Source organism: Megalops cyprinoides, chromosome 3, assembly GCF_013368585.1.
Source record: "Megalops cyprinoides isolate fMegCyp1 chromosome 3, fMegCyp1.pri, whole genome shotgun sequence".
NCBI lineage: Eukaryota > Metazoa > Chordata > Actinopteri > Elopiformes > Megalopidae > Megalops > Megalops cyprinoides.
This window is the reverse complement of record NC_050585.1, coordinates 43661687-43731338: the sequence shown is the minus strand read 5'-3', so window position 1 is coordinate 43731338 and position 69652 is coordinate 43661687. Positions and strand designations below refer to the sequence as shown.

General features: G+C 42.5%; 6 protein-coding genes across 11 annotated transcripts in view; 4 read left to right on the top strand and 2 right to left on the bottom strand.

Moving 5' to 3' along the window:
* The window catches only part of aff4 (AF4/FMR2 family, member 4), a 30751-nt gene extending 11285 nt beyond the window's left edge, over window positions 1–19466 (bottom strand). Inside the window, exons 1-4 of one of the 5 annotated variants that reach the window (XM_036524087.1) lie at window positions 19186–19466; window positions 10555–10756; window positions 4253–4379; window positions 1–289 (exon numbers count right to left, since the gene is read on the bottom strand). The exon at window positions 1–289 is cut by the window's left edge and continues 488 nt beyond it. In XM_036524087.1, coding sequence (XP_036379980.1) covers window positions 1–289; window positions 4253–4375 — 412 coding nt within the window. In that variant the 5' untranslated portion in view covers window positions 4376–4379; window positions 10555–10756; window positions 19186–19466. Of the gene's footprint in view, window positions 290–4252; window positions 4380–9776; window positions 9952–10554; window positions 10757–19185 lie in introns of those variants that run through there. The other 4 variants (XM_036524086.1, XM_036524085.1, XM_036524088.1 and 1 more) reach the window with 4 other exon arrangements.
* Window positions 19467–22284: 2818 nt separating this feature from the next.
* On the bottom strand, window positions 22285–26885 carry zcchc10 (zinc finger, CCHC domain containing 10). Its single transcript, XM_036525561.1, has 4 exons — window positions 26765–26885; window positions 26176–26337; window positions 23772–23816; window positions 22285–23674 (listed from the first exon to the last, which is right to left on the bottom strand). Exons 1-4 carry the CDS (start codon window positions 26803–26805, stop codon window positions 23416–23418), a joined length of 507 nt encoding a protein of 168 aa, XP_036381454.1. The 5' UTR covers window positions 26806–26885; the 3' UTR covers window positions 22285–23415.
* A 2212-nt stretch (window positions 26886–29097) lies between these two features.
* Window positions 29098–41775, top strand: hspa4a (heat shock protein 4a). The gene is made up of 19 exons (XM_036524238.1): window positions 29098–29475; window positions 31519–31576; window positions 32128–32268; window positions 32981–33103; window positions 33831–33930; window positions 34026–34159; window positions 34356–34600; window positions 34774–34850; window positions 35026–35177; window positions 35593–35699; window positions 35825–35958; window positions 36749–36930; window positions 37300–37392; window positions 37622–37777; window positions 38392–38517; window positions 39342–39449; window positions 39539–39658; window positions 39781–39942; window positions 41485–41775. The coding sequence occupies exons 1-19, from the start codon at window positions 29369–29371 to the stop codon at window positions 41692–41694; spliced, it is 2535 nt and encodes an 844-aa protein (XP_036380131.1). The 5' UTR covers window positions 29098–29368; the 3' UTR covers window positions 41695–41775.
* Window positions 41776–43886: 2111 nt separating this feature from the next.
* Window positions 43887–52328, top strand: rnf14 (ring finger protein 14). 2 transcript variants are annotated; one of them, XR_005004834.1, is made up of 9 exons: window positions 43887–43954; window positions 44819–44981; window positions 45107–45237; window positions 46675–47178; window positions 47673–47901; window positions 49039–49211; window positions 49864–49994; window positions 50875–51032; window positions 52254–52328. XR_005004834.1 is itself a non-coding variant. In XM_036524572.1 (8 exons), exons 2-8 carry the CDS (start codon window positions 44831–44833, stop codon window positions 50939–50941), a joined length of 1386 nt encoding a protein of 461 aa, XP_036380465.1. In that variant the 5' UTR covers window positions 43887–43954; window positions 44819–44830; the 3' UTR covers window positions 50942–51840. The 2 variants fall into 2 exon arrangements, 1 of the variants encoding a protein (XP_036380465.1); XM_036524572.1 differs by lacking the exon at window positions 52254–52328 and having other exon boundaries at window positions 50875–51840.
* Window positions 52329–56121: 3793 nt separating this feature from the next.
* Window positions 56122–59326, top strand: endou2 (endonuclease, polyU-specific 2). Its single transcript, XM_036525768.1, has 6 exons — window positions 56122–56223; window positions 56722–56827; window positions 57145–57266; window positions 57456–57568; window positions 58273–58426; window positions 59051–59326. The coding sequence occupies exons 1-6, from the start codon at window positions 56122–56124 to the stop codon at window positions 59300–59302; spliced, it is 849 nt and encodes a 282-aa protein (XP_036381661.1). The 3' UTR covers window positions 59303–59326.
* A 492-nt stretch (window positions 59327–59818) lies between these two features.
* On the top strand, window positions 59819–69407 carry LOC118775099 (NEDD4 family-interacting protein 1-like). The gene is made up of 8 exons (XM_036524817.1): window positions 59819–60041; window positions 63541–63628; window positions 63909–64039; window positions 64967–65054; window positions 66174–66298; window positions 66658–66724; window positions 67386–67491; window positions 69104–69407. The coding sequence occupies exons 1-7, from the start codon at window positions 60009–60011 to the stop codon at window positions 67487–67489; spliced, it is 636 nt and encodes a 211-aa protein (XP_036380710.1). The 5' UTR covers window positions 59819–60008; the 3' UTR covers window positions 67490–67491; window positions 69104–69407.
* The last annotated feature ends 245 nt before the right edge of the window (window positions 69408–69652 follow it).

The following is a 69652-nucleotide window of genomic DNA, read 5'->3' as shown; positions in this document are numbered from 1 at the left end:
CGGGCCTCTGGCTCCCGCCGTGGCCGCCCGGCAGGCCCGACCGCTTCTGCGACTGGGACGAGGCGCCGGCGGCCGGCCCGACCGGAGTCCATTTGCTGCTCTGGCCGCCGCCGCCGCGCTGCTGGTCCCCAAAGAGGGACTGCGAGGACTTCTCCTCCGAGGAAGAGGAGCCTGGGGGCTTGGGCATGAGCTTCGGGAGCGTCGTCTCTCCCATCAGCTCCTTGTCCATCTCGTCGTAGTTTCCCAGCATGCTCTGAATGCGGCTGGACAGTTTGTCTTCCTTACTGGACTGAGGGACAGCGAGAAAGAGACACGGAGTTTCACTGGCAGGGCATAGGACAGTCGGAGGGTAAAGAAAGCAACAGCTGTGAGACAGCACAACCTGGAGCACAGCGCAGGTGAGCCTGCCGGATTGTTTTTCGCTGTGTTTAATCAACAGCTCTATTAAACCAAAAATTACATCATAATGGCTTCATCCAGCAGTCCCATGCCAGACAACAGCTACGTCAGAAAAAGCACCAAAGAGCCGCCTGTGTACACAGGTGGTCTCCCAGGCAACAGCTGGTCTGAGTAATAGAATCCAATTAGTTCAGTGGATGCGTGGATGACAGAAGAACAGGCCATTTCTCTGGGGTCTTAAACGACGGCTTTACAGTACTGCAGTCAAAGCCTGCCACCTTGTACTTCTACTTCAAAACGTACAATACAAAATGTTTAAATCATTCCCACTACTAACAAACATGTTTAAAGTTACAATAAAGTAGAGCTGTTATTCTAATGATAAAGCAATCGTATCAATTACACTATACTATTATTTTTAATTTACGTCTTTAAAAGAAGCTGTTACCACTCCAAGTCTCAAAATGGAAAAGAGCCAGAAGAGGGCAATTACAAAACACTTAATACAGCCAATATTTTTTTTTTAATGTTTTACATCATTTTTTGGGTTCAAAATGGCTGTGGAAATGACGGAAGTGTGTGAAGAGTGAGATCCAAAGGATGGTTTCCACATGTGATTAAGACAATCATTCTGTGTAAAATGTTGACTCAGGGATGCTCCCTAAACACAAACATGAAAATCTTACCTAACGGGATTAACCCAACAGTGACCTCACACAAACTGAGGAGACGGCCATGTCAAGCACACTGTCTCTTACAAAGCCGACTTGGAGGGTTGTAGAGAATCAGAAATACAGGAAATTAATTGCTGTAGAAATGTAGCACATTCACTATAGCTTTAATTGTGAAATTGGGTAATCTGCATTAAATACAGGAAGAGCACCTTTGCCCATAATTGAGGTCAGACTTGGACATTTCTCAAATGCGCATGAGTTCAACACAAAAACATCCCAGATTCATGAGATAAAATACCTTGAGACACGTTCTGAAGAGCCTTACGGATGAAAACACAAGGGATGCGTTTGCCTGGCTGTACCCTTTTAGAAAATGCCTGCTTAAACTGTTCACCTTAAATTTACAGAGCTGTTGACTTGAAAGACTGCAGCGAACTAACTCAATCATGCGGGGACATGCCACTCTAATCAGAAACAGCATCTGAAAGGCCAAAGAGGAAATGAGAGGTCACCCTCATGTTGCAGGACCATTTGTTATCCTTCCGTCCAGTTTCACTGGGGCTATGATGAACACCTAGCCTCAAACCAAATGTCAAAATAAATAAAAGTTTTTCACTCAGCCAAAAAGAAGCCGTTTCTTATTTTCTCGGGTTTAAATTTGCTGCGGTATTCACAGTGAATTCACGCTTTGGCAAGCTTGCCAGAGTGTGGTCGGCCGAAGTGCTTCTCTGTGACAGCAGGGTGAACAGTGGGAGAAGCGGACAAGCAAGCCTGTTAAAATAATGAAAAGGTGCTTTTCTGAGAAAAAAAGCTTTTCTGCTGATTTTATATCTGGGATAGGTGCAGGTCTTTTTAATCCTTTCCTGCGAACACATTGCCCTATCATTTTGTCCCTGTTCTTCCATTATGTGCTTTTTTTATTGCTTAAACACAGCGCAATGAATCTACAAAAAAATGACTCACGGGTTTTGCTGATGAGGTTTCCTCACCAGCCCACTGGTGTGCTCTGAACAAATTTCAACAGACCTCTAACACTTGGGAAGTAGCCATTGTACTACATCTATAACAGCTCTTCAGGGTAGGACAGTATACAAAGTAAGGGGAAGAGAAATTGAGCTCACATGTTGTTGATTTCAACCAAATCTGCAGCATGTAGACAGCTACAGTACACATGCTATAATTCTACACATCCAATATACCCCTCTTCCACTGCTAGAATGGTTCTAAGCCAATCCATGCTGTAACCTCGCTGGGCTGGGCTGACAAGCTTGGCTAGGCCTCCACTGTGGAACCAGGGCAGGAATGGCATATACAAATTTGAACAGAAGGAGTAATGTGATCTGGGATATTCCTGTAAGCAGGAGAAGGGGGAAAAAAAGCTTATGGAGTTCTCCAGTTTTCTCTCTGCTAACGGACATAAGAAGCTACAGCTGGATATACACTGTATTAACCCTCATTACATGAGGTTTGTGTTTACGTAAGATGTTTATGTTCAGTTATAAATGTATAAGTATTTGACTACTTGTACCTCCTATGATAAAGGCTAAGTTAAGGCTGCTGTCAACAGCAACAGAAGTCACACACCAAGGTAGAAGGAGTAAGCAGAAACGTTTTAAGAAAGCAGGATATATTTCAGGCCTACGTCAAAACAGTATTTACGTAATCTCTTGTAACATTTCCTCCTTCCTAACTGCTGTGCAGCTGATGGGTGCAACACTGCTGCAAGGTTGGCTAAAACCCCGCCCTTGGCCTGCTTGTAACAAGGCATTTTCCACATTAGCAGCAGAGCGAAGCTGGCATGATCAGGTCTCATTTGGTTACCGTGCAGTGTTTCTCAATCCTCCTCCTGGAGCCCCCCTGTCCTGAATATCTTCTATCTATCCTTGCTCCAAACATGCTCTTGATTAAATCAGGTGTGCTCAGCTAATCAGAAGTGCCACAGATGAGTTCAGTCAGGTAGGTAGAGCAGGGAAAGATGGAAAACGTGCAGAGCAGGGGGGCCCCAGGAGCAGGATTGAGAATCAGTGGGTTACAGGAAAAAAAAAAGGTAATGGAGAACCCACCCAGAACCTTGAACTTGATAGCCTGCAGTGGAAAAGGGGTAATATTGTGCACAAGGGCTCTGAAGGTGAACTACACGACCATGTGTCACAGAGGAAGAGACAATGGGGCTGGGAGGCGAGACTCACCTTTGAACTCTCGCCAGTCCCCTACCTGTCAAGACTCATTCCGACAGCATTCTCTGACGAATCCTCTACCACTGACTACAACCACTTACCTCCACTCAAGGTCAGCTAGCAGCAAAGATTACACTGAGATTTGACAGGTGTGGAGGGTTACTGAGACTGAAATCCTCTTTACAATTACATGCACTGTGAAAACGGTTCAGTCACCTGGCCCTGCCCCCCCCCCATCTGAACCAATGTGTGTCGCATTTTGACTCTGCACAGACCAGGTCCTTAATAAGGACAGGTCATGCTACGACTAAGCAGGTGGCTGTTGACGAAACAGAACACCTAGAGTGGTGGGCTGTATAGACCACTTCTCACAACGGATAAGATGCTGAGGGGGACTGTGGGTAGATTTCCCCACTGCGTCGCTGCGGTGGACTTAACCACCAGCAACAACTGAGTATCATTTAGGAGGCAGGGAAATCTGAGTGGACACAGGGCCTGGGGGCTGGATACTTACCTCACGCTGACAGAGAGGGCATGACTAGACCGCAAGCTAAATAGGGAAGGGGGGTTAAACCTGCGGGGAAGGCATGTCCACTGGGGCTCAGATTCATACTGTCCCACGTAGGCCTCGTCGATATAAGTGGAAGGCTGGCGACAGCCCTGAACTCATACACGGTGCGTTCCTGACTGACTGCTGACAAAGTCCCAGCTGTTGCCACATTTTAACCTCCCCACACCCCCCCACCCCCAGGGTGCACTTACCTCAGCTCCCCCGGCACTGTCAAACATACACGCACACAATGACACAAGCAGTTATTCGGTGCAGCGTTTTTGGGCTTTTTTTTCCCCCCTCCAAGGTTAATCTGACATGTAAACATATCACAAGGTGGAGGGGGGGGGGGGGGAACAAAAAAAAAAAGCGGGGGAAACAGAGACTGAAACCCAAAAAGAGAACCAAGTAAGAGCAGAAATCAAAAAATGAAAAAACAAAAATAAACTTACAACTTTATAAGGCTCGGGAAAGAGAGGGGAGTTAGCTGGGAAGGCCACTCCTCCCTGCTGGATTTCTTGATTTCGCCTTTCTTTTTCTTTCAAACGTAGCACATTCCGGTCTTCACGGTTCATGTTGCTAGCAACAGAGACACAGTCACTAAGCGTGGAGGGAAACAGAAACTAGCAGTTCTCAAAGCTTTTCTCTAGATGAAAACTTATGGTGACACCGTAATATTTTGCTGTTGTTTTTCTTTCCTTAACACAAATACATTAATCACAGAGAGGGCATATTTATCTTTAATGGTCCAAAAAAGTCTGAAAGCACTGAGGAACACATCACACCTGGTCTAAAATGTGGGCTGCCATGTGAATGATGTGGCTACTACTGCATTGGAGGCCTACTACATAACTAATGCTACTGTTATTATTAATATTGCTATTGTTATTATAACTGCTGTAGTGCAACTGTACAGAAACAGCCCTTACAAAAAAACTGATGATATGTTTAATTCAAACCCACCCTTGCAACTTCACCTCATATCTACAGACTAGAGCTTTTTCAGTAATGGAGGTGACACTGCATTTAAACATGAGCTGAAACACACAGTTTCTGAAAATGGACTCAAAATGTCTATTTCCTGTGGAGGGCCTGACAGATCTTATGCAGTTATCATAAATCAAGTGATAAAGAGGTCAAAGGAGGAGAGAAAGTTTTGCTAACCATGGCTGAAGTGTAGAGCGAGTTCTGAGCAACAAGCATGTAGTACCCAACCTAGAAGTACAACTATTACACAAACATTATCTTTGGAGCTCAAATCTAACCTTAAAAGTCACCCAGAGCTTTTATAAAGAAACACGGCATCCTCAAAAACCCGGTCTTTGCTGGCTAAAAAGACGGAAATGACTTTGAGAAGTTTTCAGAATACTTCTCTGAATAAGGAAAACCTGTATATCTGGGTGAAGAATATAAAATAGAACACAAGTGGTCATTTCAACACATTTAACTGATTTTTCCACAATTTGGCCTAATCACAAATATCCAAAGTGATTTCTTGACTGAAAGAATTTCCGCTACATACTGTCAAAGAGTGTGTCCGACACGTTTGCTGAAATCTGCATGTCAAAGATCATCTTAATTGGTCAAATCAATCACTCTACATAATGCCAAAGCCCTTCTTATCTGTTCAGAGCAAAACAAACAGCAAGGGAGAAGTTTTGTTTCTGAGCGTGAAACTCTGAGGCGAATCACTGACAGGACAATAAAACAAGAGTAATGCTGATTTCACCACAGCACATAAACTCAGCTGCAATGTGATCTATGCAGCAAATTTCCCAGGTCACTCTCTCCATGATAAACGTGGGGAAAAGTGTACCGTTTCAAGAAAAATAATGTTTTATCTTTCATTACCCCTGCACCAGGGGAGTACCAAAGAGCAGCCAAGCACCACAATGGCCAATAAATATAACATACAGATTTTCAAAATAAACAGAGCAGGAAAAAAAACACATTTTTCTTTACACCACTCATGCCTGACCCAACTAGGGTGTTTCTGAATAGAGCTGGGACCGATCCGATCCAATATCGGTATTGGGTGCCGATACTAACTTAATTCACTCATCTGACTGATGTTACCGATCCACGTACCCATCCAAATTCCATACTCTGATGTTTTTATGAACTATAAATATGTAATATGCAATTTTACACCCATAGCCAAAACACTGTAGCACACATTAATTAATGAAATAGTAATTAAACTGTTCTACAAAGATATTCAGTAACCCGCACATTTTTTTGTCTCCCAGAATTCTATGAGTTAGACGTACAGGCAGAGCGCTGGACCATTAGTCTGCAACTGAGTGATCTAGTAACGTTAACAGTTGGCTATCAACTCAACATGTCCTTATTTGGAGATATTTTGGTCTCGAAACACACAATAGCAAGACAGCAACTTGTAATGTGTGTCAAGCCAACATTCCGAGAGGTGGAAGTTGTGCTGCAAATTACCAATTTAATGAAGCATCTGCAAAAGTATCATGTGAAAGAATACCGGGAGTTCATGCTAGCCAACAACCAAAAAGACAACTCCAGGCAACATACACTCACTGAGTCATTCCAGAGGCACGGTAAACTTCCAGCAGACAACGCAAAGGCTAAAGGGATTACAGAGAAGCTGCTCAGTTTCATCATACTCGATGATCAACCACTATCTGTCGCAGAAAATGTCGGATTTCGCAGCCTGTTGGAACACTTAGAGGCAGGAAATATATATCAGAGACTGCTGTACCCGAACTATACAACTGAGTGTCATCACAGTTAAAAGATGTTAATTCTGTGAGCTTTACAACTGATATTTGGGATCACTTTTCGTGGTAATTAGGTTAATCCAGGTCCCTTTTCACCACATTCTCTGGGATTTCAATGATGCTGTTGTTTCTTTACAGTTGTTGCTGCTGCATTACCATATAAGCCCTACTTGATTTGTCCTGTTCAGATTTAAGAAGCAGCCACGCACATTGTTGTTTTTAACTTATTTGATAGGGTTTTTTGATAGGGTAGATATTTCTTTCTCTACACAGTTCTTGCACTTTTATTTCAGATATTCACTTTGAAAACCTTATGAAGGAGCTGTCGATTTTCCATCGCACACTTTGAAATCCTCTTATTCCTTTTGAACTCATGTATATAATTCTACTTACTAGTAGCTGAAGTGCACTGCTGTGCACTTGATTTGTTCAAGTTTTTCAAAACATTAAAGGAGTTGCCATAGCAATTTGCACTCCTACACCCGTTTGTATGTGAAGCCTACTTAAACTACAGTTCAAATAAATTGCTTGTGTGGTTTACTACAGCCTCATGTAACCTTACACATAATACCAACAACAACAATAATAATAATGATAATAATAATATTCAAGAAAAAAGAGCTCCGGTATTGGTATCGGCAGATATCCAAATTCAGGCATCGGAATCGGATCGGAACTGAAAAAAAGTGCATCTCCATTTCTGAAGAAACTGATAATGGTTTCCTACACAAGTCCCTACCCAAAAAGACAAACTCAATCCAACATGAAGAGAGAATGAACAGTAAAATCACTTTAAATTAACACAGTAATGTTTAGTATTAGCCATTAATACTAGCACTCTATCCGACACTGAACAGGATCATAACCATGCTAAGGAAAATTCCCCGACTACTACAATAACAAGTTCAAAAGACAATGTCGCAGTGTGGCATCAAACTCTATTTATGCTGTTTATACTACTCCTAATTAAAGTTTGATCTTTACAATAACCCAAACACCAATCTTACAACGGCCTAAATTACAGTGTTCAACACTTCTAAAAAAAATACATGGGAGAAGAAATATTTTACTGAACGTACTGGAATGCGACTTGGAAAAATCCAAAGGTGTAAAAGTATCCTGTAAATTAACTAATTGTGCCAATCATGGCTCAATTAACATTAATGAGATGGCTGCTGCTCAAGGAACTAATTTAATCAATGAGAGACAATAAGTTCACTGGGAAAGCAGCAGGAGTGGACAACATGACTAGCAAAAAAAAAAAAAAAAAAAAAAAAAAGACTATCAAACCGAGATAACTGGTATAAATAGCGTAGATTGGGCTAAAGTATACTATACCGCAGAGTACCTGCAATTTCATCCATAGCCTTACATCCATGTGTCTGGTTAAGTAAACCATGGCTTTCAATGAAATGAAAAGCAAACACGTGCAGTACACAAATAATCTCCACAACAGTGTCATATAGATGATTTTTATCATTATCTGATGTTATTAGTACTTCAAGTATTACGTCTTAATTTGTGGAATAATACAGAAAAAAACTTGCCCATACTGATATGGGTATGACAAGTAGAGTAACCTGTGTTTCAGAGGACTAACAAACACTCCTTTTGCCACACTTTGGGTTCACAGTGTTAAGATAAATGAGTATACAAGCATACTGGTGGGACATAACTAAACTGCAATGCCGAATCCCAGCTCCATTCAGATGGTAAGAGCGCTGGGCCGAAGGTGCGAATGGGTGAAGCTTCACACAGACCAATGGTCTTAAGCTAAATGCGGCGTTTCTCTGAGGTCATCAGGCCCTAGTGTCATGCAATTAATCACATCATTTGCAGAGCACTGTGACGGCCTGTAGCAGCCCGTGACAGGCTCGAGTCGCTGATCAATCGTTGCTCAACCGTGCTCATAAATGCTGCGACTCCCTGTAAGTCTCAGCAGCACCATATTCTCAGCAGCACCTGCCAATGCAAACTCATCACTTCATTAAGGACCTGCAAGGCGAGGCCTCTGGCCAACGCGCAAACGGCCAAGTGGCTGCACTTGGGTCGGAATGTTTAAACGGGAAAAGAACAAGACCGTGTTTGTGCACTGAAAGCAATAAAGGTCCACAAATGAACCCGGGTGGTCCAACATGAAGCCAACCAAAAAATTTTGGTCCAATTTCTGCCCTAGCCAAACAAAAAAAAAACACTATAAGCTTGAACGCACCACATACGTAGTGGCATCTTAATGGTTCCTAATGCCTAGTGAATACAAAGCTATAAATCAACTGCAGAGCCATGATATGTTAGATTTACAGGCTGGACAGGGTATGGGTATCCATTGACAAACTGAATAATTAGACATGTTTACATTAAATAAAGTCTACTTTACATACAGCAATTTAGATGTAGCAACTGTAGATGTAGAAAATAGTAAAAGGAAACTTTTCTCTTTGGTTGGTGAACTCCCATACGTTTACCACCAAACCGCAGAGACTCGCTGCTTTGATGCAAGTTTCAGAGAAGGCCCGAAACTGAAAATAGTAACGTTCCTTTTGTCAGGAAGGACTCTTGGTTCAGAGCATAATATATTAGGCATGTATATTAGACATAATGACAGCAGGGAATCACGTGATTTCTGAAATTAATCTTACTGTTTAATGGTTCACTCCATTAAGGATATCGTATTAAGAAATCAATAAATGGAAACGATTAAATAATCGGTGCTTTAACGAATACGTTCAAAGGAAAAATAACGCCCCTGTAGCAATAACCAAACATTGTGTAAATTTTCAGGAACTTGCAGAGATCAATGTCTGCTTAAACCCCACACTTTGCCCCATAAACACTGCTTTGTAAAAACCAAGTACCCAAAATGCAGGGATACGCATTTTACTGCTGAAGCAAGCATTACCAGGAGTATGCTCTATATCACGAGTAGTCTATATAAAAAGAAGTTTCGATTTTTTGGAAAGACAGTGCCATTTCATTTCGATCAAGATCACAAGTCTACGTGACAAATGCAACCCTGGAAGTAAGAAAAAAATCCTCTTATCAATCGCAAAAGAGTTCCGGGCCGCAGTCTCTCTGAATCTGCGCTACGAAAGTTTTTACACAGCTCTTTACGGTTTAAAATAAAGCTGATGGATCTATGACTCGGGAAAGCTATCCGAACCTTGGAAATACACAGGAAATGTTTCTGTAACAATGTGGAACAAAACTTGCGTTTTGCGTTGCTTACCCTGTCTGAGAGGCCATGGCTGAGACCAGTGAAACATTGGAGAGATTCAGTTTAACTCCAAGGCATTCAGAGATCGTAGTTTCATGTTCTCTCGTCGCCGCTGCGGTTTTTCTTTAGCGGCAACTGTCTTTTCCAAATGGTTTTTTTAATCGACAGTCTTACTCAAGAATCTACATTATTTTCTTTGCGTAAGGCTAACTCTGACTCGGGGAGGGGTGGGTACTGCACGTTCACGGGAAAGACCACTTTGGCAAACGCCAGGGGGAGTGGAGGGGGGGGGGGGGGTGTTTTGACGAGGGACAATAGCCAGGCGAAGAGTTCGGCACTTGGGTAGGGGGAAGGGATTCTCAGTTTGACTGTCCAGTCAGTTCAAATTGCTACAGTATTTAAAGCTCATTATGAAGGAAATGAACGTGTCCATGCAATTTCGACCGGCGCTAATACAAGTTATTTTCTGGAGAAATGCAGAAAGCAGTCACAAAGGAAGGATTCGGGGTGAGAACAGCCACACTGAAGCCGGACAGTAGTTAATAACTAACTCAGCATCGAGTCTATCCAGTAAACACGCCCAGGCCAACTCGAAGAAAACAATAAAAAAAAAATACAAATTAACAAACAAATAAGGAACAGCATTTGAAAAGCAGGGCTTCACATTGCTGTTTCAACAGCAATTGACCGTCACTCAGTCTATACGAGAAGGGGAAGAAATTTTTGTACATTCAGCAGCGGAACTGCACTTCCAAAGAAGTTGGTAATTCTTCAGAATACAACTCCTCACCTCTCTCCTAAAATGGAACAGGCCAGCTTGCTCCATATAAGGAGATGTTATTTTATCCCAGTGATGCCTCTCCTCCGTGTGACGTCACAGCTTTGAAGATACCTAACCAATGAGAACGTCCTTCACTGGCAACCATCTCCCTCCCCCACCACTGCCTGGAGGTTTCTGTACACCACAAGAAACTTCTTTAAAGGAACAGCACCTGTTTTTAAATAGAGCAGAACGTTCTGTTAAATGCATTAGGTATATAGGCATTCAAATTTGTTGAAACGATTTAAAAGAAGCTTGTCAAATATTTTTAAAAAATCAGCGTGCTTTAACATCATGACAATGGTTCTTCATAGTAATAATAAAATACCACTACCACTACTACCATAAATAATGATAATACTGTTTAATTTATAAAGTGCGTTCCATAAATGCACGTCTTTTACACTGGGGACTATGGCAATCCACAACATTAATGTTATGCCTTCTTTTGGTACTGGTCCTTTCGTCATTATTCAAAACCTTATCACGTTGTTTGGACAGAGCTATGGAATTTCAGACACCCAGGCATGCATATCCTATCTCCATTTTAGGAGGCAGTAATACGTTAGAAATGGATATTCATTCAAATAACTTATTACAAGACATTTGTGCATGTAAATGGAATGCGTTATCTTTCATATTCAGAGGAGTAATTTTTGCTGTGGTGTAATGGCAAACCATCTTATCCATTCAGCGCTCAGTGTAATGTTGAAGAGTAATACCAGTAAACAATACAATAACTGACATACTGTGATTACACATGGCAGTTATGGTGGGATTTACTTTTAAAATGTGCATTAATGCAGCTTCACTCAGATGATTTACATAAAGATGACTGGAGGCTTGCCGTGTCCTGGCATATGAAAATGAACTTGCACAGTCCAACGCAGTTCTTCCATTGTACAATTATGAGATCAGATGGAGGAAAACAGAAAACAACCAAACAACACCAGGAGGCACTTCAGTTAATCCTAAAGCTACTCTATGCTGAAAACTCCTGGGGTGGGCAAAGATAGGAAAAAAATCTTGAAAAGGCTTACACCAACAACTCCTTTTTAACCAGGGCAGAATCAAACTGAACCAGCCTATTTTAAACTAGGCTTGAGATGCCAATAGGATGCCATACAAAGCTAGCAATATCGCCCTGCTTTCATGAAGGCTCTTACCTTAAGTAAGTATCAAACAGACAGGATTATAAAGGAGCTGCCATGACAGGTGAGCCACTGTCTCTGTCATTCACTCAAAACTACAGTGTAGATGGTATAGTCAGTGTTTCTCAATCCTACTCCTGGAGCCCCCTTGTCCTGCATATCTTCCATCTATCTTTGCTCCAAACACACCTGATTGAAATGACTAACATGCTCTTGATTAAATTAGGTGTGCTCAGCTAATCAAAAGTGCCACTGATGAGTTCAGTCAGGTAGGTGGAGCAGGGAAAGATGGAAAACGTGCAGAGCAGGGGGGCCCCAGGACCAGGATTGAGAATCAGTGGTCTAGATGACACCCTGGACATCTCTGCTCTAAGAGGAACAACATACGCAAAGTTTTTTAGGCCTGTAACGTAATAATGAAAATAAATAAATAAAAACAGAAGTGCATGTTGGATGACTGATACAGAGCTGCCTTTTCTCGTGCTGTCCTGAGGGGATGGGAACCTTGCAAGCATAGAGAGCAGATAACACCAGTCCTCTCATTTGCATTTTAGTGCTTCTAGTACGAGTAAAATGAAACAGTGGGGAGAGACGAGCGTCTCAATGGTTAATTGCTCGCAGTCACAGTATATGTACTCATAGAGTAAGCACACACTGCAATATAACTGGAGAAGTGACACATAAGGTAGCTAACAAGAAATGCACAAACAGCCTTATGTTTTATGGATGTGATGCAGAATAGCGGTGAATGGTGCTGTTGTTTAAACACAATAATACACCGGCGCATACAGCAACACACTATAAATGACTCAATCCAGCTTTTCAAAAAGCTTTTCAATGCTATCTCACTGTTGTGTTTGCTACACTACCAGCACAGTCTTACAAAGCATAACTATAAAGAGCTAAGCTGGCAATAAAATAATTCGTGCTGCTCACTGAAAGTTGGCAGCATGGTAATTTCCAAACTGAGCATACACTTGTACAGATGATATGCCTACAAATGTTTCCGACTCTAGCAGCTATCTCAAAGCATCTATTTTCTTCAAAGGTTGCTCATGCCCAAAAGATCAGGCCTATGTCGAGCCTTTTTCTTTCACACATACCAAGCCTTTATATGACACCAAAACATGCAACAACATTTGAAGAAAAAAATCCTATTCAATCATTCTGAATCTGGTTTAAAATGGTTTTGCTTCTAAGTGAACACAACATGCCTTAAAATTCCTTCGCGCGCCACACACTTCTAACACTGTCATCTGATGAGACTACATCAGCGGCACAGCACGTCACACAAAACTCATGATGCCTGCGCCCATGTCGTCTCCTCCAAGCTGCGGGTTACCAGATGGGACGCCAACCACAAACTTATGACAAGCTATAAAGCATTACGCAACATCTGCTGCTGTTGTGAAGAATACACACCAAGCCTGAGCTTAACCCCATAGGTAATGCCCTGTTTGGTTGGTTGGTTTGCCGTTTTTGTTCCACCTGCATTACGGCCAAACGACTGACCGAACAGTTGGGAAGGTTATTTTTGGAAACACTCGTATGTGCGTTAGACTCCAACTACAAATAGAAACAAACCTAACAAACTGCCACTGCAGCCATGACCACCCCTTCCAAAACACACGCTCAGACCGCAGTCTATTCATAAATCACATACAGAAGGAATCCCTACCCTATTTCCGTAATTAACAAGGTTTTCCCATCAACAATACCTGATGAGTGAGCCTGTCAGCATTGTAAGTAACAAAAAAAAAAAAAAAAAAACACACTGGTATCCAAAAAGCAAATACCTTTTATGATATCAACAAGAGGAAAACGCCTTCGAGCCACAATATCAACAACATGGCAAGTTTACTCACTTAAATCATATCAGCAATATTCTAAAGACTACGCACCTACAACCCAACACTGCTCTGTTCCCACCTGCAGTATGGCAAAAATACTTTTCTAGGAAACTGTTTTCGTCACACCCCTTTTGAAACAGGCTCAACAATGAGGGAGCCAGGTCTAGCCATGAAAACAAGGTGCCCTGGAATGTCCATTTAAAATGGCTTCTTGGCACAGTTTGGGAAGGACTGCTACTTTATCAAATGTGGGGAATTTGCCCAAAATCATGTATTTTTTAATTAGCCTACTATGACCACGCTGTATTCAGTAAACTGAGTAGTCTCGTATTAATGGACAGAGATTGCATTAAGCAAGCTATAATAGTATAAGCAACTAGCTAACCAGCTATTATCACATCGATCCTGCAGAAATGTTCAGAAGAATTTCTTGTAGCATGCCCCTACTGATATTTTCAAGATGGGTAAGGCCACCAAATGTTCGTGAGACAAAGTTGCCAAGTTACATACTGTTGACTCAGGGAAGTGTTGGCATCTTAAATAAATTACACTGCAGCCTATTACGATGAGTGACATTAATACGAAAGAAAGTTCCAGAGAAACGTGAAACCAGTGGCCACAATTATCAGACTTCTTAAGATAGTCTGTGTTCTTAAGTCTAAGTAGTCATTAAGGTTAAAGAATTTAGTTTTATATAATGCATGTCAATTTAAAAACAGACAAAACGAATTTGAAATTGGGGTTAGAGCAGTCACACCGTGCAGATGCCTAGAAAGAGCTGCAATTCTATCCTTGTCTATGATTAATATGCAGGATGGCATATATTTGACACATAGGCCGTGACAGGATGCTAAGTGTGATAGCCCCAGACTTAACGTCTGGTATGAATATGAACCATATTCTTCTGAAGAGGGGGGGAAAAAATCCCGATGACTAACCTGACATTTAAGCAGAGATGACACTTTACCTTTCACATAACAAGGAAAGCATGAAATTCAGCTCCCACCAAAAGCAATGTTCTCCGGCCAACTGGGTACAGATTATCTGTAATCTAAGCCTGGTAGGTCGTTCAGGGAACAATTGGAAAACACCAAGCACGTGGGACGACACTAGACGGGCGATGTATTATGCTCCTTCACAGTTCGAAGAGCACCGTGCCGTGGAGCGAATCGACACCAAATACACATGCCTCTGTGATGTGTAGAGAATGACAAAAATGTTGTGACACTCACTGGTACTCACAGGCTTTATATGAGGCTTGAGCCCAAGCATAGAGGACTGACAGCAAAAACAGACAAAGCAACTGAAAGATAATATAACATCTGAGATCCCAGAAAGTTGAAAAAGTCCATAACTGACCAGGGCAAGAATATTGGAAGTTGTTGATTTGTGAACATGTAATGAACATTTGCTCGTGACAGGTGCCATTGTAAGCCTGTAAGCCTGGCCGAAAATGAGGATGTAAAAGTTTTTGTTTCAAATTACTGAAAAAGGGTTCAAGTGTTTATAGCATGTTGTGAAATGGCCTAACCTAACAGGACTCCACAGTTTGTGTTCTTGGAGCTCAAGAAAATCTCTGATGAAAGTATGCCCATGGCTGACTTTCATTATCACTGAAAACTACACATTCATACCAAGTAAAATGGGGAGATATGAAATAAGCAGAGATACACAGAAACAAGATTCCATAATACAGATAGGGCGGGCCATATAGCCGTCGCGATATCGAATAGCTATTTTTAGTGCGATCATAGCTATCCCTGGCATGTGGCATTAGGTTTCTTCCTGTATTGTTTTCCCTTCAGTCATACCTGATGCGGGAGCACACCCCCAGTTTTCCGAGGCCATGTGAAACGCTTCCGGGGGAAAAAACGTCACTCGTATCTATTCAATGTTGATATCGCAGCAACAGCACTATGCTACTTCTATGTGGTAGACAGAAACACATGGCTAAAAAGATAAAGAGGGAAACATATGCTATGTGTTTTTCAAAGCTAACAGGTAAGTTAACCAACACATAGGGACAAGTGATACTCTTCTGCCCCTGGAAGCATTTCACTGAACTTTGGAGGTGTGCTCCCACATCAGGTATGACTAAAGGGAAAAAACATGGGAAGAAACCAAACCCAACATACCAGGGATAGCTGTTATTGCGCTAAAAATAGCTATTCGATATATCGCGACGGCTATATCGCCAAGCCCTATAAAAAGACATGCCACCAGCTCATGAGAACAACACAATATTTATGATTCTTTATTGTTCAGAAATGCAAGTTTCAAATTTACTACCCAGATATTTGAAACTGCTGCTGTCTGTAAAGCCATTAAGGAATCCAACATGGCGGAAAGACCATGGGGCTTATAAGCACAACCTTAATTCTGCAGCTTGGAAATGACTGACACTCTGGATCTGTGGCCTGTTCCCACAGCCCCCAACAACTCGGCACTTCCAGATCCGTCTAGGCACTGGGGAAGCGATCAAACGGGAATAAGCAGCAGGAAAATAACAATAACAAAAACAAGAGGGTGTGCCTCCCTCAACAGACATTCTTTTACAAACATCAGGGGTAAAAAAAAAAATGTTACAGTGTGTAGGTGCATGACCTTGTTAACGTATTTTCTTTATTTTACATGCAGATCATGTTTTTACATTTAAGTAACTGGCCTTAACTGACCTACTTAATTGAACCAATACGATATGGAAAATTGTTTACTCTATGGGGTGTTTCCAAAGTAAATATCTGTTGGGTGGGTTTTTTTTTCCTGCAAGGGGATTCACTCAGCAAGAAATCAGAGCGTAACTGAGCTTGATAACTTATCTGCCTGGCAGACACTATAAGCACAGATCCCTTTAGCTTGCGCGTTACGTGGTCCTTTGCTTTTTTGTTATGTCCAATTACTTCTGTGTCCCAAATACTGCAAAATTAGGCCAACATCTTCCATAAGTTACAGTAGCCTGTTCCATGTACACCATTTTGCTCACAACCCTTAACAGTTAACTTCAGTGTTCTATTCAGAAACTTTGCATTGCAAAGTTCACATTATGCAACAATACTGGTCCTGAGGTGCTTGCATGTATTTGCAGTCTCAGCCACCAGAAACCTTCATCATTCAGTAACGCATCATTCAGTGGACTTTCCCCTTTCATAATGTTCACAACACTAGGGACCCCCAGAATTAGGCCAGACGCAGAGTTTATTTTAATTGTGATGAGCTAGCTTACTTGGTCAACCGGTCGTCTCAAAAACCAGCAAACCAGAAAGGCACACTTTGTTGCGAGTGCTCACTTGGTGGAGCAGATTAAGCTGAATTGCTTATCTTGTCCTATCTTATCTTGTGTTCCCAAGTTTTACTGAAAGTCTCAATATCATGACAGTACATATTGTGCCAGGGTTATTTTTGGATTTTCTGATCCATGCCGTTACTTGCATATCATTGTGTCAGGTTGAACTGCTTGATTTCACATTAATCAACTACGAGTTGCATTTTGTCTCAGCATTCTACCTTGCACTTGTTTCATTATACTAAGTGTAAAATGTTTAAGTAACAAAAGAAGGCTGAGTAATCTGATGTTAGTCTGGTTTAAATATACCTGTGGTGGGGTTTTTTTCCCCTGCTATGATGGTAACTTCTTTATAGCGGGCACATTAGAACACCAAAGTCATTTAATGGTGCTTCGGTGGTGTGTGCACTCTGTTACAGCAGAGCCGGTTAAATTAGGCCATTACAGAACCCCAAACAGGAAGGAAGCAAGACTTGGCACTGTCTAAGTCAAACATGAGCCAGGTACCTCTGAACCTCCAACTTTTTTTTTCTTTTTTCACAAGACAGAACACTAAATTGTTATCTGCTCAATGGAAATTCTAGCACTTCCGTATTGGCTTTCACAGGCTCCATTTCCAAGGAACTGCTCCTCATCTCACCGGCAGAATTCCCGCACATGATGACGTTTTCAGAATGTTGTACTTTCACAGCCTACGGTTTACAAGTAGCAGGGTTAAAACTTGAGCCTAATGCTCCTACAGTAGGAATATCTGCCATGAAAGCTGGCCAAGCATCATGAAGTTTAATAATTATGCAGTGAGACTAATTCTCCCTTCCCCCCACGATCACACTTAAAATGACCTCCTTGTACCACAAACCAGTTACTGCTATCTCCACCCCTCCGACACTATTTACAGGATATCTGACTCGTTTCCAAGAAGGCGTTTATCCATAATGGCATCCGTTATGTCCGGCACTGGTACATCTGAACAATCCGTCCTCTTCGAAGAAAGAACATTCCCGCTGGGCGATTAAGACTAACATTTCTTATAAGGCGAAATAAGCGAGAACAGGCATCGCAGCACGAACTAGCTGCTAGCTGACACCAAAGGTCAAATCACTTGTCTAACCAGATATATCAAGGTCCAGCCGAAGTACAAAAAGATCAAGAACACACTGGCAACCAAAACAACCAGTTCGTTTTCAGTGGTATTCTCAGGCAAATGCCGCCTGCTGTGGTGAGCGAGCTAATTAGGTTATATTAAAAACGCGTTCACTTAAAGGCCTCCACAAATAGGAAACCTCTACATGGTAACTACAACACTTATTTGCAGGTTAGATTGGAGCTCCAAAGATTTTTATTTAGGTTTGGGCGTAATGGTGTTATATGATGACCACATTCTTACATTTCATCCAGATAAATATTATTCGGTAATTTAATAACGGACGCTTTAGACTAGCACGCTGTTTACCGAGATAGCAGTGACGGGAACAAAAGCATTGACGTCACGATTGAAATCAGCACAAAATTATGGTCGTCTCGGGCATATCGATACAATGTTAGCTAGGTAGCCAATAATGTTTCCTCGCATAGACAATGACAATCTTCAACTATAACATCAATTTCAAACTGCTAGCATTATTTAGGCGAACAGATCTCATATAGCTAGTTAACCAGCTACGACACACAAGCAAGGTAGCTTGCCATACTGTGTCTGTCTTTAGTTAACATTACCTTAAGACAGTTAGCTAGTCTAGCTAATTGTTGACAAATATGAGTTATTCGCTCTCTGTTTCTTACTTTTTGCTTATAAACTTACAGTGCATTTGGGGATTTATTTAAACCCCAAAACAATTACCGTGATAAAACTACAAACGTGTTCCCACCTAACGTTAGCTATGCGGTAGCAAGGATATCCTAGCTAGCTAGCCAATCAGCTTCTTAGACAACATGTAAGCTAGTTACGTTAGCTGGCTAGCGAACTGAAACGCTACCATTGCACAATTGCTACATCAGGTAGCTACACGTTTGCATTAGCATGTTGTCAGATAACTACACGTCTACATCTTGCAAGGTAGTTAGCTGGCTAGACAAGTAGTCAGCTATCTCGTTAGTTGCGTGTGTTTACATTAGGCTAGCTCTAAGATAGCGAACTAACATTGTATGGTGTATTCTTATCATGGGCTGCTAGCAGGCTAGCTAGCAAAGTGGCTAGCTGTAGTTAATGAGCTAGGCAGACTTGTTCCTTTGTTTTTCTTTATTATTACGTCGACTTCAATCCAGTACTCACATAAAGCACAATTCTAGGCATTTCATTAAAAGTTAATCCGCTTACCTCTTCTGTCTTCTTTTAGGCCCAAACCATCTCTAATGGAAAGCCTTTCTCTTTGTCTTTTTCACTTTCCAGTTTACACAAAATGCGGCAGAATATATAAACTGTGAGCTAAATTTTTTAAAAATAATACGTGACCTCTCTGCTCATCGGTCTCGTCAACGCTACCGGCGAAAAGCGACCCGCTTTCATTTTTAACTCAGTCCATTTTTTTTACAATAAAATGTGCAGACCAATGTCTATAATGAGACACTCGAAAACAGGGTGCAGGCAGCCAGACCGACTTCGGCTTCTAAACTACGTCACGTGACCCGGACGCTGGGCTGAAGATCTCCAGGCTCTCAGGGTCATGTGATGGTAGTACACATAACGTTGAGAAGTAATTGAGCTGTGACATTATGAGGATAATTTTGCAGATCCAGTGGTGAATTATCGCCAGTTTAACGAGATTCTTGTGTATATAATGTATTTCCCTCGTACACAGTGCCTTTACCTTGAAGGCGTGCAACTTTCCCATGTAAAGTGTTTTACCTGGCGAGCTAGCAAGCAAGTGGTTTTGGGTTTATTACAGTAAATAACAACGATATAGACTCTAAGAAGAGTGTCTTGGCAATGGCCAGTGGCCTAAATTGCTAAATTCTTTTAGGGTTTCTTGTTTTTTCAAAACTGCTACCTATTACAAAAAAGTATCTTCAAATTGAAAATTTAAATTTTAGTTTATAAAATGTTTTGTGAAAACATGAACGATGGCAAGCTAAATCTGTCATAATATCTTTTGTAGAGTAAGATGTCCCTTATCTCTACTGAATAAGGAGTATATACGGTTTGATTAACGAAAAAAAGAGAAACTACAGTGAAAATGATAAAATGGTTATGCCGATCAATCGTAGAAAAATGATGTAAGACAAAAAACAAATGTATTGATACAAAGTTTATGTAGTTTCTCAAACTATACGAAATACACAATAGTAATTTGTGATAGTAATATATATTGTCGATATAAAGAACGTGACTAACTGCAGATCACAGTAACAGTGTATGTCCTGACTGAGAACACAGCAATAACTGTTGTGTTGGCAAAGAATGCATCTTTTGTAAAGGCTGCTTAAATTCATTTGACAAACTTGTTACATTGGTAACTGTTGAAGTGAAATTTTGTTGTCCGCTGCCTCGTGCCCAAAATGTCAGTGTAACCCCTTTAAAAAGTCTGCATTAACAAGGGACGGGGGTGTGTTCAATTAATGCCAAAATCAACGACTCTTTTTTAAAAAAAAACATTAATTCATTATTGTAATGGCAATACTGAATCTATATATAATTTCCGTTAAGTCTGTAGAAGTTACGCTGAAATACGAATCTACTGTAAAAGATAGAGAATACTTAGCCATACATTTGAAGTACATGTTAACAATAGGATACATTCATAGCACACATTTTCATAATATTGACAGATTTTTGCCATTTTAGATGCAGTGGCGGTGTTCAGCATGGCAAGATTTCTATACTATATATTATTTATGTTGAGTACATTAATCAGTATGGTTCATAATAGGAACGGCATGTCACGTAAGACATACTGAGAATTGTTTTCCTTTCAGTTGTTCAAGAGCGGCACTCTCATTTAAACTTTACTACCCTCTAGTGGCAGTGCTGGGGAATTTGTTTTTGTTGCAATGAAAATATATTCAGGTGTTCCAGGAATGTTGACGTGCCATTTCTTTTGGTAAATTTGAATTTCACGTGCAACTTAAGTCATTACATTACCACAGGATCATTCCAAATTAATTTGTGACTTTTAGTCCACCACAGGATGAGTGTCTCAGACCGGCACCCTCCACATGTAAAACTGAACAACAGTGAACGAGTGTGGTCAATGATGACATGCATTAGAGAGATTTACCATTGGCCAAAAAGACAACAAACCGAGCCAAAGACCACATTTTTTGATCCAGTTATAACATACATCTCTTGATAACATATGACCAAATTTCAGAAACATATATTTCCAGGTAAATTGGGCAGTAATTACATGTGATTTTGAGATTTAGCAAAAGTAATGATTTGAGAATGTTATGTGGGTCAGATTCACTGAGACACGAGTCAGCAGATCACAAAATGAAAAGGAATAAATCCAGCGCTGTCTTCAGAATTCAAACACAGCCTAATGGCAAATATCTCTTGCTCAGCGCAGCACAGTTCCCAAAATACTACATGGGGCCCAGGAGGACTTCCACACCCTTCTGCCCCCTAACCTAATCTCATCTGTCACCTCATTGATGATAGCTGCAATGCTGGCATTGTGAGCCATATCAGAATTGTACAGTTAAAACAGCTTTGATGACAGTCTACGGCAGCGTTTCCCAACCCTGCTCCTGAAGGCACACCGTCCTGCATATCTTCTATCTATCCCTGCTCTACCTACCTGACTGAACTCATCAGTGGCACTTTTGATTAGCTGAGCACACCTGATTTAGTCAAGCAGGAAGGATACATAGAAGATATGCAGGACAGTGTGCCTCCAGGAGCAGGGTTGGGAAACACGGGTCTACGGGTTTGTCCACGAGTACTGAATGGACTTTATTATAATTGCATGGCTCACCTTAAAATCCTGCAACATTCCAGGGGCTTATGCTTTGTAAAACAACACCTCTTGGGGGGGAAAAAAAAACAGCACAGTTGACAGTGTCAGACAGTATGTGTGTTGTTCATGTGCCTCACTGAGGCACCCACTCCCTAGCATGGTGGGCATGTTGGAAACCACATTCTTAAAATTAATGATATCAGGGTAGCAGGGTGGTGTAGTGGTAAGGAGCAGGTCTTGTAACTTAAAGCCTGCTGGCTTGATTGCCAGCTGGCACGCTGCTGTTGTACCCTTGGGCAAGGTACTTTACCCACAATTGCCTAGGTAAAATATTCAGCTGTTTAAGTTGATAAAACCATAACCTATGCAAGCTGCTCTGGATAAGAGTGTCAGCTAAATAATGTAATGATGTCATGACAATAATGTAATGTCAACACTTGGATTTAGCTTCCTTTGGTAGTGAGTAAATAACTCAGTTTAAAGAAAAATCAGACCATGTTCAAAGTATTAACAAGGGCAACATTGTAGTATATTTTATTTTGACATCGGAGAGCATTATAAAAATAAAAAACAATGACTTTCATTAAACATTCTGATATTGAACAAAACTACAAAAGTCATTCAAAGCACAAGATAATGGTTGTGCTGTTGATCTCACACCACTGACAAGTTTTTTTAGATAAACTATGGTATAAAGAACACCTGAACCTACCATGAAACGGGAATAATTTAAAACAGAACAATTTTTGGAACAGATTGACCCAAGCCAAGCACAGCAAGCTAAGTGATACCATGAAGAAACGGGTCAAGCCAAATTTAAACTTCTGACTTCATATACTGGCTTCAGGAGAGGAGATATCTCAACACAGAGGAGTCCTAATTCAACATTTCTTGGAAAACAAAATCTTTAAGACATCATGCACAATACATTAAGAGGGAATCCCTCAAGATGTTGTGCATTATTTACAGTCTTCAGAATCTGCTTTAAATGCCAGAAACTTTACAAGTTTACATGCAGAACATATGTGGCTTTTGTAACTGTTTATGTAGAATGCCACCAAATACATCTTAAGCAAAATGGTATTTAAAAAAATACATAGCTGTTCATAAAATACCTCCCCAAAGATAGCAATACAATCAAATCTTACTGGTTTCCAGACCCTGTATTACTTTTTCTCTCTGCTCCAACCAATAAGCGTACGTTGAAATGTCTATGTGTTGTGGTGGTTAATGCTGAAAAACGTTTCATATTGAAAAATCAACTCAGCTTTATGTGTAATCTCAACATCTATGCAAAAACGTCTTGTGGCTTTGGACATTCTACAATCTGTACAAAATTCTGAAACTTTGTGCAGATGTAAACAGGAAAAATAAAAGATCGCCGAGATCTTCATATTCCTTGTTAGGGGGGAGAAGAAACGTTTTTTAACATGGATGTTACGAGAGGGAGCGAGACACACCATTCTTCAAACTGTCAAGGAAAAAAAAAAAAAAAAAAGAAAAAAGGCCTCGTGAGAGGAAACTGTGTTAGAGTTTTCACAATCGAATGACACCAGATTCCACCGTTAAGGAACACTACAGCTCTGAGCGTGGCAACAGTATCCCAGGAGAGCTGGTGTTCCGCTTCCAGAACACAGCACAATCCCACTCTCTTACTTCTTCTTCTTCCTCTTCTTGGGCGGCCCCTCGTTGGAGCTGCTGCTGCTGGAGGACGAGTCGGAGTCGGAGCTGGAGCTGCTGGAGGAAGATGACGAGCTGGAGCTGTCCTCGCTGTCGCTGCTGCTGTCGCTGCTGTCCGAGGACGAGCTGGACGAGTCCTCGCTGTCCGAGGAGGAGTCGCTGGACGAGCTGTCGGTATCGCTGCTGCTGCTGCTGCCGCCGCTGCTGCCGGAGCTGCTCGACTCCTTCGTCCTGAAAGAGGTGGGGCAAAAGGAGGCACGTTGCAACTAACATTCAAGCGCTGTGAGGGGAAAATAAACATAAACAAAAAAATTAAACCACGCAATACCTTTTCTTCTTCATCTTCTTCTCACTAGAGCCTTCCTTTCCAGGTCTGTGGGACAGATTCATATAAACAAAATATATTACTATACTCACATAGAGTAACAGTGTTTCAGCCCAATACTGTACGGTAAAGGCTAGGGATATTCAAGTCTATAAATTTTAAATTACACCAGAATTGACTAAAGTTGATTTTGTCATAAAAATTTTATATTCTGAAAGGATCATTCAAAATGTAAGTTACTTAGAATAAACACACATTTCCACTGAAAGCTGGTTTCTCTTTTTTTTTTTTAGCATTTCCTGTTTAAATTATTTTGTATCACTTTGTTTGACAGAACACTGAGATAATGTCAGAGGCACTGTCTGCCAGTGTTTTAATGGTAATACTTCAACAACCCTGTAAGACACACAACAAAGACCGCTAGTTCCTCCAAAACTGGTGCATGATAACATTTTACCGATTAGGATTTAATATTGATAAATGTAATATTTTAATCCCACAATTTTATTCAAATGTCATTTTATTACAGGTTACTGTCAGCTGTTGTGTTCATTCTTAATGTCTTATGCATTGTAAAAGACCATAAATACAGATACAGTAAGTGCACCTGCATTAAGCCAGTAACAATAATGATGATATCCCATGCTATATTGCCTTTGCTCCAAGAGCTCTGGAGCTTTAAATACAGGGTGCAATACAAGAGTAAAGTCAACACCACAAACAGAATCACATGTACTTCTACAAACCAAAAATGCTCTATTCCAAACCCGCAACAGCTTAAAATCGCTAAATAAGTTGTTTCAGATCAAGTTTTAGATTGTCAGCTACCCTTCAACATATTGTGGGAAGAAACACGTGTCTTTCACATACAGTGTAACAAGTGTACTTGTATGAAATACATCTATAAAATACAGTATCGGTCACCAATACAAATGGAATTTTAATTACAGTAACACAAAAGTTAGTCGTCCCTTTTTATGCTAAACTATCCTATCCAAGATATTGCCCACAACAGACATACACACAGGGCATAGCTATACGATCGCCTTTGCTACATATTAACTTTTGACAAACGGGAAAGACACGCAGATTAACAGAGGGCGTTCTGTCAGCCCTGTGCTCTCTTGCATCTAAAGGATGAAAGGTGATCATAAGTAGTCAAACAGTCATTAGTAAAAGACTTTCACCTCACCTGTGGCCAATAAAAATGTGATATACTTCTTCATTAATGAACTGGGTCACTCAAAGCTTTATGTGACAAGGCACACAATTCTCCACTATCTCCTTAAGATGCTCAGTGCTCCTTATTAACCCACAATCGAAGAATACAATAGTGCTCACCTGCCAGTAGCTTATATCGCCAGAAGAATTACATTTACAATTCAACAAAGACTGTGGGGGAAATTTTCAGCTTGGAAGCAACCATCTAGCCCAGAAAGCCCACATGGGTAAAATGGATCACTAGTCAGTCATTTAATATCCTGATTAGATCTCATGAACACGGTATTCTTGATATCCTATTGAGGTCAGGCCACAAAAAGCCTGACTATGCATCCTATCTGCAGATCGAGTGACTGTGTTACTGTGAAAGAAACAGGGAGTGTTGGAACTGTCTTCTTGCTTAACTACTGTTCATTTAAACTGCCATTGTGTGTTTAAAATGTAATTTTTAATAATGAGATGCAAGGATGGGTTCCTTTAACCACCTATTGAGGGCTTCACGATTCCTTTCCTCCAAGAACTGAAGAACGGGACAGCAACCCAACCCTTCATTTCTTGCTCCTAAAAGGAGTCCAGCGTGACATTTATATGGTACAATACTACATTCAGTCCCCTGACTACACACATTTTCTTTTAAGAAATGCAACTAGAAACACAGAAACATGCATGAAATGAAATAATACAACAAAACCCTCAGAAATATCACTTCTAAATCTTACAGGCCTATACTCACCACATTATAAATCAGTCTATACACACACACACACACACACACACTTACTTCCTGTCTTAAATTATGTTTTGCACACTACGTAAGCATAATTTTGTTTTATTATTTTGTTGAATCCGTGAAGTTAGCGATCCCAGTCGCCTTTTAGAGAAGACAACGAGGCAGTTAATTGATTTTGAGATGACATAGCGGACTTCAAGAACAATCTACATTAGCATTAGAGAAACCGTGTGACCAGTTCATCGTAGTAAATTAATTCAGTGTATGTATGTGTTTTTGAAACTACGCAGTCGGGCTTTTGTTTAAAATAACAAACCTCTGGGCAGCCGATCACCCTGTGCACATCACAGTCGTGATATGACTAGCTAGTTCGCCACAGATTTAGCAAACGTTTACAATAGTGGTTACTAATACCTGGCTATCTAACGCCAGGATGGAAAGGTTAGCGTTACCCACCCTGGCATGACCGCCAGTTGGTTTTCGTTTTCTTTCAGCCTCCTCTTCATTTCTACTGTCCTCGAAGGTCTGTGTAGGTACTTCCTTTTCCCGGTGCATTCGTATGTCCAATGCCCGAATTCCAAGCACTTCTGGCACCGAACATGTTGCTTATTTGCTTCCCTGGTTAACAAAAAGTCTCCATGAATCTGTAATATTTACTGGCAAGCTATCTATCGCTAGCTGGCTACCACATGGACAATACGAGATAAAATATCTAACCAGGTAGCAATATCTGGTTATGACACATTTTTCCACATCATCTGGGAAAAGAACCCTCCAGCTCAATTATAAACAGCACGGCTAAAAAGCTACAGGCCTAAACGGTTAGCTAGCTAACATTAACAAAGTTTGTAGTCAAGACAGCTGGCTTACAGGCTCTTCAGTGACAATTCGCTGGTGCTCGTTCACGAAATATTTATTACTCATTTCGCCACTGAAAGCATGATAAATACTATATGTAGAACACAGCAACATGAGCTGAAAATTAGGCACAATTTTAATAAACACCACATTCAATTAAACTTCAAAACAATGAGTAAAAACTTACGCCTGCCTACGGGCAATTATTCTGTGCATGGGCGTCGCCATCTTGAATCTTCAAGAGCTGGCTACGTCTGCTCACCATTGCAGCGTCGCCCACTGGGATGCGTTGCCGTCTTGTCATGTCCGCCGCACGTTGCAGCGGATTTACGACGTAAAAGACCACGATCAATGTTTTTTTTTTACATGGGAAGTAACGTGATTGTGTTAGAAACACCATTGTGAATTTTAACTGAGTCAGCAATGTCGTCAATATTCGTAATTTGATTATATGCACTTTTTTGTCAGGCCGGGATGAACACTGCTATGAACTAGACTACAGTGTTAGGGTGAACCATACGATTATGCTTAATGAAATGACTGACTGACTCTCTCTCTCTCTCTCTCTCTCTGTGTGTGTGTGTGTGTGTGTGAAACATCTGTCTCATTAAAATGTGAATTCTGAGTATATCTACTCTGCAGTCTACTTATTTATATATAAATGTATAGTCCTGAAATAACATAACCATTTACAGTATATTACTTTTGAACAGTAGTTATTCACAAGAGAGCACTGTCTGTTGTCATTATTAGTAATTCATCATGTGGACTTTCTGGTTAGGCTGGAACACTGCCATGAACCAGGAAATGATGTTAGGGTGAACTGTACAGTTATGCTTAGTGCAATGACTGATGGTGTGTGTGTTTGAAACATCCATCTCAGTAAAATGTGAATTCTGCTTATGTTGGCAGTGTAGCATAGTCATTAAGGAGCAGGACTTGTAACCCAAAGTTTGCCGGTTCAGTTCCACACTGGGGCACTGCTGCTGTACCCTTGGGCAAAGTACTTAACCCACAATTGCCTCAGTAAATATCCAGCTTTATAAATGGATAACATTGTAAAAAAAAAACTGTAACTGATGTAAGTTCCTCTGGATAAGAGCATCTGCTAAATGCCAATGATGTAATAGTGTGGTATAACATCTGTTCTGTAGTCTGCTTATATGTGTTGTCTATGAACAATACTCTAAGTGTTTCTTGTGTAGCTCTTCCATTGAACCTTAATACAATAAACTTATAGGACTGTAATAATATAATCATTTACTGTATGTTACTTTTGGTCAAACATGTGTTGTACAAAACAATCTCAGCCTTGAAGCCCAATATTAAATGCTGAAATGTCATTTGATCCTCACCTCAATATTGGCATGGGCAGAGAAGCAGACAAAGGCCAAATGCATAGGAGAGCTGTGGTGGCCATATTGTATGAATTTTGACACAGGAGATTAGAAATATGCACAGTGTAATGTTCCTTTTATTGGTTATTTAAAGTTACTATAAAATTATTGCATGCTGTTTAACTCTTCAGTCTCAGTGGTCATATTAAATAAAACATAGGAGAGCACCTATCCTTCAGGAGAGATTATAAATTATATATCCAGATGGTCTGCAGCATACCCTACTCACTAATATTTATTGTTTTCCCAATTTATCCTTATTGTAGATTAGGCCTAATGCCACATTGGGAGTATTACCGTAACACATATTTTAGTGGGATTGTTGTTGTAATGTTACTAAAGAGCAAGAATGAAGTAGAACATAAAGGAAATGGCCCAAATCCAACCACTACTCTATTTTACTAAATTTAATGTCTCATCTATTGTAGAACATATTAAAAGGAAGATCTGGTGAGTCATTCAGAGAGCTTTCCAAATCTATATGGTAGTGTTACAATGATATATGACAGTTTGTTACAAACAGATGGCTATTTTCCAAAGACCTCTGTTGTAGAGTAGATTTATTGCTTTGACACTCCGGTGTCTCTCATCATCTTTGCCATTGAAAATCCCATCCCCTGTGCAACACTCACTGGTATATACTGCGCACATGCAGGCAAAAATTATTGTTAGCGTAGTGAGGGGTAGAAGGAGTAGTCACGTGTTTCTCGCCCTCCCTAAGTCCATTATTGAAAACAAGTGTAATATTTTTCAATATAGTATTAGATTTTAAATTAAGCTATGTTGTATGAGTGAACTAATGTGTAGCCAGCTCACATTTTATAAAGTGAAGGAGAGGCTCACTGTTATGTTCCGTTTGTTGCCATTACACTGAGAAGAGCCTGTTACCACGGGCATCAGTTTATTGAAGCCAACGATACACAAATCCACTGATCTATAATCGCACCCATTTCATCATCAGTTGTAGAGCACATGCAGATCGATGACAAAAAAAATCCCGAGCATCTTCGCAGCGCCTGCGCTGAACTGATGCCAGTGAACGTACAAGCCAGGTTAGACAACACGCCCTTGCTGTAGAAAACTCGAGAGCCGTCTAGAACAGTTTAAACCTCGCGAGAAGAGCGTGAGATTTAGCATGAGACCTCCCGCAGCAAACGAGCGGCCGGCGTTTACCGTATAGCAGTTAACAGTGAAGTGGATAATGCAATGAAAAAGACATTTGTATAAGCCAGGACTCGAGTCGTTCTATATTTTTATACATCGTGGTTTAGTTTGAGCATTACTCTACTGTTTTATTATTTTAGAGCAAAGACATCCAAGTACAGTGAGATATTTCTTCTAGCTACCTAGTTAGCTAACGTTAACGTTATCAATTAAGATAGCTACAGTGAAAGATGTCAGTGGTAGGATTTGATGTCGGCTTCCAGAGCTGCTATGTTGCTGTTGCTCGTGCCGGAGGAATAGAAACCATAGCCAATGAGTACAGCGACCGATCTACACCGTAAGTACAAATTAAAATGTCTTTTACAGATTCCTTTTTATGATTTTTTTATTAACATGCACCATGAATTGGCTTCAACAGAAATGTTAGCTGGCTAAGCTATATGTTTTGCGGCCTTGCGCAGTAGCTTACTTGCCAAGCTAGCTAAGAAAAACGGTGCGGATGACCAGAGCGCACGTGAGTGCAGTACATCAGTGTTAATTTTTACACAATTATTTGGCAGTTGATTAGCTAGCTAGTCTAGGTATATATTTACCAGTAGTCCTACTAACGATACATGCTATTCTTTGTTTGAGTGTAAGGTTAGCTAACTTGCAAAGTCACGAAATGATGGAAATTAGCAGTAGATAGCTGCCGAACGAGCGTGAGATACCCGGCTAGCTAGTAGTCCCTGGTGCGTGGCCTGAGTTAGCTTATTAGCTAACGAGACTAGGGATACTCAAGGAGCTAGCTTGCTAGGAAACGTTGGATTCGAAATACTCAAGTTGGACATAGGACAGTAAACATCTTAGCAAACCATGACCAGAATCTGAATCTTAAAATGGGTAAAAATGGCTAGTTAGTTGACTAACGTTACCTACATGTTCAGAAGAAATAATGCATAACTACATATTAATTTCAAAGGGAATTGCTGATAAACGTTCCAAAATTCAGGTTAGCATATTAGCTAATTTATGCTAATTCGCCTAATTGTAGTAGTTGTAGCGAGTGGCGCATCATAAGCAGCCAGTCGGGCTACATTAGCTAGTTCGTTTTAGCTAGCTCGTTTTCGAGAGTGTTCGATGATACTTGCGCTCCGTCTGCGTCACGATAAGCAGAACGCGTTCTTTAGAATATCTTTCTTTGTGGTGATGATGACGATGACGACGATGGCCCATCGCCGCCGCAATGAATTAACCGTAGCTAACGATCATTAGCGGTCTAGAGACTAGATATTCCGCATATTTAGAGTGACCATCTTATAAGATAGCTGACGAAGTAGCTTGAGATTCATAAATATTACGTAGAGTCGATACGACTGATTTTCATGTAAAATGAATTGAATAAGAAATTTAGTAAATTATTTTTGATATTGTAATGAATGGGCTGTCGGGTCGGTGTTGGGTATGAATTATACTACATAATAGTTACCTGTGCTAGCCACGTGATATCAGGTACAATGAAGTAGGAGGGCCCAGACCGCTGACAAGTGAGACTGATTGACAAATTGCCGACAGAGGTCGTTCAACCTCCTTTAGCGTGGTACTTCAGTCAGCGGGTTTTTCCAGAGCCTCTGTTGCTTTTGAAAACTCTCATCAACCTTATAATTATAACTCTCATTAATTTGCTGTTTTTATCACTTGACCCTTCCCAAAGCTCTTTCCAATTTCTTCACTGTATTTACTACTTCCACCTAAGTGATGAAGTTGAAATCCATGATTCCCCCAGTTGAGTACGATTATTCGTGTTCTTTTATTTAGGCTAATCGTGTGAGTTCATTTGCCATTACAGGTGGCTCATAGGGTCTCGTCATGGAAATTTGTACCAGTAATATTGATCTAAATATCGAGACGGTCGCCTGGCAGAATAATTTGTAAGCGTTGTGCGTGCAGAGACGTTTGTTCCGTTTTTCCAGTGTATTTCACTATGGCTGTAGAGTGTATGTCAAAGATGAAAAGGCATATGTGAATTCGAAGGGTTATTAATCAGTCATCGCTGTTGTCTGTCTGTTGGAATTCCTAAAAATGTATGTTAGAATTCAGGGTTTGTTTGGAGGGACAAACCTCTTTCTTTACCTTTTTCACAGTGAGATATCTGTGTGAAACACTGCAATTTTGTTCATGACATATTTCCTGATTGGGGTTTGAGTTTCCTGTCAGACCTGTTTGCATATTCCCTGCTACCTTGAAACAGTGTACTGGTAATAAACACCTGTTTAGTTTGCCACCTCTTAAAAGCAATCATTGGATCATCAATAGAAAAAAAACATACGTAAAAAGTGTGTGTGTATACATGTATGTATGTATAAAGTTGAGTTTGAACTTCGTTTCATTGTGTTTCCAGAGCGTGTGTGTCCTTCGGACCTCGTAATCGTTCAATAGGTGCAGCAGCGAAAAGCCAGGTAAGCCATCGTAATCACTGCGTCACCTAATGCAAAAAATGCTGTCACTAGTCTGTGCAATAGTGCAATAGAGACAGTTATTAGATATGTTGCCTAACAGATGGCCACTTGATGCTGTGTTTTTTTTTCAGCTGGATGCAGCAATATTGATGTTTAGCCCTTGCTTGCACACATGCTGTGGTTTTGCCCTTGCCACACATTTGGGTGCAGTGTGACATAATGAATGACCTTATTTGCTTTGTTTAGGAGAATAAAGTTGCTCACTGTGATGCTGCTTAATAAAATGTATAAGTTGAAATAATTAAATGGTAAAAAGCATATTAAGTACTGTCATTCATGTGGATCAAATGTGTCAGTTTTGCCAAAGAAATGCAGGATAAATAAGATGCCTAATTGTAGAAGAAAATGCACATTAATTGAAACCCTCTGCTTATGATGTAAGCTACCATTTTTGTGGCAGCTGGACTCTTTCAGCATCTCAGCCTGTGTAGTGCATGAAGCATCGAGGTCCCGTGAAATAAACCTAATCCCAGAGTGTTGTTTTGATCCAGGTTGTCACAAACTGTAAGAACACAGTCCAAGGGTTCAAGCGTTTCCATGGCAGGGCCTACACTGACCCCTACATCCAGTCTTCAAAGTCCAGCCTTGTCTACGATCTCGCCCAAATGCCCACGGGGACAACTGGCATTAAGGTAACCAACGAACAGGTCGTGCATCAGGCCTGAAGTGATAGGAGTTTGTACTGGAGTAAGAGAGTCTCTGGAAGCTGCATTTTATCCCTAAGGTCCCAGGATAGCCCTGTCAGTTCAGAGTCACGAGGACTGTTGTACATTCACTACGAATGAATCATCAATTGACCTCATCCCTTTTTATGTTCTGTTAATGAGAGAGACTTGAGTATAGTATTTTATGTATTTTTTTTTTACTCTGAATGACTCAAGGGAGGCCAGGTGGTCAGAAAAGTGACCACTTGTACCACCTGTACGCATGGGCACCCTACTTCAAAAGTGGAATTTGAGCCATTCCCCCCTCTTAGGGAGAAGTTTGTTGCGGTTTTACTCGAATGAAAGGCGATGAGGTCAAACGCGCATACAGAATGAGCCCTGTGAGAGGTGGGCGAGGCAGTAGGAATCACAGTTAGTGCAGCAGCTGTGAGCTCCATTTTGAGAACAGCCCTCTGAGACAGAGTTGCCCCAGAGCATTTTACTGTTCTGCTGCTGTAGTTTATAGGTCGTTTCAGCTGGGTTTTTTCCCCATGTAGTTGAATGTACTGTGTGCTTTATATGTCGACAGTGTGCTTTATGTAAACACCTCAGATTTGCACAGAGTTCAGTAAGGAACGTGAAGTACGATCCGGTGGTGGAAAATAAATGTCCCTGAAGAATGTTGTCATTTTGCGTCAAGGTGATGTACATGGAGGAAGAGAAGATATTCAGTATTGAGCAAGTGACCGCCATGCTGCTGACCAAACTAAAGGAGACTGCTGAGGGGGCGCTGAAGAAGCCAGTGGCCGACTGTGTCATCTCCGTAAGCACTTTGCTGCTCTTCCCCTGCACAGTTTCAGTTTCTGCAGAGTTAAAATCGGGTGTTAATAATTAAATTTGGTTGCTTGAGAAGTAATTTGGAGCGTAGCAACTGCAGCCGTATTATCGCTGTTAGTGAAGTGACAGTAAATCGTTCAAGGGTTGCAAGGAAATGAATATTTAATGAGTTGTGACTATTTATTTATTTAAACTTAGAATGGGTCACCTTGGGTCCACCTGGAATTTGGTTCTAGGTCTGGACGCGGGACATTCTGGAACACCAGTATACAGTGTTTGATTCCCAAAGCCAGCTTTCAGATTGTAAATGAAAAGCCGCTGGCAATCAAAGCTAACTTTACTTTTAATGGGTCAAAGCGGTTCCCCTTGGAATAATTTTTATTTTTTGGTCTGGACTCCAGGGGCACTTTGGCACACCAATATACAGTATTTAATTGACACAGTGATTGAGATTTTAGAAGCAAAGATGAATTTGAAAGATGAAAGGCGCACAATACAGTTTTACTCCTTTATGCACATGGATCTTTACTAAGGCAGTTGTGGGTAAAGGACCTTGTTCAAGAGTACAAGTGTCCTAGCAAGGATTCAAACCAGCAACCTTTTGTTTATAAGCACTACTCCTTACCACTACACCACATTACTATGCAGGATGAGTGGATGTGTGCTTTTTTGTGGTTGTTGGAGTAACGGATGAGCCAATGGCCCCTCTCCAGGTTCCCTGCTTCTTCACCGATGCCGAGAGGAGGTCTGTCATCGATGCTGCTCAGATCGCCGGCCTCAACTGCCTGCGGCTGATGAACGAGACGACTGCGGGTAAGTCTGCTCCCGGCGAGCGTTGGGGTGTCGGGGCGGAGGCACGGATTCCTCCGCAGGGGTGACGTGACGCCTTTTTCCGCTTGTGCTTGCAGTGGCGCTGGCATATGGAATTTATAAACAGGACCTCCCGGCCCCTGAGGAGAAGCCCAGGACTGTGGTGTTTGTGGATATCGGTCACTCCGGATACCAGGTGTCGGTCTGCGCGTTCAATAAAGGAAAGCTCAAGGTGAGAGCGGAGCGGGAGGCATTGGATGTTTCTGATATGTGTGACATGGCCTCAGGTCAGAATCTTGAGAAGTGTGACCCACATCTTTCTCTTTCTCTCCCTGTCATTCTCTGCCTGCCTCTCACTCTGCCTGCCTCTCTCTCTCTCTCTCTCTCTCTCTCTCTCTTTCTTTCTTTTCTGGGCTAATGCATTTCAGGTTCTTGCCACAGCTTTTGACCCAGAGCTGGGTGGGAAAGACTTTGACGAGATGCTGGTGAATCACTTCTGCGAGGAGTTCCAAAAGAAGTACAAGCTGGATGTGAAGTCCAAGCCCAGGGCCCTGGTACGCCTGTACCAGGAGTGCGAGAAACTCAAGAAGCTGATGAGCGCCAACTCTTCAGACCTGCCCCTGAACATTGAGTGCTTTATGAATGACATCGACGTCTCTTCAAAATTCAACAGGTCAGCCGACTGAAACAGAAACCCTAGCCCTAAGTTCATTGGTCGAGCTCATGTGGGGTGTAATTTAAGGGGGATTGGGGTGTACGGTGCCGTCATTCATGAAAACGCATCATGACATAGGGCCGGCGCATTGAAACAGCTTCTATTAATATCTCATTACCGTGTTGTTCCAGGGGCGCATTTGAGGAGATGTGCGCGGGGATTTTGGCCAAAGTGGAGGCTCCTCTGCGCAGCGTCATGGAACAGACCAGTGAGTAACTGCAGCTTTTCAGCCTTAGGCACGCACAAGCGTCAGCCTTCCGGGGGTGGGGGTGTAGTTGTGGGTGGGGGTGGGGGGGGGGGGGGGTGGATGCGGTGGGGGTTTGAAAACGGACCCGGCAGGATGTTAACGGCGCCTGATGTCTATCTGTTATCTCTCCGCTCAGAGCTGAAGAAGGAGGACATTTACGCCGTTGAGATCGTGGGCGGCGCCTCCAGGATTCCTGCTATCAAAGAGAGAGTCAGCAAGTTCTTCGGGAAGGAGCTGAGCACGACCCTGAACGCGGACGAGGCCGTGGCCAGGGGCTGCGCCCTGCAGGTCAGCATTCCTTTCAGCTGTCTGAACCAGCGGCCTACAAAAGCATTTTTGTGTTCAGGCATGTTATACAAAACCTGTGTGCATTTTTCTCTGCTTACACATTGTGTCCATTTAAAAAAAAAAAGGTGTATGTATATATACGTGTATATATATATATATATATATATATATATATATATATATATATAATATATATATATATATATATATATGACCAAGTGAACAGTGTTGGGGCGCATGCTGAGTGTGTCTGTACTAGGCTGATTCATTCATTCCCTTTTTGGTATGTCCCAACCAAGTGCTTTCCCTGGGTTTCCTCTCAGAACCACCAAAGGCCCTGTTTTAACAGCACTACAGCGCTGCATGAAGCATGTGCTTTATTTTTAACTGGGTTGTATAATTCATGACTCCACAGTGTGCCATCCTGTCCCCTGCGTTCAAAGTGAGGGAGTTCTCCATCACTGATGTGGTCCCGTATCCCATCTCCCTGAAGTGGAACTCTGCAGCAGAGGAGGGGTTGAGGTAAGGCCTCCGCCCTGTTTTTTAAAATTAATTAATCAATCAATCAATTAATTAATAAAATTTTTAAAAGCATAACATACAACCGATGGCATTGCTGAGACTGTTTTAATGTGCTCCTTTTTCAGTGATTGTGAGGTATTCCCAAAGAACCATGCAGCTCCGTTCTCCAAAGTGCTAACTTTCTACCGCAAGGAGCCCTTCTCCTTGGAGGCCTACTACAACACCCCTAAGGAGCTGCCCTATCCGGATCCCACAATAGGTACAGAAAAACATGCATGAGTGTCTCCTGTGTCCTTTCGCCTCTCGAATGGCCAGCCCAGCGCGCATACCACTCAGAGTAGAGCGGTTCATGGATGACTTTGATGTTCCTGGTAAACCTGCTCTCATGTGGCTCTCTCAAGCTTTCCTCCTGTGTGGTGAGAGCAGTGGGGTCAGGCAGTATGTGGCACTGCAGGATGATGGGTTTTTATCCCTGAGAGGCACTTTGCTATCATACACATTGAGTGTACATGAATTTGAGCTGGTATATGAGCTTGGCCTCAGCAGTGTTTTAAATAGTGTATTCAGTGCTGCTTCACCCTGGATAAGTTGATACATTATGTAAGATAACATGGACAGGGCAGTGATGTGGAGTCTTTGTGATCACGACCAGAGGGTTGTGGGTGGGACTAGAAATATCCTGAGGGTGATTCACCTGAGCCACTTGAGCACAATACTCACCTGGTTTGCAGAGTATGCTTTATTCTAAAGATGAGCAACTACAAGAAAATTAGAGTGTGGATGAGTCGAGGTTGGGGCATATCATTGGCGTCTGTGGCATGAAGAAGCTTGTACCATTAGGATGCCTGTGAGGGTTGCCAGTTGAGGGCAGGGAAATTACCACATAATGGTGACTGTTCAGGCGGTGGGGTATGGAGGATTTGGAAAAGTGAAAGTGTTTGGAATGACTTTGCTTGGGATTGAATTCGTAAGTGTGTGGGGTCAGGAGGGAAATGAACCAGAAAGGAGCTGAGCGCACAAAATCTTAACGGCTGTGCTTTGGTGGACAGGTCAGTTCATGATCCAGAAGGTGGTTCCCCAGGCGTCGGGCGAGAGCTCCAAAGTCAAGGTGAAGGTCCGGGTGAATATTCACGGGGTCTTCAGCGTGTCCAGCGCCTCCCTGGTGGAGGTGCAGAAATCTGCAGAGGGCGAGGAGCCCATGGAGACCGACACGCCTACGAAGGACGAAGAGGTAAGGACCGCCCGTTCTGTGCCCGAGCCTGTTACAGGTTGTCCGTGCTCTTATGTACTGCAGAGAGGAAGAGCTTGGTTCACAAACTAATCCCCCGCTCAGCAGAAAAGCAGGAAGAGTCAGTGACACAGAAGCCAGTCAGCAAGTCTCAACAGCGCAGGATGTCAGTTCTGAGAATAGAAGGGTTTGACAGCGCTGCCGAATCTGTCTAATTGAGTGCATGTGCACATTACCCCGGCTGAGCGACCTGGGCGTGCCGATCGGCACAGAGGTTCACGCCCCACGCGGGAGTTCTCTGTCGCACTTCTGTTCTTGGCCCGTGTCCTTGAGGAACCGGTCGTTGATAAACATGAATTGCTTTCTCTCCAGAACAAGATGCAGGTTGACCAGGAGGAGCAGAAGGCTCAAGGTGACAGCCAGAAAGAGAATGAAGATAAGAAGTCTGAGACTGAGGAAATGGAGGTATGGGAAAATCCTTCTTTTGTGCATCTCTTAGTCAGTGCAATTTAAAGGATTAATATTTTATTCTAGGGGAACAGCATGTATTGGTCCTCTTAACATGCAAAACCTTTTACAGTCATGCTTGCATAAAATTGGACATTCCCAGACAAAGGGTTAATAGGAGAGCTATGCTTTACTCTACTAATGTATGCATAACAGTATGGATATTTATGTTTCATTTTCAATCCAGACTACAACAGAAGATGGCAAACAGGAGAAGAAAACTGATCAGCCACCACAGGCCAAGAAACCCAAAGTCAAAACAAAGACTGTGGACCTTCCCATAGAGAACAGCCTGCACTGGCAGCTAGCCAACGACATGCTCAATCTCTTTGTGGAGAATGAGGTAACGTTTCATGCAACTACACGAATCTGCAGTTGTTGCTGAATAGTTTTAGGGTGGTTTCGATTTCGCTTCAGGCCATTTTGTTTTCTCACTCTTGATTTATATGACTTGTTTTGAACGGGCTAATTAGCAGATGCTGGAATATCTCAAGCGGTTCCTAACTTAAGCGCTTTACACACAAATGAAGTATGCGAATGAATGAATGAATGAATGAATGACTTTTCACCACTTTGAAAGCTCCTGCTTCCGCCACCACTTCGTATAAATGTGTTCCTGGTCCTAACAGTACATCTAACAAGCATACAAGCATGATGTAATCAGGGAAAAATGCTTTAGCAGATGCAATATTTCAGTCTCATTGAGGAGGTCAAGCAGAGGAGTGAATTTTGGTTTCCTGCTCCATATGAAATGTAATGGTGTTTCTCTCTACTTGTTGATTCAGTCTGCACTTGTAACAGGCTATTTAACACAAATCAAATTAAAGCTGCTATTGGAGGGAATTGCCCATGCCTCCAGCAGCTACTTCAAACAGCCAGCCTGGGGGTGTGTATTGGAGATGTTGAAGCCGTTTTGAAGTGATGTGTAATTTTTGCATGGGTGGCTCTCCTCCGCAGGGTAAGATGATCATGCAGGACAAGCTGGAGAAGGAGCGGAACGATGCCAAGAACTGCGTGGAGGAGTACGTGTACGAGATGAGGGACAAGCTGCACGGCGTGCTGGAGAAGTTTGTGAACGAGGCGGTGAGTGTCTCCTCCCAGCCACCCTATGCCAGGGCTCTGCAGCTCTGTCCTGTAGCCGCAGCGCTGTGGCTATGCAGCTCTGTCCTGTAGCCGCAGTGCTGTGGCTATGCAGCTCTGTCCTGTAGCTGCAGCGGTGGCTATGCAGCTCTGTCCTGTAGCCGCAGCGCTGTGGCTATGCAGCTCTGTCCTGTAGCTGCAGCGGTGGCTATGCAGCTCTGTCCTGTAGCTGCAGCGCTGTGGCTATGCAGCTCTGTCTTGTAGCTGCAGCACTGTGCCAATGCGGCTCTGTCCTGTAGCTGCAGCGCTGTGGCTATGCAGCTCTGTCTTGTAGCTGCAGCGCTGTGGCTATGCAGCTCTGTCTTGTAGCTGCAGCGCTGTGCCAATGCGGCTCTATCCTGTAGCTGCAGCACTGTGGCTGTGCAGCTCTGTCCTGTAGCTGCAGCGCTGTGGCTATGCAGCTCTGTCCTGTAGCTGCAGCGGTGGCTATGCAGCTCTGTCCTGTAGCCGCAGCGCTGTGGCTATGCAGCTCTGTCCTGTAGCTGCAGCACTGTGGCTATGTAGCTACAGCGCCATAGGTATGTGTGTATGTAGCTCTGTGTTGTTGGAAAAACGGGTGCTCTTGATGGTCTGGGTGCGGTCATTCTGAAAACTGCGCTATGGTTCCTCTCTTACATCTTGCCTTTTATTGCCACTTATTGCCACTGTGCACATCATGGAATTGTATGTAGAGTTGTAATGGTCATTTGCTTGACTTTTTTTTCTATATAAGAAGTTTAGTGAGAAATTGATCTGTTTTTTTTTTTTTTTTTTTTTTTATAACACAGGACCGTGACACTTTCTCGTTAAAACTTGAGGACACCGAGAACTGGTTATATGAAGATGGAGAGGACCAACAAAAACAAGTGTACATTGATAAACTGGCTGAACTGAAGGTGATTCCCGGCCTTTGTCTCCGTCCAAATTGTTATGGAATAACCAGTCCCCTGGTAATGACAAAAATAAACATGCATTCTTTCCACAGAAACTTGGCCAGCCCATCCAAGACAGATACATGGAAGCAGAAGAGAGACCAAAAGCATTCGAGGAACTTGGGAAACAAATCCAGCAGTACATGAAAATTGTCGAAGCCTTCAAAACCAAGGTGTCTGCACCATCCAAGCTGGTGGTCACATGACCATTGTAGGGAAAATTGAGAGATTGAAATGACTGGTGTTCTCTAGTTTACTATGCTTAATCCAAGTATTCTTTTGTTCTGAACCCCAGGAGGAGCAGTATGACCACCTGGATGAGGCCGAAGTCACCAAAGTGGACAAGATGGTCAATGATGCCATGATCTGGATGAACAGCAAAATGAACCAGCAGAGCAAACAGGATCTCGCCCTCGACCCTACTGTGAAGGTCACAGAGATACGGTCGAAAACAAAGGTACGCTTCCGGTCCTCTCCTGTAGGCCAGGCACCCCTGTGACTGGAGTACTGCAGGCCTGTGCAGTATTGGTTTCTGATTGGTGAAATACTAAGTACCTCAAACACACGGCCACCTTTATTCCTTTGGTGGAAGAAGTGATCCAATTATGTGATTATCAGAAACACTTCCACCCCTCCAGGATCCAGGGTTGCCTGTTGCCCTCTTCTAAGGGTTCAAGGCCTGCTGATCTTTCATGGTTGGGATGAGAAAACTCAAACATAATATTACTGGTTGTGCACACTTTACCAGAAGTGTAAGGAGCTCCCTTGGAAATCACCAGACCTTGAACACTGGGGAGAGTGGTCAAGTTTTTTGTTGTTTGCCGGGGCACCAGACGGTTGAATTGCATGTTGCTGTGGTAAGACTGAATTGTGTAGATGCACAAAGGCTCAGAGGGATTAGGGGTAGGTGACACCCAGTTCATTACCGTGTGCATCATTTAGTATGGCTGCTCAGCTGTGCTCACAAAGACCCACTGCAGCCCACAAAGACCCACTGTCAATCCGATTCACCTGCCATTCTAAACCCATGTCATCGTATGCCCTCCACCATATTGCAGGGTGCCCGGCATGATGCCATTCAGGTGTAATTGCCTGCTTAGGATTCAGTTTGGTCCTGCTGTCAGGTGGAAATTGGCATATTTTTTTTGCAGCGGCCACTGCCATCTGCTGAAAAGCTTATGTAAGCTCAGTAATACCCATTTTTGAGGTCTACAGCTGTACCAGCATATTGTTTTAGTCGCTGGGTTATTACTGATCTTAAATGATCTGTTTAATCTGAAAGTGAGCTTCCTTTTACATAAGTGAGGAAAAAGTTTGACTTTGATTTAGTTTTTCATTAGGAAGAGATGCCTACGTTTGAGACAATTCATCTCGTAGCCTGTGTAGCTTTAGCTGTTTATGTTGACAAAGTAGGATAGAGTAGAGCATGTTTCACTTAAGCCCTGGCTAAAGTACACAAAATTGCTGTATTCATCATTTAGGTATCCGTTAATGGGTTCTTAACTGGCTATTTTGCCAAAAAGCCAAGGAAACCTTATGTTTGCTTCAAATGTTTATTTCAGTTCATGGTAACAGATACAGCTGCATGTGGAAAAAATGCAGCTTTTCTCTATCAGTCATTTGTGCAATAATGTGAAATATGGAAACGGGATACCTAGGGCATGGCACAGCCAACCTTGTTAGGCTCTGGCAAAAGACAGTGAAATGCCAACTGACAGTTTGAAGGATAACCGTGCTTTCCCTGCCTGGTTCAGGATTAGCTGAAGAGGCCGGTGGAAGGATGACGTAAAACTGGGCAAAATTTCAAACTGAACAACCAGGATGGATATGACTCAAATCAGGTGGTTCAGTGATTGGATGGGAATGAAAACTGTAGCTTTTCAGGACCAGGGTTGAGCCTCTGTGCCAATTAACCTTTTAAGACAACGATTAACTAATTCATGGAGGTAACTTCGACGTCCTAACAGTGTGCGCCCTCCTTGTCGTTGCCCTGCGTTAGGAGCTGTATTCCGCCTGCAACCCCATCGTCTCAAAGCCCAAGCCCAAGGTGGAGCCCCCCAAGGAGGAGAAGGCAGCAGAGCAGAACGGGCCGGTGAATGGACAGGAGAACACGGAGGCCCAGCCAGCCAGCCCCGAGAAAGGAACCGCGGGCAGCCAGCCGGCCCCCGAATCCACAGACAACAAGCTACCCGAGATGGACATTGACTAACTGCTGCTGCAGCTTCCTTGCTTGTCTCAGGCTTCCACGATGCTGAGATGTTAGCCCCCCCCAGCCCCCCCTCCCCCTCACCCACCCCCTTCGACCATTCTTTGATGTTATTTAGGCAGTCTGACTCTTTCCAGTAATACTCTCAATCCGCCACCATGGCATGTTCCTATTTTTTTTTTTTTTTTTTGGAAAATAAATTTACCGCATATCAATCAGCCTGTTGTGTGACATCAGGACGTGAGTGCAGGGTGGAAACTTGCCCTCTGTGTGTCGTTGGCACGTCTGGTTCCATAAACGTTGTTTTAAACATCTCATTGCCTCAGCTCTTATTACCGCTGTTTGAGAATGTCAGCTCCAGAAGTTAACGAGTAAAATTAGAAATTAGAGTAAATTATATGTCCAGATTTATGTGTCTCTCTCTCTCCCCCCCTCCCCCCTCCTCCTTAAAAGGCACCTAGGGTTATTCTAAGACAAAAACCTAGTTGGTGTTTGGTTGGATGTCTAATTTAGCTGTTAGGGCACCATACTCTCTCCAACCTGACACTTTCCCTGGGGTTTATTTCCAAATACATGGTGACTTTTGTCCAGTAAACTTAAAATGAATGTCAATCTGATTAGATATGTGTTCATATATAATTGCTAGGTAAACTGCAGACTTTTTTTTCTGAAAACAGCCCTATGTGTCCTTTAAGGTCTCTTGGAAATGTTGGATTGATGTCTGTATCGCTGAAAAATGATTAAAATTGGATAACGGTGTGATGTATGGGAAATGAGTACATGAAGCACAAAGAAAATATAGCAAGAGCAATTGTTCATGGTGTGCTTAATATGAAGAATTGTTACTTTAAAGCAGTATTTTCAATGTGTTCTGAGGAGAGTTCTCTGGTTTAGCCATTACATGGCGTAAGAATTGGTGTTCATCCCAGTCACTTAAAATGGATATCTGTGTACAAACATTAAAAGTTTAAGGCACATGTCAAGTGTAAGACTACTAAGATCTGTCAGTAAAGCTAAAAAGAAAAACAAAAACAAGAGCGTATATTCTTGACGCATACTGTGGTGATGGGATTCCTTTCTGTAGACCTGTGTGTTGTTTCCCAGACAAAAAGAAACATTTGAGCTGAACTATAAAAAAGAGAAACCTGAAGTTTGTCAGTGCTGAAGTTTGTCAGTGTTTTTTCTTGACTTGATTTTGGGGGCCACAGTTGTGGCCAGTGCTCTCAGGTGTTACAACAGAGTCTCTGGGTGCTGAAACACTACATATAAGCAAATGATAAAATGTACAAGTTGTGATCTGACCATTCTTTATCATCTTATCATTCTTCACTGCCTCTTGCCTATCTTCATCTTATAAGTGGAGAGCGTTCATCAAAATGGCTGCTGTTCCTCATTCATTTGGGTGCTACACAATAATGGTGGCTAAGGTGAGACAACCCTGTCCTTTATTGCATTTTCACCTTTCAAGCATTTTTTAAATTCTTGAAAGATGCTATGTAAATGTGATTAATACTACGAAGCACAAAGCCAAGGATGCTTTGGCAGTTCAAGGCCCACATACTGTCTGGTTTAGACACCCTGTGGCTGCTCAGAACTTTCATGCAACTTTTAATTACTAACAGGGCTTTCAACAAACATCAGATAGTGTTGTCCCAAAAGAAAACGAATAATAAAATTAGGCAGCAGATGGAAAAAAAAATGCGTCGGTAATGTAGCGTTTGAGTTGCCGAGTTGCCATACAGAAAATTTAATTTGACTATGACGGTCCAAAGACTGCCCCTGTTTTCATAAATTGGTGTAGTCTGATGGGCAGAACTTTGGGGGTTTGAATCTAATACCGTTGTGTCTTTGGCAATGCTGAGGGAAAAAAAAGGGTGCGGTACAGCAATATAAAATGTGGAGATTATACTTGACAAATGTGAGAATTTAGGTTGCCGAAGAATGAGTGAAAAACGTGGGAACTGTGTTTTGCAAGTTGCCGCTGATGAAATCCTAAGTAAGATGTTTGCAATTTGACGCAAACAAGGAACGGCGCTGACGCAAGGGAGCGCTGTAGGTTAGCGTCACTGAGCAGCCAGCAATCGGAAAGCGCAGGCGAATGAGAGAGACTGCGGCAATTGGGCTCTTTACGGGACTTTCCTGTAGAGGGTGTCATTTGTTTTCCAATCACTTAGTTTTTTTGCGCTTCGCTCTAGCCGAACTCAGTGGGGGTAGCTCGTCCTGCGTCATCTCTGCCGTCTTCCTGTGGGTGCGGAGAAACAAGGTAGCTGGCGAATTAAATGTCACACTAAAGATTTTGAGCATGCACAGATAATTTTGCATATCATGTCACAATGTGATTAACAATGTCATCTTTCTGTGTCACTGGTACGTTTTGGTACTCCTAAGGCAGAAATGGGGCCGGGCCGTTGGGGCCTAACTGAACGATTTAGCTATCCACAGAGTGAGCTTGCAAGCTAGCATTGTCATTTGCTGTCATGTTCTCAGTTAGCTGGCTAGCTAAATTAACTTGCCCCCGGTTATCTCACTATCCTTAAAGTTGCTAGCTGTGAAGCAAGTAAATCATTGCACTGGATTAACAAATTTAGCTAGATCTAGCGAGGAGTAGGGAGGCACAACTTTGAATTTTGAGCTTGAGACAGACATCGACGCACGACCATTTTTAAGTTATGCGCAGCTAGCTGTGTCACGTAACTTGGCTACCAGCATAAAAAATGTTGAAAACTCAATATACCGGTTGTGTCAGAAACAGCCGCTGAAGGTTTTGACTAACAATATAGCTAACGGCAGCACAGGACACTCAAATGCAAGCATGCCACTTAGTAATTCATTGAGTTCGATAGTCTAGCTAGTATAACTATATGGGCAGTTCACACGGTGGCTTTGGTTTACTAGCTAATGTAGAGAAATCTCTAACTACAGGTCTGTTTGTTTCGATCTAAACCCTGCTTGCTAGCAGGCCAGCTACCCATCATGTATGTAGGTAACACAGCAAGGGGATTTTCAAACACAATAACCTGTTAATATTTAATGTTGGCTTGTCGTATGCCGACCCACGCATGAGAGGGTTCGTCATCGAAAGGCGGAGTTGACACACCCGGCTAACACTTCCAGTGTCGCCTTGCAGGAATGTAAATCAATGTCGGAGGATCAGGAAGCGCAGGAGGATGAGCTGCTGGCCCTAGCGAGCATCTACGATGAGGAAGAGTTCCGCAGGGCCGAATGCGCTCAGGGGGGCGAGATCCAGATCTGCCTCGAGCTGCCTCAGGATTTCAAAATATACGTAAAAGGTTTGTTGTCTGCTTTATGAATGCATCCATGCTGTCTACCTGCCGAAGTCTGTATATATTCTGTATATATTCAACTATGCAGGCCAATAACGTCCATCGACTGTGTGTGTGTGTATTCTTCACAGGAGACAAACAAAGTGAATACAGTGTGTCTTTTTTACCTCCGCTGGTGTTGAACTTTGAACTCCCTCCGGACTACCCTTCGACCTCTCCGCCTTCCTATACGCTGAGCTCTAAATGGCTCTCCAGAGCCCAGGTGAGTCTCACCTGCTGAACCAGAGCCTTCATGGTGGTGATATCTTTGGTCGTGGCTCCAAAACGGTGGTCCTGCGTTGCGCTGTGAGAGAGGTTCAAAGATGGTCATTGTCATGATCTTGCGACCAAAGATAGCCTGGGACAAAATTCTGACAGTGTCAGAAATTTAGGATAACCATCTCACAATGTGACTGCTGCTACGACCTATGTCTACAAACCAACCAATAGGAATGCAGCATGAAATGACACAATACGTTAGCTAACACAAGCTCTCTTTGTGAGGACATTGCTGAGCTTAAAACATTGCAATAGTCATCACAAATATTCGTTTCGTTGTACACGTAGTGTGTGTCGGTGGAAAAAGAGAGATCATATCAGTAGACGCTACAACACACAAACGTATGTTTATGTATGCTTAAAAAATACTTATCTCAAGCTCTCTTTGCAAAATTGGCATCCCAAGTTGGCCTCTTTTCCCTAGCCTCGACCTGGTCCACATTCTCCTCCTCCTCTTCTTTGGATTTTTTTCCATACACATAAGTACCACTATTGCAAGTACTCGATTCTTGCTTAGCTTCATTATTTACTACTATAGTGGCACAGATGGATGATGCACGTTGATGACGTTTTATTGTTGCATATTGACTTGCATCGTAGCCTATGATTCAGTAGGTGTTATCACCGTACAGTCTACATACATCAAACTTGATGTCTTACCCAAGTTTATTAGATCCATATCGCACAATGTGGCTTGCAATAAACTTGCAAAAAAATGAGATTGCTGAAATCTCTCAGTCTGTAGGTGCCATTAGTTTGTGTGTTTTTTTTTTTTTTTTGAAAATTAAATAATTAATAAATTATTGGTTTTTGAGTATTTGCTTCTTCTGTTTCATTTTTTGTCAGATGTCGGCCAGCATTTCTGTAGCTGGTCCAAAACTACATCCGACAGGATGTCAGGATGTCGGTGTTTTGCCAGCTCTGATAAATGGCAACACCACTAACATGCATTTTGTTTGCATAGCAGATACACAAGAAACTTGCATAATATTGACAATGTTAAATTTGTACAATGTTCAAACATTATTGTCATTTAACAGAAGCTCATATCCAGAGCAACTTACATTCATACAGCTGGATATTTACTGAGGCAATTTGGGGTTAAGTAAATTGCCCAAGGGTTCAACAGCAGTGCCCCATCGGGGACTCGAGCCCGCAATGTTCTGATTACCAGTCCTGCTCCATCCTGCTCCTTACCACTACACCGCACTGCTCCCCTATTCGCTGAGGAAGTTTTTGTTAATGTCATAGGTTAATGGCACAGCTGCAGTTTCTTACATAGCAGTTGTACCTGCAGCCTTGCAGGGTTGCAGGTTCAACTCCCGAAGCACTACACCACATAACATGCAATCCACTAGCAGCCTCTATCTGTGCCTTCCAGCTGACGGCTGTGTGCAGGCGCCTGGATGAGCTGTGGCAGGAGAACCAGGGCTGCGTGGTCCTCTTCTCCTGGATCCAGTTCCTCAAAGAGGACCTCCTGGGCTTCCTCGGCATCCAGTCCCCGCTGGAGATTGTCAGTGAGCGGAAGAGGACCGAGGTGGGCGCGAAGACGGCGGCAGGGGGAAGTGTGCCGGCGGAGAAGGCAAGGAAGAAGCCGCCGGACCTGCGGGCCGTGGTGGAGATGGACCCCCGCACCGACATCCTACCTCAGCTCCTGGACTTCGACGAGGCGCAGCAGCAGAGGGTCTTCGACAGCAAGGTGTTCTGCTGCGGCATCTGCTTCTCGGAGAAGCTGGGATCCAGCTGCATGTGCTTTAAGGAGTGCAAGCACGTGTACTGCAAGGCTTGCTTGAGCGAGTACTTCCAGATACAGATACGTGACGGCAACGTCCAGTGCCTTAACTGCCCGGAGCCCAAGTGCCCCTCCGTGGCCACACCCTCACAGGTATCCACGTGTGCGTCTGTCAAATCCCTCCGTGTGAAACAGAGCTAACATAATTATGCTACCTGCCCACCTGTCACTTTGTTTGCGCTACATTATTGTCATTTGACAGATACTCTTATTCAGAGCGACTTGCACAGGTTACAGTTTTGATATTCTATCCAGGTATAAAGCTGGATATTTACTGAGTTAATTTTGGGTTAAATACCTTGCCTGAGGGTACAACAGCAGTGCCCCAGCGGGGAATCGAATCAGCAATCTCTCAGGTTACGAGCCCTGCTCCTTACCACTACACTGTTTAGCAAGTTTTATCTTTGCTTGTTGTTCGGGAGTTTTATTTCTGCTTTTTCCTTGCACCAAAATTCAGGATTTTGTATTACAGACCATGTGTTAAGAATGCTCCCTCTCAAATAACATTTCGCTGAGTGCTGTCCTGACTGTCTCCTGCACTGGAGTGTGAGGTCTGTTGGCTGACCGTTGATACGGTGCTTTTGCAGGTCAAGCTTCTGGTCGATGAGGAGCTGTTCGCCCGCTATGACCGCCTGCTGCTTCAGTCCACCCTGGACCTCATGGCCGACGTGGTGTATTGCCCGCGGAAGATGTGCCAAACGGCCGTCATGGTCGAGCCAGACACAACCATGGGAATCTGCCCCTCTTGCCAGTACGCCTTTTGCACCCTCTGCAAACGGGGTTACCATGGGCTGTCCCACTGCAGAGCCACTGCAGGTAAGGGGTCAAGGGTCAAAAAAACACAACCTTCACACAACTAAGCAATCAAGCTGAGCTATTTGCAGATCTTGCGGAAGCTAGTGGTAGGATAATAGTTTTCATGCAAGCTAATGTTTTTTTGATTTGGTTATTCCATCCATGTATTTAAAGTACGGATACTTACAATTATTGTAAATGCACTTGAATGATGTTATACTGATGACATTGTTATACTAACAGTGTTATAACGAAATTATACTAACAGTATGGAAAGTTACCTGATTACCCAGTTTTGCATATTATATTAGAAGTTCACAGTAACAGTGAAATCAGTTTTACCAGATAAAACGAGAGCACCTCCTCTCCACCCCATTTTGGAAGAGTAAGTGCATGAGGGAAATGTACAACAGCAGGCACTGCCAGCAAAGCAAGCAATTTAGCACACTTATGAATTCAGAACAACCTTTTAAAAAATGTATGATTCCATTTGGAGAGGAGATCGGCTGCTTTTTGCTCTGCAGATTGCTGCGGCTCCAGGCTTAGCCAGGCTCATGCTACACCCATGTGATGTTGCGAGCTCCAGAGCTCTGTGAGGAGTGGCGTCTAGGATGATGCCAGAGTTTAGTAGTGTAATCAGTTATGTAGGTACTGTAAAAGGAATGAAAATGGGATTGGGGTTAGACACGGCCGAACTGGGCCAGGATTGGACAAACACCACTGACCGACAGGATATGAGCAGATTGATTGGTGGATGCCACTCTGAATGGGGGAGTACTCCCTTGCCTCTCTGATGTGGTGGCAGTGTAGTATAGTGGTAGAGCTGTCGCAAAGCTGCTGCAGAAATGGATATTACTTCTGGTAAGAGTCTCCATTCACGGCTGCCCCAGAAGCTTGCACCATGCTCCTCTTCTTTGCTTCATATTGTGGTAAGGAGCAGGACTTGTAACCGAAAGGTTGCTGATTCGATTCCCCTTTTGGGGCACTGCTGCTGTTCCCTTGGGCCAGGTACTTAGCCCAGAATTTCCTCAGTAAATATCCAGCTGTATAAATGGATAACATGTACATACTATAATCTACGCAAGTCGCTCTGGATAAGAGCATCTGCTAAACGCCGTAATGTGAATGTAAATGTAATGTTTTGTGCTTGTCTCACAGACGAACTGCGGAGCCTGAGGGACGAGTACGTGTCGGCCACCGACGAGGCCAAGAAGTTCCTGGAGCAGCGTTATGGGAAGAGGGTGATCCAGAAGGCGGTGGAGGAGTCCTTCAGCCGAGACTGGCTGGACCAGAACTGCAAAGGCTGCCCGCGCTGCGGCACCAACATACAGGTACCCCGCCCGCTCCGACAGCCCAGTGGAGAAGCACTGGGGAAACAGTGGGCGTGGGGTTTATGGCATTTATTTTATGAGGGCCAAAATATTTATATTTCTCTCAGAGGAGAGTGGGATTAAATTCTGGGTCTGATGAGGGAGAAATATTTGCATTTCTCTCAAATGGGTGTGGGGTTAAATCATGATTTCAAAGTATTTATATTTATCTTAGAAAGAAGAGGGCTTAGATTGTGGATTTTATGATGACCAAAATATATTGGTGTCAGATAGGTGTGGGATTAAATTGTGAGTTTTATGAGGGCCAAAATACTTACATTTCTATCAGTAAAATGCTGGCTCATTAGTGTGTTTGTTGGCAAACCACTGTTCATAATGTTATTAGTCTAAAGCGCTGCAGTATTAGGTATGGGGCCAAATATAGATGGCAAATAAAGCGCAGTATAATCCACAGTTCACAACTTTCTAAAAGGAGCCATCCAAAGTGTAACTCCAGTATTGAGTTATGATTGTAATTAGCTATGAAAGCTTGTTCCAAATTTTAGTTGTAATGTGGTAACATTAGACTCGTCTTGTGATGTCATTTGAATGCATGTGCTATTGTCTCTCTCGCTGGGCAGCAGGGGCTAACACCTGCGCTGTTTCTTTACAGAAGGTAGACGGCTGTAACAAGATGACCTGCACGTCCTGTAAACAGTACTTTTGCTGGCTGTGTCTGAGCCTACTCACACGCGTGAACCCGTACAGCCACTTCAACAACTCCTCATCCCCCTGTTACAACCAGTGAGTCTCCTCGCCTCAGCACTGCGCTCAGGGTTTGTGTGTGTGCACGCGTGTGTGCGTGCGTGCGTGCGTGTGTGTGTGTCTGTGTGTGTGTACGCATACGTCCAAGCGTATGCAAGTAAGCCTGCAAAATCTGTGAAAGCACAATTTACTTTCCAGTGTCACTCAGAAGGCTGAGTGACCCTTACGAGTGGATTCCAAAGAGGCTTGTGAGTGTCTCTGACTGTAAAGGTGCTTGTTCCAAGTGCAGGCTGAGCCCCGTGGCCCAGATTTAAAACCAGCCATGCCATCTGCCAACAATTACCAGGTGCCCACGGCGGCTGAACAAATTGGCTTTGTTCTGCGGGGGATGTGGGTGGGTAGGTTGGCCAGGATTTTCCTTGTTGTACCACTGTCAGCGTTCCTGCGACTTTGTCGGGCACCTGCGTGCTGCTCAGATTACATCCTTGAAGTAGCGCTTATCTTCCATTTGGAGCCCATTTCACTGTGGTGCACTGTGGGACTTGTAGTGTGAAAATTGGTGAATAGTGAAATTGGCATGCATGTGTATTGGAGGATTGCATTTTCCCCCACACAAGATCAGAGTTTGATGGGAGACCAGACTAAGTGGCAATCAGAAAAGTTTGGTTAAAAATTTGAATGTCTTCTGCCACTGGAAATGGTGTCATTAGGGCCCTGAATGCATTTGAGTGGTGAGGTTCTGCCTGAGAAAGAGGCCTCAGTCTTTCTGTTTGATCTCTTTGTAACAGGAAAATAGTGGTGCACTCACCTTGATAAACACCACAGATGAGCCACATCATTGATTACATGCAAATGGAAGCTACAGAGAGAACCATTTTTGCTGAAGAGGCCTTCTGAAAACCTTTTTTGTGTTTTTTAGGCTGTTTCAAGGAGTCGATATTGACGAGGATGAGGATGCCTTCTGGAGTGATGAAGACGAAGAGTAAGAGGAATGGCTTGGACCTGAGGGCCTGCTCTTTCTCTCTCCCTGCACCTTAGTTTATGTGACCGACAGAATCTGCCCAATGATTTGATTTGGTTTGTGATCATGATTTGTTGTGCTTTACCAAAAAAAAGAAGTTTTTAAAGGCATCACTTTCTTATAGTGTCCTTTAACATGGCTCTGCTTACTGGTTTTATCAAGCGTTTAGTCTGAAATGCAACAAAGCAAAACCATATCAAAATATGAACACACAGTAAGCACACCTTCGTACTTCCCAAAGAATGAGTTTGAAAGCCTGTAGTACCTGGGGCTCAAGAGTTGTCATTTCTCCCCCTGCTGCTACATTGGCCACAAGTTTAACTACAACAGATGAGATGTCGAAGGAGGCCTATCCCATACTGTCTAAACAGACGTTTGTTTGTTTGTTAGACAGAATGGCTGCTATAACTCTACAGAAGATATATCATATTTTGTTTAAAAAGGTAGTGTAAGGTTTGGTAAAATGGGTTTGTGAAACCCCTTTATTTGAGTAAAAAATGTTGTATATTTTTCCATTCTCACCTGAAAAAGGAAACGTTCCCTTTTCTCCTTCACTACAGCAAACCACTTTGAAAGGTGCGGAATTGTCGGCAGTACAACAGATTCCTGTCTTTTGTTATTTAATCTGAATACTATGCATAATAGTATCATCTGTGTTGTTCATAAGCTGACATTTAAACGCAGCATATAGAGAGTGTAAATAAAGCTTTGCCAAATGCTATGTTTGGTTGCAGTCTCTGATGGGATGCTCTGTGGTTAGATGAGGGTTCATACATCTGCCAGTTAATAAGCTGTGTTGACTACCAGTAAAAATGTCAGGAATTCAATTTATGTCTTGCCCAATAAAACAATAGTTGAACTCAAGGAATGTCTGATCCCTGTGGCCGGTGTACATCATTGCATTTTTGTGGAGGAACTGAAAATGCACCATTAACAGAAGAATCAGTGGTGTGCTAGCTGCACTTTCAGACCTCGGGGTATAATTCTGATTGTTTTCCTCATATTATGAGACTCATGGCTTTTTAATTGGATGGAAGATTGGACAGTATGGTAATGTTAAAGATCATCTTTAGTATTTTGTTGATTTGTTTTATTCTGTATGACTGACAGCTGTCCTACGCCAGTTCATGAGATGCATGTATAAATAATGTCTGGCCTGCATAAATAAAACTTGTAGCAGGATGGAAATGAAATGAGCAGAGTAGTTGGAAATTCCAACTCTCCGACTCACACCTGAGGTTTCCTGAACTGTTTTCATTTTTTGCTGTTCAATAAAGAAAGTAAAGAAGTCAACGCCCTGAAGAAGAATCCTCTCAATCCACTGGCTGAGCCTGGGCCTGTAGCCAAGTATGGATGGTTAAAAGTGACTGAGCAAAAAGCACGGTAGTGAAGGTGGATTGGTCCCTCCAAACTCTCTTCAGGACTGAGGTAAAGCAGGGCAGCCGTTCATGAAACATTTTATAGTAATAACATGCTGCAGACAAGCAATTTATAAATCAGTTGACTGAATTTGAACTGCATGCAGGCATTGTACTATATGGGTGATATTTTCCATATAGGATTGAGGCATATTATTCATCTGGAATTTGGGTCTCATGTCATGGCTTAGTGATTTGTCTACAGCGGTCGTATCAGAGGGGGTGAATAGGGAAGGAAAGACAGACCACCATTCAGAGCTAGCTAAGCCGTTGCCAGTGCTGTGTTTGCACCCATAAGGAGAAGAAAAAAGAAATGAAAGCACACGGTCATCACAATCTACCCTCAGTTAATTAAAAAATGCGAACCCAAAGCAGGATGAACCCACACTTTCCCAGTCACTCATGGGTTTACTGCAGTTAAAAAATGTTCCCTGCCTGGAGTAATAATGAGTTTCATTAACCTGCCCATGGGTCAAGATCCTTACTGTGTTTGTGGTACACAAAAGCCTTGTGTCCTCACTAGCCCTTTCAGAGGGGAATCCAACTGTTAGGATGGTGTTTCCTCACCAGCAGTATATGTGGACATAGCACAGCGTGACTGTGATGAGAACAAAACACTGGAACAGTGTCAAATCCAGCACTTTGAGAACAGCACTTCTTGCTGTATTTAAATCTGACACTTGCTGTCTGACTGACAGGGTGGTGAATAAGCCATTTTTATTTACATTTACTCATCTGGAAGGTATTCTTATACACAGTGACTTACATAGTAGGGTGTGATTGTGCATCCTGATAAGACCACCTGTACAAATTCACAAAAACATCACTGTCATGTACAGTATAAACAAAAGTAAGACGTAAGTATGATGCAGAACAAAAATGAACAGAATGCTAATCTGGAGGCTAATACAGTGGTAGTGATTTTGACTAGTTGGGGGTTTGAGTTGCGGGTGGGGGACCTTTAACCTTTGACCTCTTGAGATTCCCTTCATTGAAAAAGCCAGCTACATAAATGGGTAGCGTTTAAAAGGTAAACCGTTTCAGATGCTCAGAACAATAGCATCTGCATTGCAGAGGGATAATGTTGTAGGCCTATTGTTGGAAGAGCTACTGTACTTGCTCTATCCTGTGTTGCTGGTAGGAAAGATGGAGGCTTACTCCAGGCAGGTGGAGCTGTTGTGTCAGTGCAGAAGGGCAGCAAAGCAACACTGAGATACCTGACTGCATCTAAACACACAGTTTGATTTCTACAGCGTTGTTCTGGCATTCGTAATTTTAATATCCCTAATTTTATTGGAGGCGAAACAGTACAGTCCTCTCCTAGAGTACACAGTACGTGTTACACGGCATCCATTTACACTGCTAGATATTTACTGAAATAAGGCTCCCTAAAGAGTACAATGGAGGTGTAGCACTGTGGAAGCGCAGCAACACCTTTCTGGGTACACAGCCCCTCTAAGCCACATCAACAACACATAAAAAAAGCATGTTTTGACACAGGTTTTGGATCAACTTGAAAGTTTCAATCACCCCTCTAGGACTACAGCCATGTCATTGTGTTGTTTTTTTCCCCAGTACACAAATTGCTTTGAAAAACTCAAGATACTACTGAGCTTAATCATATGTATAGTATAGTAAAGTATGTAATTATGCTGATGATGCTGATATGATTGCTGTGATTGACTGCAGTACAGATCATATGGGAATTCCAACATACTTGGTTTAGCTGTTAAAAGTGTCAGGCAATGTGAGTGGTCTTTGGGGTAGAGAGCTACAATTTTTTTTTCTAATTTGATCCAGTTACATGCAGTAGCTGTAAGTTTGAATGTGGGAAACAGCAGATTGGTGATTGGTAAGAGAGACCACTCTAAATATATACTCATCTGTGAGATGGGATAATTGTGTCAAATTAAACCAGCATTAACATCATGAAATTGTTTTTTTCCTGATATATGCAGCGGGGAAATTACAGGTTTATTAACTTGATTATCACATTACAGTTCAAACAATTTTGATTGATATGGCATGATACGAGCCCATCCATTCAAACCTGTGACATGAAATTTCTACCAGTAAGGTATGCAGTCAGTTCTCTTTGTATCTTCCAGGAGTTCTCAGTATATGATAAAAAAAACATCCCTAAAGGGATGACTGGGGACGGAGAATCAAAAAACACAATTTGTTTTTCGTATTCTTGCCTCTCTCCAAGGGGTTTTTAACAAACCCTCTCCGCACTTACCCCTAGAGTGTGTGGTCTGGGGCTACGGCAGGGGGCAGGGTGTCAGAGGCAGGACACAGAGACAGAAAAGAACAATACGGTACTAAAGAAACAAAGACAGAGTCCATGTTGTAGCAGGAGATTTAAAAAGCACTACACACAGTTTAATCCCTTTGGCTAGAGTTGCTGACACCGGATAACCATTTTAAAATGGCCTCTGGTCTGCCTCGTGGTGTAGGAGCGCCCCCGTAATCTTTATCAACCCCCTGTGTTACTACGCTAGTAAAAGCACATGTTTGAAACAGGCCACTTTTGCCCTGAAACAGCTCCAGGAAACACACTCCACTGCAGTGCCAAACTGACAGGAAAATCAACCTGCCAAATAGAAAAGACACAGGAGGGATCAAAGGGAGCAAAAAAAGGTCAGTGTGTGAATGTCAGAGATGGTGCTATGAAAATGAGAAGAGAAAAAAAGTAATGTCCATTTGATAGTGAAGTGATGGATTTTTTTTGGAAAGGTAGACAGCCGGTGGCCATCCTGAGTGTAGACCGGTGTTTTTGTATAATCATTTCAGCTAGAGATGTTTTAAATGTAAAGGCCATTGCAGACATTAACAACACACACAACTGATGAATCACCTATTTAAGTAGAGATTACAATTTCTGAAGTGTAACAGGCAAAATTTTGCTCTTTTTCTGCACTTTTAACATGTATTTTCATCACAGCACATTGTTTGAGTTACATTACATATGGACAGTTGGACACAATTGGACAGTTGTAACACAAATCACAAATTGTACAGCTAGTTATTCCCACATAGACTTAAGGCCTGTACAAATTTAAGAGGCTGACCTCATTTCAAGGGTGTCAAGTGTTACTGAAACAAACATCTGTGATGTTATCTTGTGATGAATGTTTAATTCAGGACTCATTCATTATCTGTTTCAGACAGTGGTGTTTTCCTGTTTTAATTCTGTAAATCTGTGTCAGGTGAGATATTTTTGTGTTGGATCCCTTTTTGGATAGCTTGCATTGAGGAGGTGGACTGTCGCACCACAGTCAAACAATAGACAGCTTTAAGAGTTAACCAGTTAGTTTTTAAGTCAGAAAGTATGAAATGAAAAATTCACATTTTATGATTGTGAAAAATTTGACCAAAAATGATATCTCACTTCTCAGAACCCATTTGTACGTCCTGGTTGTATGCAAACATACCTTCTCGCTAATCAAAAGTATCTGCTCCCAATCACCTTGGCCATCCTGGTACTGGAGTAATTACACTAAGCAGAGAACATTCCAAAACACAAGGACTCTTTAAAATTTAGAACTCAGTTGAAATTTGAATGCCCCCATTCTTGTAAAAATGTACAGATTCTTATATGTTCAAATGATGTGATGGATAAGAGTAGAACGTGAAGTGACCCCCCCTCCCCCATTTCTTTGCGGCAGAAGAATCTTGCTGAATCACAATAACCCGTGGCCTCCGTAAGGACACAAGTGGATACACCATGAACGAAAGCGACCGTGAGTTATCAGCGATGGTGCAGGAGCTGTGGGACAATGATGTAAATCGGCTGAAACCAGGGAAGGACTACCGGATCTCTCTGCAGGTATAACAACTATTCGTTTTGGATTGGAAGGAGGGCAGCCACCCATCAGACATGTTGGTTTTTCACTTACACCATTTTCTGTCTGTGAACACAAATGGTTTTAAGGATTGAAATTACTCAATGTTTTTTTGTCATGTCTCTCCAAAAATTGCTTTTCAATATGATTTTTGGATCCCTCTGTAAAAATGCAAATGGCTCATTGTTTTGACAAAGCATCACAGAAACAACACCATAAAATCATGCTATTGTGTGATGGTCTTGAAATTTGCTTGCAGTAAAGCTGCAATATGACTTGCATATGACCAATTTCATACTTCGTGAAAGAAAGTGCACATTGCTACTGATAATCTGTTTCTACACGGTAACCCAACAACAAGTCCTAGAAAAAGATTACACCCACATCAGGTGGTCATTTACAGTGATAAGTCATCTCACCAGCCTGTGGTTGTCCAGTCTTTGTAATGAAAACAAATGTCATACCATTTTTGCTCCTATCAGGGAAAAGCTGGGGACACGATGTTAGCCTATGATGGCAGCGATGGAGCTGCTTCTCCTCTGTTCATATTTGTGGATGAAAACATTTTCAAAAAGGAAACCTTCTTGGGTAAGCTCTGGACCCGAGCACTCTGCAGTTATCCGTGGTGCCTCGGGCAGTTGTGTGGAGTAGTGGTAAAGGACCAGGGCTTGTAACCGAAAGGTTGCTAGTTTAATTCCCCGCTGGGACACTGCTTCTGTACCCTTGGGCAAGGTGCCTAACTCATGATTACCTCATTCACTATCCAGCTCTATGAATGGATTGTAACCTATGTATGCCACTCTGAATAAGAATGTCTGCTAAATTACAATAATGTAATGTAAATGGGTAGGTCAAAGCACTGTTCTTCGACAGCATTGTAATCTAAATTAAGATTCCCCCTGCAGCTTTCATATCTCTCCTCGATAACTATGAGAGTGACACTGGCGAGCCTGAAGTCGTGACCCCAGAGGAAGAGGCAGAAAACCACAAATTCCTGGACGCCATTGTAGAAACACAAACCATGAAGGTAGCGAACTGAAGAGGTTCACAGTGGGAAAGACTAAAGAATGGCATTTTCATAGAAGGCTAATAAAAATAACTAAGAGAGGCTCTGTTTTATCTAAATATGGACTGAGCAGGATCAGTGTGGTTTTTTTTTAAGCGTTTAGCGTAAATCTGATGAGATCTGAGATTCTCTTGTGTATTTCTGCTCCAGATTGTCCACAGGTATCTTGTGCAGAAACAACTGTCCCCCCAAAACACTAAGGATTTCAAGCAGCAACTCTACCGCATCTGGTTTGAGCTGTATGCCAGAAAAGGGTCTAGCAGGTAAGCTAAACACAGCTATGTGTCTTAGTTAACTCCTTGAAAAAAAAAGATTTTTAGATGTAAACCAGTAGTATAATCTAACATTATGCTACATTATGAAGGGTGTGATGCAAATATTAACTTGAGCAGCTGAGTGATATAAATTTTATCTCAGAGGTAAATGGGGGTGGGTCGGTTGTTATCAGAGTAGTTATGCAAGATGGATCACCCATAAATGACTTAGTTGAGCTTATGTTTTCCCTCAGATTGCCTAAAGTTTGTTATATAGGAGACATAAACAGATAAGGAGTTGCACAGCACAACATAGTCAATCCATTTTCATACATTACTGTTTGCCCCTTGAGGGGCAATAGAACTGGTCTATGAACCAAGGCATGAGGAAGAAACAGAGATCTCTAGTTGGCTAAAATCTGAATTGCTTTGTACAAAATGGCAACTGTGTTATAAAGGGGCCAAATTCCATCTCAGGGGTAGACTGTGAGAAACTCCAATCCAGTTCAAAAATCAAAAGGTCAAACAATTAATGACTTCCAATCAGACATTCTTGTGTGTAGTCCATCTGACATTCTCATTGTCATAATGATGAAAGTGCAAAGCTAAGGGGGAGAATGCTCATGTCTTCGTAAGAGCTGCTCTTCAAACCCTACCTCCAAAGTGATGCTGGTGTAGAATTCAATGTCATGATATCAACCCCTGTCTTTCAGACCAGATTCCTCAGGGTTCGAGCATGTGTTTGTTGGAGAAACACGAGGTGGAAGGACAGTCATCGGCTTCCACAACTGGATCCAGCTGTATCTGCAAGAGAAGCTGGGACACATTGACTACAAGGGCTACAGTGTGAATGCCAACTCTCCTCAAGTAAGAAGTCAAGAGGTTACATGCCAACAAAAAAGCAATTCCTTCATTGAACCATGACCAGTAATTCTCTACAGAAGTGTCCACCAAAACAAATTATGGATGTTAATTGCATCCAGTACCTACGACCATGTTATTCCTCATGTACCCAGAAGGTGTACATGAGTTTCAATCAAATCACAAACGTTTCACAGAGTTTTCTAAATCTGAGATCTGAGCGTTACGTGACAAGAGGCAGTAACTTGTCAAAAAAGTAACAGAGGACATATAATCCAGTCAGATAGGAATATATAGTATGCTTAAAATTTCAGTGTTTCATGATTTAAGGGCATTACAGTCTGAACTGTGAAGTAACTGTAAACAGCATATAATCACTCCTAGCTTTATGTTTGATAGGAGTAGCGTTTACCCTATTTTTTTTCCATAAATGGTTATATTAAGTCATAAATAATTCTGAATCATGACTTGATGTCCTCATGGACTGAAAAGCACAGAGGATGTAGGGAACTCTCTTCCTGTACGATACTGCTCACATGACTGCTTCTAGCACAATGTTGTTTTTTTGCCCTGAGATTCCTCAGAGGCCAGTGCCATATATGTGATTTTTTGTTCCCTGTCCATAACCAGCCTGATGAAGAGAAACATATCCTGGCTCTACAGTTCAGCTGGAAGAATGGGATTAAGCCCAAAGGGAGCATCTTCATCGGAGTCAGTCCCGAATTTGAGTTTGCCCTCTACACCTTGTGTTTTCTGACCTCACCCAATGAGCGTGTTAAAGTGTCCTTCAGCGTCTATGAATTGGAGATTGTATGCCATCACTACAACCAGAAGCACATAGGCACCACCTACCCTGTTCTTGTGAAATACCTGACCAACTGACTGGACATGGCCTTCACAACCCACTTGCAGCCATGTGTCAAGAGTATTGTTTTTGTCTTTTTATTTTCAATAAAAACACAATAAACCTTACAAGTCAGACCGTGTCAAACATTCTTGTCACATTTCTTTACGGCCACATTTACAGTTTTCCCTCTCCAGGCAGAAAGTGTTACATTGTTTTGGCTCGTCAGACCTATATTATCACTCAAATATTGACAAAAATAAAATCCAAACTGTCTCTGTATTCATGCTGTATTCATCACCGATTATCACTTTTGGCTGTCTTCTACGACTTTTAGTGGCACTGCTGGTATCCAGCGAAAAATAGAACCCAGCGCTTAACATTTTCAACTAAAAAAGAAACTAGTTGATGAAATTAAATGTTTCTCATTGTATTTATTTTCTTATTCAGAGCTTTGGACTATGAACAGAGGGCGCGTTGAATAGTGCAACATCATGGAAAAATATATCCATCCTGTAAACCTACTGTTTGGTCTGTAGGGGCAACAGCGTTCAGCTTCGCTTTGAGTATTAATACTATCACACAGAAAACGAGCAGGGGAGGGACGGGAGGAAGACAGCGTCCCGGGGAGTTGAAAATAGCCGATTTCGTTTGGGAATAGTTTTATTTCCTCAAAGAGAAAGGCTTACTTAATAGCTTTATTTTGTTTCTGCTCGTGGGGTTCAACGTCTTGCCGCCCACTTCATGATGGCAGAACAGAGCAGTAGATACCAGCAGGTGAGTGGAAATTTGTAACAGATCGGGAGGTCGCGAGCATTGGCATGCGGATCCGCCCTCTGATGTGACGGCGAGGGATTGTAGAAAATACCGGTGCCGTTACGGAGTTACAGGCCTCATTGTTTTGACTGGGTGAAGTAAACTAGCCAGGTATCCAATTGGCTAATATTCTGAAGTAATATACTTTATTTGTATCTAGGGCAATGTTTAAATGATTTGGGCTTGTTGTCATACTTAATAATGTGCCTATAATTGTCATATTATAAAAACAAAACAAAATACGTCTTAGCTTGTTATGAAGGGACTGTGAAGAAACTACATTGCTGCCGTCTGTCCAACATTAACGCCAACTATCAAAATATTAACATTTTACGGGTCTACTGAGTAGGCCGTCACTTTCTTCAAAGATAAGATATTCTCTGGCTAGATAAAATTTTATGAACATCAGCTAGATAGTTCATTTCCTCTCGCTGACGACGCTGAACGGAATACATAGCGCTTCCTACGACTTAGCTAACGAGTTAGCTTGGTAGCCAGCTAATTAGGAAATAATCTTAACGGCGTCGGATGACGGTATATAGCTACATAACACAACGTTAACTATCTAGCTAATTACCGTTACAGTGTGAATGTTAAGTTCAACGCAATCAATTTTACGTACATTTCGTAAAATAGTGCACATTTTAGCTGGCTAACTCGCTAGGCAGTTATAAATGTTAGCAAGATTGCTAGTCGGGATGTTACGCAAGAACGAGCGACCATTTTAGCTCGCTAGGTAGCTAGCTGCAGATTATTACTCTAGCTAGCCAGCTAGCTGGGAGAGGGCTGTGGTAGTGTAATATTTGCTGTGTGTCGTTAGGCTTTAATATCTGTGTAAATAACCAGCTAACGTAGTCTACTTTTTGTAAAAGACTTGTGTGCAGGTTTTTGTGGTAAAGTAAATAGTCAATGTTTTCCAGCCAGCCAGATCGCGAAACGTTTGAACTGAACACGGCAACGACTTGGAGCGCAGCTTTCACCAGCCCGATTCTGACCTACGGCTTATTATAGTGACAACTGTAAACGACAGTTAAAGAAAAAATGCGTCCTCATTAATCTATGCTAGCCAAGTCGTACATAAAAAGCCCCAATTCGGCACGACTTGTTGGGAAAGGCGATCCGGCCTGACAAGTAACTGCACTAAAGATGCAATGTTAAGAATGCAGGGTGTCGGAACTGCGATCAGAACCATGGGTCGGGTGTCACTAAAGCTAGGCCTGCAAAACGCCGTTGAAATATCTGTGATGGATTAGTAGTTCAGATGATGGGTGGGACGCTTAGGTAGGAGACTCACTTCAATGGAGCTGGCATTCTAAACGTGCTCTGTGCGTAAATTGTGCCGTGTAGAACAACGCTCGTCTGTTGTTTATACCAAAAGAGTCTGTTGATGGTGCTGTTTTTTTAAGCAATAACCGGAGTGCTTTTCCTTATTTTACAGGCATCGTGCATTAATGCAATGACCTCTTGAGTGTATGCAATCCATTACCTTTTTGTTAGAATGAACGTGTGTGGCAATGGGTAGAGTCACATAAGCTCCAGTTCTGGCATGATATTTTCTTATTATCAGTTTGTTTTGTATATGCTGAACCATTACAGACTGGGGTACAGTTGCTCATTGCTTTCCATTGGTCTGTGATGATGCATTAGCTTATACCTTGTCTCTGCACCTAAGTGCTCTGCATTGTCAGTTTTAAACCCATGAATTAATGAAATATATTTTACTGTTTGCAGATGCATATTTAAAGGAGAGGATTTTAAGTTGAATTTCTTGTAACATTCTACTTTGACATAGCTACGTCTCAAAGGACAGTCCAGGCACCACAGCTTCCTGAACCCGTGGGCGCTGAACCCTTGGGCCCTCTAACGCATGAAGGCCCGGGATGTGGTAATGAGTCAGGGACAGCTTTGGGAGATGCAGCGAGCGATCTTAGCATGCTTAATGGTGATACGGGCGGAAACCTTAGCGGACCCAGCCCTTGGTGCAGGGTGTGCGTCTGGAGAATGGATAATTAATGAGCCTCCCTGAGTGCCTCCGAGCCAGGGCGTGCTGTCACGCTTGTCTCCAGCCAGTGCCGTCTGTGTGTGGCATTTCCACAGAAGAAAAGTTCCTTCACTGTATGTGATGTGAAAATGATTTAGCAGTTCATCTCCTTCTCTCTCATGCTTTTTTTTCCACTGCTCATATTTGAAGATGGTAAGCTGTACTGCTGTGCATTGGAGCACCACAAATGAAAATGTGTACTTAAGTGTTGAATAACCAGCAAGATAACCTGCAAGACAGCATGAAGCCGACATTTACAATGAGCTTTTGTGGTTGCTTCCGGAAAGGAGCTGTACGTGCAGTTCAGAAAGTGATTTGTTTGCTGGAACGTAGGCATCTGTTGGCTTTTTCTTTGAAGCTTTTGTGTTTTCTTTGTAACCTTCATAACTGAGGCTCCATTATATTTCAGAGATGGCACGGAATCATTTTGGACGCGCTCTGTCGCTACTCAAATTTATTTATTTATTTATACATTTAATTTGTGGACATCCTGATTTAAGGGATCGTCCGAATTGTGTCATTATGCCAGTTTATGGGGAAAAACTGCCATTGTTCAGTAGTGTTTTTTCCGGTGCCTTTTTTCTGTGAACTTGCAACTGGCAACAAGTGTTGACTTGAACTAGCTGGCATATTCAGGTAAAGGTTTTCAGGTAAAGTACAGGGAATTGAAATAATGACAGAATTGCCTTTGTTTTTAAGGTAGTCATTTAAAAGGGTATGGCGTGACTTCTGTGTATGGGAAATCCCATCCCCATAAACACCTTAGGACTGAATGTTGTTTTTTGATACCGATCATTACAAAAAAAAAAAAAAATCCTGACAGGAATGCGCTTATTTGTGTATTCAGTAATTGTCTCCAACCTGTGTCCCCAACCTGTCTCTGGCAGGCTTTGCAAGCAGAGGGAATGCACCTCAGATCAGGGGGTTTGCTGCTTATGAGATAAAGGAAGTCATGTGACTTCCTGCAGAAAAAGATCAAAAATCGCTGTGGTTACAGAATGGCAGAAGTGGAAAAGCCTGAGGTCTGCATTCTGAATCGCTGTGGGGCAGTGTTACGCAAGAAGGTTAGTTGCTGTATGGGTCAATTAAAGATGGATCTTCTGCCCTCAAGCAGTATTTGGGGGTCGACGCAATAGTGTGAGAGACACCAGAGTCAGTGTAGGCCTGCTTTTTTTTTACATCTGGCATGTCACAGGCCTTACTGTGTCAGATAGTGGGGAATGCTGTGGGCAGGGGAAATGGCCATTGTGTTGTACTTTGCCTCACTTGTAAGTTGCTTTGGATAAAAACGTCTGCCAAGTGAATAAATGTAAATGTCATGTAAATTGCTGTCAGGGACACAGTGGATAGTGGGAGAAGCGAGTCCTGTTTCACTGAGGCAAATGGGGAGTCACGGCTTCTGTCTCTCTCTGTTCCCAGCTGCCCAACGAAGAGGAGCCCGGAGAGGGTGACCAGGCGGCTGCTGACGCCCCCCCTCCTTACAGCAGCATCGTAGCAGACAATGCAGGTAAGACCTTACAGCACCCATGCTCACCTGGAGGGTCACAGTGCATTATTTCCTACTCTACTCTCAGGCTTGCAAAGAGATGTCAAACTGACCCCAGGATTGGGCGTGGCCAGTTCATATTCATATGACATATGATGGATTCTCCCCTATTGCTGTTACTCTCAATAGCGTCGGCATAGTTGTCATAAAACTAAAATGGAAGGTGTTAGTGAGCGGTGTACTGTCATAACTGCAGAGGCTGCTCTGTATTGATGTAAGCCAACCACTTATATTTCCCCAGCTTATTTCGACTACAAGGAAGATGGAGGGTTCCCCAAGCCACCCTCTTACAATGTTGCCACGTCGCTCCCCTCCTACGATGAAGCCGAGAGAACCAAAGCTGAGGCCACCATTCCTCTGGTCGCTGGAAGAGTGAGTGCTGACCTGCTGACCCTTAACCCTTGACCTCCGACCCCCCCCCCCCCAGTTCTGACTGTCCACTCAGTGTCAGTGAATGTGTTCGTAAAAGAGCCCTTTGTGTGTGACACAGGCGAAGTCACACCTTTCCTCAGGAACAAGACCATTTCAGTTTTTTAAAACCTAACAGTGGGACCCCTAGATAGAATCATACAGAAAGGTTTTGTAGTTTTTTTAGTTTAATTTACAGATATTAAAGTAAATTGATATTCCAATCCACACATCAGTTGAGCGCTATATGACCTGTGTCTTAACAGTGACAGTAAATGTCTGTGTGGACATTGTCTTGTAGAGCTGCATTTGGATTCTTTGGCCAAGAGTGATCTGCTTTGCTTTGTTTGCGTTTTCATGTGTACCGGTTTGTGTTTCTTTGCACCGCACTGCTTGCCTACAGCACAGGGAACGACTGGACACTTTTGATGATGTAACTCGCAGTGCTCTGGAGGTACAGTAAAGGAGTGGCAGTGTGGGTGTGAACCTGTGACCTGTCTCAGAGATAGAGCCTCTGTATGGACACGCCGACAGTCCCAAACCCAGCTTTTAGAACCACCCTTACAAGAACACATTTAGAAAATGTGGGCACCCTGTTCCTTTTAGAGCATTGGTATTCATATCAAACCTCCTTCAGACCTTTCTGTCTCTTAGTGCTTCTGCAGTTTCCTCAGCTGCTGTAATGAGTCGGCTCTGAAGATTTGCGTTTCATACTTGTGAAGTAAAGATTTTTCTTTGGAAATGAACGTTAAGCTTTGTGCCTGTGTCACCCCTGTGCTTAAGTATAGGTGTGATACGGTGCAGCAGGTCACTGAAGATGAGAGTGTGTGTGTGTTCCAGGCCTAACCATTGAGGAGTGAACCTTAAAATTTGCTCTTTTTTTCTCTGCAGGACGATGACTTCGTGGCGAGAGATGACTTTGAGGATGCTGACCAGCTGCGGATAGGGAACGATGGCATTTTCATGTTGACTTTCTTTAGTAAGTGTTTTACTGTTTTACACCGTGGGGTGACAGTTTTGTGTCGTGTGGGACATTTAAACCCCAAAGCCACCAAGCTGAGCCCATTATTATAGATTTTAGGATAAAGCTGCCCAGCTGCAGGTCAGAGGTCATCGCTACTGTCACAGGATCAAGCAGCAGTTATGAAACAAACCGCGGCAGTCAAAAATACACACTTGGCTGAAAGAAACACCATCGTCCCTGATACCATACAAACAACGTATCATTAGTAGTAGAAACTAGATTCCCTGTTCATCTTAATGACAGCCTCACACCTCCTTAGCGTGTAGTGTGACACAGCGAGGAGGCATTCCTGTGGCAGTGTAACCCATGCACGGCGTTTTCAGCAGTGCAGAGCTCTCGCAGGTTCCCCGGGACCCGCTTGGGTTCCTCGTGTGAAATGTGGCACCAGTCGTTCTTGGTGGGATTTAGTTTGGGTGACTCCAGTTGCCAGCTTGTAACTTCAGTTCCCTTCTCTGCAAACCACACCTTCACGCTGCCAGGCGAGCGGCGTTCATCCGTTATCCTACCCTGCGCTAATTTTAGGAATGGGCTCAGATCACTGTTTGAAACTGAGGACAAGAGGCACTGGTCAGTGTCAGCGTTTGTGTGTGTGTGTGTGTGTGTGTGTGTGTGTGTGTGTTTTTTCTTTTTTTTTTTTTTTTTTTACAAGTGGTACCTGGGATGCGGCCAGTCCTAGAGCTTGCAGGCTGTGCAGATAATAGCACCTTTAACTAGTGTATTGGCAGGTGCTGAGCGCAGTGGTGCCATTGACTGCTCCTGGTTGAAAGATGTTTTCCTTGTTTATTTAACCTTTATTTAATTGAGAGCCGGTTCTCATTTTGAAAGTGACCTGGTGAGAGGCTGCCAGCACAGCAAATAGAGAGACATCAAACACCGCATTGATACAGGTACACAGCAGAGGTGCTCATGTGACAGCAGGGCCTTGACCCTGAGCATCAAAACAGGCCCTGACATAAAGTGAACTAGTTGCAGTTTCCATTGTGGTTCAGTTCGGTCAGCTGCTGCGAAATTAAACAAGTTGTGACAAAAGCCCGTGTGGACCTTTGACTAAATGCTGACCTCTTTCCTTATCAGTGGCATTCCTCTTCAACTGGATCGGGTTCTTCTTGTCCTTTTGCCTGACCACCTCGGCTGCCGGTCGCTACGGGGCCATCTCCGGGTTTGGGCTGTCACTCATCAAGTGGATCCTGATCGTCAGGGTAAGAATTCCGCTCTGTGATAGAGTGAGAAGAGACGGCCGCCTGTGTCCCTCTCTCTTTTGGGCTCAGCGGAATTGTATGCATGTGCTGTGTATGGAGGACTTGCCCACTAGGTGGCAGCATTCAGCCATATTTGCATTTACCTTACATTTCACAGACCCTCTTATCCAGAGTGACTTGCATAGTCTGTGTATTACCAGTTCACACACTGGGATATTTGCCAAGGAAATTAAGAATAAATACCTTATGCAGATGTACAATAGCATTTACTTTGTGTGTTTTCCATTCCAGTGTAAGGATGTTTACTGGGTATTCCTTTCAGTGGTTGTATTAATGTTTGGATTTATTTGAATTTTCAGTTTTCAACTTATTTCCCTGGATACTTTGATGGCCAGTACTGGCTGTGGTGGGTGTTCCTGGTTTTGGGTGAGTGTCTCGGTCACAGCGCTTTCCTTGTGTCGGTACTCAGTGCGCCTTGAGTGTACCTTGATGTTCTTTATGGACACCACTTGAAGTTGTTGACAGAGGTAAAACCTAACCTGCTGTCTTGGGATGACGGCGTTCGTTACTTTGATAAGTTTGATACCAGTGGAACGAACGCCTTTTGCACCAGCGGGGGATTTTTGAGGGACAGTCACATCCCATCATAGTCAGTGGTGTCCTCTATCCTGCCCCTCATGACGGACCCACGGCTGTTTCCTTTCTGCATGAACGCCCAGCGTGGTGCAGTTTCTGTCTAATCGCTCGACGATCCCTAACTTACCACAGAAGAATTTCAGACGCAGCCTTGCAGGGAATCCCATGGGCTTCAGAGTTCTGTGTGCAGTGTGAATCTGATGTGGGATAATCATGGCTGAGTGATAAATGAGTTTTCACAAACATTAGTTTGAGAGTCCCGTCTGAGTACAGAGTGTGTCTGCATCCCTGAATCGGTGTCATTCTGTATGCCAGATGCAGTTCATTGTGCATGCCTGAAGCTCTTGTCATTCTGTGTGCCTGAATCATTGTAATGCTGTGTTTTATGAATCGCTTTAACGCTTTATATGCCTGAATCGGTGTGGACAAACTGCTGTCTTTCTTTCTCCAGGATTCCTCCTCTTCCTCAGGGGTTTCATCAACTACGCCAAGGTCCGCAAAATGGCCGACTCCTTTTCTACTCTCCCCCGCACCAGAGTCCTCTTCATCTACTAAAGGTGAATGTCTGAGACACGTGCCTCTCTTCCTGCACACATTGTCACTTTGTTATCTCGGAGTTGCCTTTATGTGAGGTAACTTGCCTTGTCTGTCACTGGATTGGAACCCGCAACCTCCAGATCAGTAGAGGTATCCATTTGCCTCCAACATTCCGCACCAGGCAATGTTTCACTCTGCCTCTCTTTAGTGCTAATGTATATCTGTATATGCAGCATCTATATATTATATACACATAATTCCATAATTGGCACACTTAGGTGTACCTGCTACAATATAGGCTGTAATTAAAAATTATTATCTTTCCCACCAGTGGCTGCAGTGGTGGTTTTGCACTGTTTGTCTGTCTGTCTGTCTGTCTGTGAACTGGATAGCTGCAGGAGGCATGGCTGGATTTAGATGGACACTGGTGAAAAGAGTAGCTAGTGAACGAGTAGGGAATGGACATCTTTAGATTGTATTAGCGTTAATTCTCACTGAGAGCAGAAATTACTGATAGGTTCGTAACTCAAAGAAAAGTAATGTGCTCAGAGAACAGGCATCGTTACCATTGCATAAGTGGTCAGTGTATGTTTGCGGGTAGTTTGAAATTGCAGCTGTGCAAACTCACTAGGACAATTCAGAATTAACATCTGCCTTGTAGATAGGAAGCTAGTGATTTGTATGTGATTTCATGAAATGTTAATATTAAATATTAATTGTGCACGTAATTTACTGTGCTAATGTGATCTCATCACCTACGTATACCTCAAGTTTATTGTTTTGTTTAGAGTTTTATTCCATTCATGTGTTTTGTCAGGTTGAATGCTTGCTAATGTGTGATGCATATGACTGGATCATCTGCTAGCTACTGAAAGACTGCAAGGCATTTTTAGCAATTCTTCTGTCACTGTTGTTTCAAAGATTATAGATTATAGATTATATTAGATTAGTAGGAAATTAGATTACAGTTGCTCGCACTGCCTTGTCCATGGAGGTGACCGACTTAAAAACACAGGGCAAAGGGACAAATTACATGTGTTTTGTTTTTGGAGTGAATTCTCTGCTTAAAGTCTGTTTGTTAATCATCTATTCTGTAGTCAGCAATAGAAAGACAATGCTGTTTCATAGCCCTTATAGCACATTCTTCAGTCGTATGGGAGAGAACAAAAGTCTTTGCTCAGAAAATAGCTGAGTTACTAATATGTGAGACCAGTATGCCACACGATGGTGGCATACTTGTTCACTAGCCCAGAGAAATGTCCTTGCAAGCCACTAATCCTGGCAAATCCCAGCAGTGTGTAAAATCTGAAACATCATCTGTCCTTCACATGGGGGAATTGCATTATGTTTTGTTTGCATTAAAATGATGACGTTCAAACATAAGTGAGAAAGGAAAGCGCATTTCACCCTGATGTAGTGAAGTTATCTGTGTTGATGAACTGTGTAGCTGTACATCAGGTTAGCCATAAGGTAGGGTAAAATGGTGGTGGCTGAAGGATTTACAATGGTGTGAATCAGGCCCTGAGTGGATGTTACACAGGAATCCACTTGCTCTTCTTCAGGGAACCCCCCCCCTCCTTTCCTAGAACAGAGTGCAGTTAATTGAATTGTTTTAATGTTCTTTTCTTGCAGCTGTTTATTTTTTTCTGTTTTGGAAAGAAGAAACAAAATTCCTTCCTGCGTTTAGGATCCTGGATGCAGTATGAGAAAAAAAAACAAAAAACAAACCCAACATCAGAAATCTGCACACCTGCAGGAAGTCCCAAAACGAAACCATAGAAGATACAAGGAAAACAATTACTGCTTTGAATTGCACCGTTCTGTCAATGAATGAGACATTACTTTCTATATGTTTCTAGATGTAAAATTTTACTAGTGTATGCTGATAAATCTGTAACCATTCTAGTGGCTAATGATAAGTGCTGTTTGCAATCAAGTCTGTGATGTATGAATAATGCCTTATATATTATCTGTTAATAGTTGAAGAGTAGCATGCACTTTGCCCTTTTTAGCCAGTAGAGGGCAGTCTTGTTTCTTTTCCTGTCTTTTAAAAATGCATTTTGATTTGGAAGCAGCCTTACGCTGGCCTATGAATTATCATTCACACTTCTCTTATGAGGGGAATTTGAAACAGTTTAAAGCAGTGTTTTGTTGTGTAAGATATGAAGTTAAAGCAACTCT

Bases quoted from the DNA above. Each gene is read 5' to 3' on its own strand.
- zcchc10 (XM_036525561.1), bottom strand. From the start codon at position 26,805: ATGGCGACGCCCATGCACAGAATAATTGCCCGTAGGCAGGC. The intron at 26,338-26,764 runs GTAAGTTTTTAC...TTTGTTAACCAG, and splicing joins ATAATTGCCCGTAGGCAGGC to GGAAGCAAATAAGCAACATG. The intron at 23,817-26,175 runs GTGGGTAACGCT...TCTGTCCCACAG, and splicing joins CAACTGGCGGTCATGCCAGG to ACCTGGAAAGGAAGGCTCTA.
- hspa4a (XM_036524238.1), top strand. From the start codon at position 29,369: ATGTCAGTGGTAGGATTTGATGTCGGCTTCCAGAGCTGCTATGTTGCT. The intron at 33,931-34,025 runs GTAAGTCTGCTC...TTGTGCTTGCAG, and splicing joins GATGAACGAGACGACTGCGG to TGGCGCTGGCATATGGAATT. The intron at 37,778-38,391 runs GTAACGTTTCAT...TCTCCTCCGCAG, and splicing joins ATCTCTTTGTGGAGAATGAG to GGTAAGATGATCATGCAGGA.
- rnf14 (XM_036524572.1), top strand. From the start codon at position 44,831: ATGTCGGAGGATCAGGAAGCGCAGGAGGATGAGCTGCTGGCCCTAGCG. The intron at 45,238-46,674 runs GTGAGTCTCACC...TGTGCCTTCCAG, and splicing joins AATGGCTCTCCAGAGCCCAG to CTGACGGCTGTGTGCAGGCG. The intron at 49,995-50,874 runs GTGAGTCTCCTC...TGTGTTTTTTAG, and splicing joins TCATCCCCCTGTTACAACCA to GCTGTTTCAAGGAGTCGATA.
- endou2 (XM_036525768.1), top strand. From the start codon at position 56,122: ATGAACGAAAGCGACCGTGAGTTATCAGCGATGGTGCAGGAGCTGTGG. The intron at 56,828-57,144 runs GTAAGCTCTGGA...TTCCCCCTGCAG, and splicing joins CAAAAAGGAAACCTTCTTGG to CTTTCATATCTCTCCTCGAT. The intron at 57,267-57,455 runs GTAGCGAACTGA...TTTCTGCTCCAG, and splicing joins TAGAAACACAAACCATGAAG to ATTGTCCACAGGTATCTTGT.
- LOC118775099 (XM_036524817.1), top strand. From the start codon at position 60,009: ATGATGGCAGAACAGAGCAGTAGATACCAGCAG. The intron at 64,040-64,966 runs GTGAGTGCTGAC...TTTTCTCTGCAG, and splicing joins TTCCTCTGGTCGCTGGAAGA to GACGATGACTTCGTGGCGAG. The intron at 66,725-67,385 runs GTGAGTGTCTCG...TTCTTTCTCCAG, and splicing joins GTGGGTGTTCCTGGTTTTGG to GATTCCTCCTCTTCCTCAGG.